The sequence below is a fragment of the Pseudophryne corroboree genome, chromosome 5 (genome assembly GCF_028390025.1).
Source record: "Pseudophryne corroboree isolate aPseCor3 chromosome 5, aPseCor3.hap2, whole genome shotgun sequence".
Lineage (NCBI taxonomy): Eukaryota > Metazoa > Chordata > Amphibia > Anura > Myobatrachidae > Pseudophryne > Pseudophryne corroboree.
Genome location: NC_086448.1, coordinates 839,881,265 through 839,953,353, shown reverse-complemented (window position 1 = coordinate 839,953,353; position 72,089 = coordinate 839,881,265). Strand labels below are relative to the sequence as shown.

The following is a 72,089-nucleotide window of genomic DNA, read 5'->3' as shown; positions in this document are numbered from 1 at the left end:
CGTCCCCTTTATCCCCATCCTGGATCAGTATATAGTCCTATCAGCATGCACACCTGGGGAACGCTGCGCCTGCTGGTACTGTATCTCCGTCCCCTTTATCTCCATCCAGGCTCAGTATATAGTCCTATCTGCATGCACACCTGGGGAACGCTGCGCCTGCTGGTACTGTATCTCTGTCCCCTTTATCCCCATCCAGGCTCAGTATATAGTCCTATCTGCATGCACACCTGGGGAACGCTGCGCCTGCTGGTACTGTATCTCCGTCCCCTTTATCCCCATCCAGGCTCAGTATATAGTCCTATCTGCATGCACACCTGGGGAACGCTGCGCCTGCTGGTACTGTATCTCCGTCCCCTTTATCCCCATCCAGGCTCAGTATATAGTCCTATCTGCATGCACACCTGGGGAACGCTGCGCCTGCTGGTACTGTATCTCCGTCCCCTTTATCCCCATCCAGGCTCAGTATATAGTCCTATCTGCATGTACACCAGGGGAACGCTGCGCCTGCTGGTACTGTATCTCTGTCCCCTTTATCCCCATCCAGGCTCAGTATATAGTCCTATCTGCATGCACACCTGGGGAACGCTGCGCCTGCTGGTACTGTATCTCTGTCCCCTTTATCCCCATCCAGGCTCAGTATATAGTCCTAACTGCATGCACACCTGGGGAACGCTGCGCCTGCTGGTACTGTATCTCCGTCCACTTTATCCCCATCCAGGCTCAGTATATAGTCCTATCTGCATGCACACCTGGGGAACGCTGCGCCTGCTGGTACTGTATCTCCGTCCCCTTTATCCCCATCCAGGCTCAGTATATAGTCCTATCTGCATGCACACCTGGGGAACGCTGCGCCTGCTGGTACTGTATCTCCGTCCCCTTTATCCCCATCCTGGCTCAGTATATAGTCCTATCTGCATGCACACCTGGGGAACGCTGCGCCTGCTGGTACTGTATCTCCGTCCCCTTTATCCCCATACAGGCTCAGTATATAGTCCTATCTGCATGCACACCTGGGGAACGCTGCGCCTGCTGGTACTGTATCTCCGTCCCCTTTATCCCCATCCAGGCTCAGTATATAGTCATATCTGCATGCACACCTGGGGAACGCTGTGCTTGCTGGTACTGTATCTCCGTCCCCTTTATCCCCATCCAGGCTCAGTATATAGTCCTATCTGCATACACACCTGGGGAACGCTGCGCCTGCTGGTACTGTATCTCCGTCCCCTTTATCTCCATCCAGGCTCAGTATATAGTCCTATCTGCATGCACACCTGGGGAACGCTGTGCTTGCTGGTACTGTATCTCCGTCCCCTTTATCCCCATCCAGGCTCAGTATATAGTCCTATCTGCATACACACCTGGGGAACGCTGCGCCTGCTGGTACTGTATCTCCGTCCCCTTTATCCCCATCCAGGCTCAGTATATAGTCCTATCTGCATGCACACCTGGGGAACGCTGCGCCTGCTGGTACTGTATCTCCGTCCCCTTTATCCCCATCCAGGCTCAGTATATAGTCCTATCTGCATGCACACCTGGGAAACGCTGCGCCTGCTGGTACTGTATCTCCGTCCCCTTTATCCCCATCCAGGCTCAGTATATAGTCCTATCTGCATGCACACCTGGGGAACGCTGCGCCTGCTGGTACTGTATCTCCGTCCCCTTTATCCCCATCCAGGCTCAGTATATAGTCCTATCTGCATGCACACCTGGGGAACGCTGCGCCTGCTGGTACTGTATCTCCGTCCCCTTTATCTCCATCCAGGCTCAGTATATAGTCCTATCTGCATGCACACCTGGGGAACGCTGCGCCTGCTGGTACTGTATCTCCGTCCCCTTTATCCCCATCCAGGCTCAGTATATAGTCCTATCTGCATGCACACCTGGGGAACGCTGCGCCTGCTGGTACTGTATCTCCGTCCCCTTTATCCCCATCCAGGCTCAGTATATAGTCCTATCTGCATGCACACCTGGGGAACGCTGCACCTGCTGGTACTGTATCTCCGTCCCCTTTATCCCCATCCAGGCTCAGTATATAGTCCTATCTGCATGCACACCTGGGGAACGCTGCGCCTGCTGGTACTGTATCTCCGTCCCCTTTATCCCCATCCAGGCTCAGTATATAGTCCTATCTGCATGCACACCTGGGAAACGCTGCGCCTGCTGGTACTGTATCTCCGTCCCCTTTATCCCCATCCAGGCTCAGTATATAGTCCTATCTGCATGCACACCTGGGGAACGCTGCGCCTGCTGGTACTGTATCTCCGTCCCCTTTATCCCCATCCAGGCTCAGTATATAGTCCTATCTGCATGCACACCTGGGGAACGCTGCGCCTGCTGGTACTGTATCTCTGTCCCCTTTATCCCCATCCAGGCTCAGTATATAGTCCTATCTGCATGCACACCTGGGGAACGCTGCACCTGCTGGTACTGTATCTCCGTCCCCTTTATCCCCATCCAGGCTCAGTATATAGTCCTATCTGCATGCACACCTGGGGAACGCTGCGCCTGCTGGTACTGTATCTCCGTCCACTTTATCCCCATCCAGGCTCAGTATATAGTCCTATCTGCATGCACACCTGGGGAACGCTGCGCCTGCTGGTACTGTATCTCCGTCCCCTTTATCCCCATCCAGGCTCAGTATATAGTCCTATCTGCATGCACACCTGGGGAACGCTGCGCCTGCTGGTACTGTATCTCTGTCCCCTTTATCCCCATCCAGGATCAGTATATAGTCCTATCAGCATGCACACCTGGGGAACGCTGCGCCTGCTGGTACTGTATCTCCGTCCCCTTTATCCCCATCCTGGATCAGTATATAGTCCTATCAGCAAGCACACCTGGGGAACGCTGCGCCTGCTGGTACTGTATCTCCGTCCCCTTTATCTCCATCCAGGCTCAGTATATAGTCCTATCTGCATGTACACCTGGGGAACGCTGTGCTTGCTGGTACTGTATCTCCGTCCCCTTTATCCCCATCCAGGCTCAGTATATAGTCCTATCTGCATGCACACCTGGGGAACGCTGCGCCTGCTGGTACTGTATCTCTGTCCCCTTTATCCCCATCCAGGCTCAGTATATAGTCCTATCTGCATGCACACCTGGGGAACGCTGCGCCTGCTGGTACTGTATCTCCGTCCCCTTTATCTCCATCCAGGCTCAGTATATAGTCCTATCTGCATGCACACCTGGGGAACGCTGCGCCTGCTGGTACTGTATCTCCGTCCCCTTTATCCCCATCCAGGCTCAGTATATAGTCCTATCTGCATACACACCTGGGGAACGCTGCGCCTGCTGGTACTGTATCTCCGTCCCCTTTATCCCCATCCAGGCTCAGTATATAGTCCTATCTGCATGCACACCTGGGGAACGCTGCGCCTGCTGGTACTGTATCTCCGTCCCCTTTATCCCCATCCAGGCTCAGTATATAGTCCTATCTGCATGCACACCTGGGGAACGCTGCGCCTGCTGGTACTGTATCTCCGTCCCCTTTATCCCCATCCAGGCTCAGTATATAGTCCTATCTGCATGCACACCTGGGGAACGCTGCGCCTGCTGGTACTGTATCTCCGTCCCCTTTATCCCCATCCAGGCTCAGTATATAGTCCTATCTGCATGTACACCAGGGGAACGCTGCGCCTGCTGGTACTGTATCTCTGTCCCCTTTATCCCCATCCAGGCTCAGTATATAGTCCTAACTGCATGCACACCTGGGGAACGCTGCGCCTGCTGGTACTGTATCTCCGTCCACTTTATCCCCATCCAGGCTCAGTATATAGTCCTATCTGCATGCACACCTGGGGAACGCTGCGCCTGCTGGTACTGTATCTCCGTCCCCTTTATCCCCATCCAGGCTCAGTATATAGTCCTATCTGCATGCACACCTGGGGAACGCTGCGCCTGCTGGTACTGTATCTCCGTCCCCTTTATCTCCATCCAGGCTCAGTATATAGTCCTATCTGCATGCACACCTGGGGAACGCTGCGCCTGCTGGTACTGTATCTCCGTCCCCTTTATCCCCATCCTGGCTCAGTATATAGTCCTATCTGCATGCACACCTGGGGAACGCTGCGCCTGCTGGTACTGTATCTCCGTCCCCTTTATCTCCATCCAGGCTCAGTATATAGTCCTATCTGCATGCACACCTGGGGAACGCTGCGCCTGCTGGTACTGTATCTCCGTCCCCTTTATCCCCATCCAGGCTCAGTAAATAGTCCTATCTGCACACACCTGGGGAACGCTGCGCCTGCTGGTACTGTATCTCCGTCCCCTTTATCCCCATCCAGGCTCAGTATATAGTCCTATCTGCATGCACACCTGGGGAACGCTGTGCCTGCTGGTACTGTATCTCCGTCCCCTTTATCCCCATCCAGGCTCAGTAAATAGTCCTATCTGCACACACCTGGGGAACGCTGCGCCTGCTGGTACTGTATCTCTGTCCCCTTTATCCCCATCCAGGCTCAGTATATAGTCCTATCTGCATACACACCTGGGGAACGCTGCGCCTGCTGGTACTGTATCTCCGTCCCCTTTATCTCCATCCAGGCTCAGTATATAGTCCTATCTGCATGCACACCTGGGGAACGCTGCGCCTGCTGGTACTGTATCTCCGTCCCCTTTATCCCCATCCAGGCTCAGTATATAGTCCTATCTGCATGCACACCTGGGGAACGCTAAGCCTGCTAGTACTGTATCTCCGTCCCCTTTATCCCCATCCAGGCTCAGTATATAGTCCTATCTGCATGCACACCTGGGGAACGCTGCGCCTGCTGGTACTGTATCTCCGTCCCCTTTATCCCCATCCAGGCTCAGTATATAGTCCTATCTGCATGCACACCTGGGAAACGCTGCGCCTGCTGGTACTGTATCTCCGTCCCCTTTATCCCCATCCAGGCTCAGTATATAGTCCTATCTGCATGCACACCTGGGGAACGCTGCGCCTGCTGGTACTGTATCTCCGTCCCCTTTATCCCCATCCAGGCTCAGTATATAGTCCTATCTGCATGCACACCTGGGGAACGCTGCGCCTGCTGGTACTGTATCTCCGTCCCCTTTATCTCCATCCAGGCTCAGTATATAGTCCTATCAGCATGCACACCTGGGGAACGCTGCGCCTGCTGGTACTGTATCTCCGTCCCCTTTATCCCCATCCAGGCTCAGTATATAGTCCTATCTGCATACACACCTGGGGAACGCTGCGCCTGCTGGTACTGTATCTCCGTCCCCTTTATCCCCATCCAGGCTCAGTATATAGTCCTATCTGCATGCACACCTGGGGAACGCTGCGCCTGCTGGTACTGTATCTCTGTCCCCTTTATCCCCATCCAGGCTCAGTATATAGTCCTATCTGCATGCACACCTGGGGAACGCTGCGCCTGCTGGTACTGTATCTCCGTCCCCTTTATCCCCATCCAGGCTCAGTATATAGTCCTATCTGCATGCACACCTGGGGAACGCTGCACCTGCTGGTACTGTATCTCCGTCCCCTTTATCCCCATCCAGGCTCAGTATATAGTCCTATCTGCATGCACACCTGGGGAACGCTGCGCCTGCTGGTACTGTATCTCCGTCCCCTTTATCCCCATCCAGGCTCAGTATATAGTCCTATCTGCATGCACACCTGGGAAACGCTGCGCCTGCTGGTACTGTATCTCCGTCCCCTTTATCCCCATCCAGGCTCAGTATATAGTCCTATCTGCATGCACACCTGGGGAACGCTGCGCCTGCTGGTACTGTATCTCCATCCCCTTTATCCCCATCCAGGCTCAGTATATAGTCCTATCTGCATGCACACCTGGGGAACGCTGCGCCTGCTGGTACTGTATCTCCGTCCCCTTTATCCCCATCCAGGCTCAGTATATAGTCCTATCTGCATGCACACCTGGGGAACGCTGCGCCTGCTGGTACTGTATCTCCGTCCCCTTTATCCCCATCCAGGCTCAGTATATAGTCCTATCTGCATGCACACCTGGGGAACGCTGCGCCTGCTGGTACTGTATCTCCGTCCCCTTTATCTCCATCCAGGCTCAGTATATAGTCCTATCTGCATGCACACCTGGGGAACGCTGCGCCTGCTGGTACTGTATCTCCGTCCCCTTTATCCCCATCCAGGCTCAGTATATAGTCCTATCTGCATGCACACCTGGGGAACGCTGCGCCTGCTGGTACTGTATCTCCGTCCCCTTTATCCCCATCCAGGCTCAGTATATAGTCCTATCTGCACACATGGGGAACGCTGCGCCTGCTGGTACTGTATCTCCGTCCCCTTTATCCCCATCCAGGCTCAGTATATAGTCCTATCTGCATGCACACCTGGGGAACGCTGCGCCTGCTGGTACTGTATCTCTGTCCCCTTTATCCCCATCCAGGCTCAGTATATAGTCCTATCTGCATGCACACCTGGGGAACGCTGCGCCTGCTGGTACTGTATCTCCGTCCCCTTTATCCCCATCCAGGCTCAGTATATAGTCCTATCTGCATGCACACCTGGGGAACGCTGCGCCTGCTGGTACTGTATCTCTGTCCCCTTTATCTCCATCCAGGCTCAGTATATAGTCCTATCTGCATGCACACCTGGGGAACGCTGCACCTGCTGGTACTGTATCTCCGTCCCCTTTATCCCCATCCAGGCTCAGTATATAGTCCTATCTGCATGCACACCTGGGAAACGCTGCGCCTGCTGGTACTGTATCTCCGTCCACTTTATCCCCATCCAGGCTCAGTATATAGTCCTATCTGCATGCACACCTGGGGAACGCTGCGCCTGCTGGTACTGTATCTCCGTCCCCTTTATCCCCATCCAGGCTCAGTATATAGTCCTATCTGCATGCACACCTGGGGAACGCTGCGCCTGCTGGTACTGTATCTCCGTCCCCTTTATCCCCATCCAGGCTCAGTATATAGTCCTATCTGCATGCACACCTGGGGAACGCTGTGCTTGCTGGTACTGTATCTCCGTCCCCTTTATCCCCATCCAGGCTCAGTATATAGTCCTATCTGCATACACACCTGGGGAACGCTGCGCCTGCTGGTACTGTATCTCCGTCCCCTTTATCTCCATCCAGGCTCAGTATATAGTCCTATCTGCATGCACACCTGGGGAACGCTGTGCTTGCTGGTACTGTATCTCCGTCCCCTTTATCCCCATCCAGGCTCAGTATATAGTCCTATCTGCATACACACCTGGGGAACGCTGCGCCTGCTGGTACTGTATCTCCGTCCCCTTTATCTCCATCCAGGCTCAGTATATAGTCCTATCTGCATGCACACCTGGGGAACGCTGTGCCTGCTGGTACTGTATCTCCGTCCCCTTTATCCCCATCCAGGCTCAGTATATAGTCCTATCTGCACACACCTGGGGAACGCTGCGCCTGCTGGTACTGTATCTCTGTCCCCTTTATCCCCATCCAGGCTCAGTATATAGTCCTATCTGCATACACACCTGGGGAACGCTGCGCCTGCTGGTACTGTATCTCCGTCCCCTTTATCTCCATCCAGGCTCAGTATATAGTCCTATCTGCATGCACACCTGGGGAACGCTGCGCCTGCTGGTACTGTATCTCCGTCCCCTTTATCCCCATCCAGGCTCAGTATATAGTCCTATCTGCATGCACACCTGGGGAACGCTAAGCCTGCTAGTACTGTATCTCCGTCCCCTTTATCCCCATCCAGGCTCAGTATATAGTCCTATCTGCATGCACACCTGGGGAACGCTGCGCCTGCTGGTACTGTATCTCCGTCCCCTTTATCCCCATCCAGGCTCAGTATATAGTCCTATCTGCATGCACACCTGGGAAACGCTGCGCCTGCTGGTACTGTATCTCCGTCCCCTTTATCCCCATCCAGGCTCAGTATATAGTCCTATCTGCATGCACACCTGGGGAACGCTGCGCCTGCTGGTACTGTATCTCCGTCCCCTTTATCCCCATCCAGGCTCAGTATATAGTCCTATCTGCATGCACACCTGGGGAACGCTGCGCCTGCTGGTACTGTATCTCCGTCCCCTTTATCTCCATCCAGGCTCAGTATATAGTCCTATCTGCATGCACACCTGGGGAACGCTGCGCCTGCTGGTACTGTATCTCCGTCCCCTTTATCCCCATCCAGGCTCAGTATATAGTCCTATCTGCATGCACACCTGGGGAACGCTGCGCCTGCTGGTACTGTATCTCCGTCCCCTTTATCCCCATCCAGGCTCAGTATATAGTCCTATCTGCATGCACACCTGGGGAACGCTGCACCTGCTGGTACTGTATCTCCGTCCCCTTTATCCCCATCCAGGCTCAGTATATAGTCCTATCTGCATGCACACCTGGGGAACGCTGCGCCTGCTGGTACTGTATCTCCGTCCCCTTTATCCCCATCCAGGCTCAGTATATAGTCCTATCTGCATGCACACCTGGGAAACGCTGCGCCTGCTGGTACTGTATCTCCGTCCCCTTTATCCCCATCCAGGCTCAGTATATAGTCCTATCTGCATGCACACCTGGGGAACGCTGCGCCTGCTGGTACTGTATCTCCGTCCCCTTTATCCCCATCCAGGCTCAGTATATAGTCCTATCTGCATGCACACCTGGGGAACGCTGCGCCTGCTGGTACTGTATCTCCGTCCACTTTATCCCCATCCAGGCTCAGTATATAGTCCTATCTGCATGCACACCTGGGGAACGCTGCGCCTGCTGGTACTGTATCTCCGTCCCCTTTATCCCCATCCAGGCTCAGTATATAGTCCTATCTGCATGCACACCTGGGGAACGCTGCGCCTGCTGGTACTGTATCTCCGTCCCCTTTATCCCCATCCAGGCTCAGTATATAGTCCTATCTGCATGCACACCTGGGGAACGCTGCGCCTGCTGGTACTGTATCTCTGTCCCCTTTATCCCCATCCAGGATCAGTATATAGTCCTATCAGCATGCACACCTGGGGAACGCTGCGCCTGCTGGTACTGTATCTCCGTCCCCTTTATCCCCATCCTGGATCAGTATATAGTCCTATCAGCATGCACACCTGGGGAACGCTGCGCCTGCTGGTACTGTATCTCCGTCCCCTTTATCTCCATCCAGGCTCAGTATATAGTCCTATCTGCATGTACACCTGGGGAACGCTGTGCTTGCTGGTACTGTATCTCCGTCCCCTTTATCCCCATCCAGGCTCAGTATATAGTCCTATCTGCATGCACACCTGGGGAACGCTGCGCCTGCTGGTACTGTATCTCTGTCCCCTTTATCCCCATCCAGGCTCAGTATATAGTCCTATCTGCATGCACACCTGGGGAACGCTGCGCCTGCTGGTACTGTATCTCCGTCCCCTTTATCCCCATCCAGGCTCAGTATATAGTCCTGGGGAACGCTGCGCCTGCTGGTACTGTATCTCCGTCCCCTTTATCCCCATCCAGGTTCAGTATATAGTCCTATCTGCATGCACACCTGGGGAACGCTGCGCCTGCTGGTACTGTATCTCCGTCCCCTTTATCTCCATCCAGGCTCAGTATATAGTCCTATCTGCATGCACACCTGGGGAACGCTGCGCCTGCTGGTACTGTATCTCTGTCCCCTTTATCCCCATCCAGGCTCAGTATATAGTCCTATCTGCATGCACACCTGGGGAACGCTGCGCCTGCTGGTACTGTATCTCCGTCCCCTTTATCCCCATCCAGGCTCAGTATATAGTCCTATCTGCATGCACACCTGGGGAACGCTGCGCCTGCTGGTACTGTATCTCCGTCCCCTTTATCCCCATCCAGGCTCAGTATATAGTCCTATCTGCATGCACACCTGGGGAACGCTGCGCCTGCTGGTACTGTATCTCCGTCCCCTTTATCCCCATCCAGGCTCAGTATATAGTCCTATCTGCATGTACACCAGGGGAACGCTGCGCCTGCTGGTACTGTATCTCTGTCCCCTTTATCCCCATCCAGGCTCAGTATATAGTCCTAACTGCATGCACACCTGGGGAACGCTGCGCCTGCTGGTACTGTATCTCCGTCCCCTTTATCCCCATCCAGGCTCAGTATATAGTCCTATCTGCATGCACACCTGGGGAACGCTGCGCCTGCTGGTACTGTATCTCCGTCCCCTTTATCCCCATCCAGGCTCAGTATATAGTCCTATCTGCATGCACACCTGGGGAACGCTGCGCCTGCTGGTACTGTATCTCCGTCCCCTATATCCCCATCCAGGCTCAGTATATAGTCCTATCTGCATGCACACCTGGGGAACGCTGCGCCTGCTGGTACTGTATCTCCGTCCCCTTTATCCCCATCCTGGCTCAGTATATAGTCCTATCTGCATGCACACCTGGGGAACGCTGCGCCTGTTGGTACTGTATCTCCGTCCCCTTTATCTCCATCCAGGCTCAGTATATAGTCCTATCTGCATGCACACCTGGGGAACGCTGCGCCTGCTGGTACTGTATCTCCGTCCCCTTTATCCCCATCCAGGCTCAGTAAATAGTCCTATCTGCACACACCTGGGGAACGCTGCGCCTGCTGGTACTGTATCTCCGTCCCCTTTATCCCCATCCAGGCTCAGTATATAGTCCTATCTGCATGCACACCTGGGGAACGCTGTGCCTGCTGGTACTGTATCTCCGTCCCCTTTATCCCCATCCAGGCTCAGTAAATAGTCCTATCTGCACACACCTGGGGAACGCTGCGCCTGCTGGTACTGTATCTCTGTCCCCTTTATCCCCATCCAGGCTCAGTATATAGTCCTATCTGCATGCACACCTGGGGAACGCTGCGCCTGCTGGTACTGTATCTCCGTCCCCTTTATCCCCATCCAGGCTCAGTAAATAGTCCTATCTGCACACACCTGGGGAACGCTGCGCCTGCTGGTACTGTATCTCCGTCCCCTTTATCCCCATCCAGGCTCAGTATATAGTCCTATCTGCATGCACACCTGGGGAACGCTGTGCCTGCTGGTACTGTATCTCCGTCCCCTTTATCCCCATCCAGGCTCAGTAAATAGTCCTATCTGCACACACCTGGGGAACGCTGCGCCTGCTGGTACTGTATCTCCGTCCCCTTTATCCCCATCCAGGATCAGTATATAGTCCTATCTGCATACACACCTGGGGAACGCTGCGCCTGCTGGTACTGTATCTCCGTCCCCTTTATCTCCATCCAGGCTCAGTATATAGTCCTATCTGCATGCACACCTGGGGAACGCTGCGCCTGCTGGTACTGTATCTCCGTCCCGTTTATCCCCATCCAGGCTCAGTATATAGTCCTATCTGCATGCACACCTGGGGAACGCTAAGCCTGCTAGTACTGTATCTCCGTCCCCTTTATCCCCATCCAGGCTCAGTATATAGTCCTATCTGCATGCACACCTGGGGAACGCTGCGCCTGCTGGTACTGTATCTCCGTCCCCTTTATCCCCATCCAGGCTCAGTATACAGTCCTATCTGCATGCACACCTGGGAAACGCTGCGCCTGCTGGTACTGTATCTCCGTCCCCTTTATCCCCATCCAGGCTCAGTATATAGTCCTATCTGCATGCACACCTGGGGAACGCTGCGCCTGCTGGTACTGTATCTCCGTCCCCTTTATCCCCATCCAGGCTCAGTATATAGTCCTATCTGCATGCACACCTGGGGAACGCTGCGCCTGCTGGTACTGTATCTCCGTCCCCTTTATCCCCATCCAGGCTCAGTATATAGTCCTATCTGCATGCACACCTGGGGAACGCTGCGCCTGCTGGTACTGTATCTCCGTCCCCTTTATCTCCATCCAGGCTCAGTATATAGTCCTATCAGCATGCACACCTGGGGAACGCTGCGCCTGCTGGTACTGTATCTCCGTCCCCTTTATCCCCATCCAGGCTCAGTATATAGTCCTATCTGCATACACACCTGGGGAACGCTGCGCCTGCTGGTACTGTATCTCCGTCCCCTTTATCCCCATCCAGGCTCAGTATATAGTCCTATCTGCATGCACACCTGGGGAACGCTGCGCCTGCTGGTACTGTATCTCTGTCCCCTTTATCCCCATCCAGGCTCAGTATATAGTCCTATCTGCATGCACACCTGGGGAACGCTGCGCCTGCTGGTACTGTATCTCCGTCCCCTTTATCCCCATCCAGGCTCAGTATATAGTCCTATCTGCATGCACACCTGGGAAACGCTGCGCCTGCTGGTACTGTATCTCCGTCCCCTTTATCCCCATCCAGGCTCAGTATATAGTCCTATCTGCATGCACACCTGGGGAACGCTGCGCCTGCTGGTACTGTATCTCCGTCCCCTTTATCCCCATCCAGGCTCAGTATATAGTCCTATCTGCATGCACACCTGGGGAACGCTGCGCCTGCTGGTACTGTATCTCCGTCCCCTTTATCCCCATCCAGGCTCAGTATATAGTCCTATCTGCATGCACACCTGGGGAACGCTGCGCCTGCTGGTACTGTATCTCCGTCCCCTTTATCCCCATCCAGGCTCAGTATATAGTCCTATCTGCATGCACACCTGGGGAACGCTGCGCCTGCTGGTACTGTATCTCCGTCCCCTTTATCTCCATCCAGGCTCAGTATATAGTCCTATCTGCATGCACACCTGGGGAACGCTGCGCCTGCTGGTACTGTATCTCCGTCCCCTTTATCCCCATCCAGGCTCAGTATATAGTCCTATCTGCATGCACACCTGGGGAACGCTGCGCCTGCTGGTACTGTATCTCCGTCCCCTTTATCCCCATCCAGGCTCAGTATATAGTCCTATCTGCACACACCTGGGGAACGCTGCGCCTGCTGGTACTGTATCTCCGTCCCCTTTATCCCCATCCAGGCTCAGTATATAGTCCTATCTGCATGCACACCTGGGGAACGCTGCGCCTGCTGGTACTGTATCTCTGTCCCCTTTATCCCCATCCAGGCTCAGTATATAGTCCTATCTGCATGCACACCTGGGGAACGCTGCGCCTGCTGGTACTGTATCTCCGTCCCCTTTATCCCCATCCAGGCTCAGTATATAGTCCTATCTGCATGCACACCTGGGGAACGCTGCGCCTGCTGGTACTGTATCTCTGTCCCCTTTATCTCCATCCAGGCTCAGTATATAGTCCTATCTGCATGCACACCTGGGGAACGCTGCGCCTGCTGGTACTGTATCTCCGTCCCCTTTATCCCCATCCAGGCTCAGTATATAGTCCTATCTGCATGCACACCTGGGGAACGCTGCGCCTGCTGGTACTGTATCTCCGTCCCCTTTATCCCCATCCAGGCTCAGTATATAGTCCTATCTGCATGCACACCTGGGGAACGCTGCGCCTGCTGGTACTGTATCTCTGTCCCCTTTATCCCCATCCAGGCTCAGTATATAGTCCTATTTGCATGCACACCTGGGGAACGCTGCACCTGCTGGTACTGTATCTCCGTCCCCTTTATCCCCATCCAGGCTCAGTATATAGTCCTATCTGCATGCACACCTGGGGAACGCTGCGCCTGCTGGTACTGTATCTCCGTCCACTTTATCCCCATCCAGGCTCAGTATATAGTCCTATCTGCATGCACACCTGGGGAACGCTGCGCCTGCTGGTACTGTATCTCCGTCCCCTTTATCCCCATCCAGGCTCAGTATATAGTCCTATCTGCATGCACACCTGGGGAACGCTGCGCCTGCTGGTACTGTATCTCCGTCCCCTTTATCCCCATCCAGGCTCAGTATATAGTCCTATCTGCACACACCTGGGGAACGCTGCGCCTGCTGGTACTGTATCTCCGTCCCCTTTATCCCCATCCAGGCTCAGTATATAGTCCTATCTGCATGCACACCTGGGGAACGCTGCGCCTGCTGGTACTGTATCTCCGTCCCCTTTATCCCCATCCAGGCTCAGTATATAGTCCTATCTGCATGCACACCTGGGGAACGCTGCGCCTGCTGGTACTGTATCTCCGTCCCCTTTATCCCCATCCAGGCTCAGTATATAGTCCTATCTGCACACACCTGGGGAACGCTGCGCCTGCTGGTACTGTATCTCCGTCCCCTTTATCCCCATCCAGGCTCAGTATATAGTCCTATCTGCATGCACACCTGGGGAACGCTGCGCCTGCTGGTACTGTATCTCTGTCCCCTTTATCCCCATCCAGGCTCAGTATATAGTCCTATCTGCATGCACACCTGGGGAACGCTGCGCCTGCTGGTACTGTATCTCCGTCCCCTTTATCCCCATCCAGGCTCAGTATATAGTCCTATCTGCATGCACACCTGGGGAACGCTGCGCCTGCTGGTACTGTATCTCTGTCCCCTTTATCTCCATCCAGGCTCAGTATATAGTCCTATCTGCATGCACACCTGGGGAACGCTGCACCTGCTGGTACTGTATCTCCGTCCCCTTTATCCCCATCCAGGCTCAGTATATAGTCCTATCTGCATGCACACCTGGGGAACGCTGCGCCTGCTGGTACTGTATCTCCGTCCACTTTATCCCCATCCAGGCTCAGTATATAGTCCTATCTGCATGCACACCTGGGGAACGCTGCGCCTGCTGGTACTGTATCTCCGTCCCCTTTATCCCCATCCAGGCTCAGTATATAGTCCTATCTGCATGCACACCTGGGGAACGCTGCGCCTGCTGGTACTGTATCTCCGTCCCCTTTATCCCCATCCAGGCTCAGTATATAGTCCTATCTGCATGCACACCTGGGGAACGCTGCGCCTGCTGGTACTGTATCTCCGTCCACTTTATCCCCATCCAGGCTCAGTATATAGTCCTATCTGCATGCACACCTGGGGAACGCTGCGCCTGCTGGTACTGTATCTCCGTCCCCTTTATCCCCATCCAGGCTCAGTATATAGTCCTATCTGCATGCACACCTGGGGAACGCTGCGCCTGCTGGTACTGTATCTCTGTCCCCTTTATCCCCATCCAGGCTCAGTATATAGTCCTATCTGCATGCACACCTGGGGAACGCTGCGCCTGCTGGTACTGTATCTCCGTCCCCTTTATCCCCATCCAGGCTCAGTATATAGTCCTATCTGCATGCACACCTGGGGAACGCTGCACCTGCTGGTACTGTATCTCCGTCCCCTTTATCCCCATCCAGGCTCAGTATATAGTCCTATCTGCATGCACACCTGGGGAACGCTGCGCCTGCTGGTACTGTATCTCCGTCCCCTTTATCCCCATCCAGGCTCAGTATATAGTCCTATCTGCATGCACACCTGGGAAACGCTGCGCCTGCTGGTACTGTATCTCCGTCCCCTTTATCCCCATCCAGGCTCAGTATATAGTCCTATCTGCATGCACACCTGGGGAACGCTGCGCCTGCTGGTACTGTATCTCCGTCCCCTTTATCCCCATCCAGGCTCAGTATATAGTCCTATCTGCATGCACACCTGGGGAACGCTGCGCCTGCTGGTACTGTATCTCCGTCCCCTTTATCCCCATCCAGGCTCAGTATATAGTCCTATCTGCATGCACACCTGGGGAACGCTGCGCCTGCTGGTACTGTATCTCCGTCCCCTTTATCCCCATCCAGGCTCAGTATATAGTCCTATCTGCATGCACACCTGGGGAACGCTGCGCCTGCTGGTACTGTATCTCCGTCCCCTTTATCTCCATCCAGGCTCAGTATATAGTCCTATCTGCATGCACACCTGGGGAACGCTGCGCCTGCTGGTACTGTATCTCCGTCCCCTTTATCCCCATCCAGGCTCAGTATATAGTCCTATCTGCATGCACACCTGGGGAACGCTGCGCCTGCTGGTACTGTATCTCCGTCCCCTTTATCCCCATCCAGGCTCAGTATATAGTCCTATCTGCACACACCTGGGGAACGCTGCGCCTGCTGGTACTGTATCTCCGTCCCCTTTATCCCCATCCAGGCTCAGTATATAGTCCTATCTGCATGCACACCTGGGGAACGCTGCGCCTGCTGGTACTGTATCTCTGTCCCCTTTATCCCCATCCAGGCTCAGTATATAGTCCTATCTGCATGCACACCTGGGGAACGCTGCGCCTGCTGGTACTGTATCTCCGTCCCCTTTATCCCCATCCAGGCTCAGTATATAGTCCTATCTGCATGCACACCTGGGGAACGCTGCGCCTGCTGGTACTGTATCTCTGTCCCCTTTATCTCCATCCAGGCTCAGTATATAGTCCTATCTGCATGCACACCTGGGGAACGCTGCGCCTGCTGGTACTGTATCTCCGTCCCCTTTATCCCCATCCAGGCTCAGTATATAGTCCTATCTGCATGCACACCTGGGGAACGCTGCGCCTGCTGGTACTGTATCTCCGTCCCCTTTATCCCCATCCAGGCTCAGTATATAGTCCTATCTGCATGCACACCTGGGGAACGCTGCGCCTGCTGGTACTGTATCTCTGTCCCCTTTATCCCCATCCAGGCTCAGTATATAGTCCTATTTGCATGCACACCTGGGGAACGCTGCACCTGCTGGTACTGTATCTCCGTCCCCTTTATCCCCATCCAGGCTCAGTATATAGTCCTATCTGCATGCACACCTGGGGAACGCTGCGCCTGCTGGTACTGTATCTCCGTCCACTTTATCCCCATCCAGGCTCAGTATATAGTCCTATCTGCATGCACACCTGGGGAACGCTGCGCCTGCTGGTACTGTATCTCCGTCCCCTTTATCCCCATCCAGGCTCAGTATATAGTCCTATCTGCATGCACACCTGGGGAACGCTGCGCCTGCTGGTACTGTATCTCCGTCCCCTTTATCCCCATCCAGGCTCAGTATATAGTCCTATCTGCACACACCTGGGGAACGCTGCGCCTGCTGGTACTGTATCTCCGTCCCCTTTATCCCCATCCAGGCTCAGTATATAGTCCTATCTGCATGCACACCTGGGGAACGCTGCGCCTGCTGGTACTGTATCTCCGTCCCCTTTATCCCCATCCAGGCTCAGTATATAGTCCTATCTGCATGCACACCTGGGGAACGCTGCGCCTGCTGGTACTGTATCTCCGTCCCCTTTATCCCCATCCAGGCTCAGTATATAGTCCTATCTGCACACACCTGGGGAACGCTGCGCCTGCTGGTACTGTATCTCCGTCCCCTTTATCCCCATCCAGGCTCAGTATATAGTCCTATCTGCATGCACACCTGGGGAACGCTGCGCCTGCTGGTACTGTATCTCTGTCCCCTTTATCCCCATCCAGGCTCAGTATATAGTCCTATCTGCATGCACACCTGGGGAACGCTGCGCCTGCTGGTACTGTATCTCCGTCCCCTTTATCCCCATCCAGGCTCAGTATATAGTCCTATCTGCATGCACACCTGGGGAACGCTGCGCCTGCTGGTACTGTATCTCTGTCCCCTTTATCTCCATCCAGGCTCAGTATATAGTCCTATCTGCATGCACACCTGGGGAACGCTGCACCTGCTGGTACTGTATCTCCGTCCCCTTTATCCCCATCCAGGCTCAGTATATAGTCCTATCTGCATGCACACCTGGGGAACGCTGCGCCTGCTGGTACTGTATCTCCGTCCACTTTATCCCCATCCAGGCTCAGTATATAGTCCTATCTGCATGCACACCTGGGGAACGCTGCGCCTGCTGGTACTGTATCTCCGTCCCCTTTATCCCCATCCAGGCTCAGTATATAGTCCTATCTGCATGCACACCTGGGGAACGCTGCGCCTGCTGGTACTGTATCTCCGTCCCCTTTATCCCCATCCAGGCTCAGTATATAGTCCTATCTGCATGCACACCTGGGGAACGCTGTGCTTGCTGGTACTGTATATCCGTCCCCTTTATCCCCATCCAGGCTCAGTATATAGTCCTATCTGCATACACACCTGGGGAACGCTGCGCCTGCTGGTACTGTATCTCCGTCCCCTTTATCTCCATCCAGGCTCAGTATATAGTCCTATCTGCATGCACACCTGGGGAACGCTGTGCCTGCTGGTACTGTATCTCCGTCCCCTTTATCCCCATCCAGGCTCAGTATATAGTCCTATCTGCACACACCTGGGGAACGCTGCGCCTGCTGGTACTGTATCTCTGTCCCCTTTATCCCCATCCAGGCTCAGTATATAGTCCTATCTGCATACACACCTGGGGAACGCTGCGCCTGCTGGTACTGTATCTCCGTCCCCTTTATCTCCATCCAGGCTCAGTATATAGTCCTATCTGCATGCACACCTGGGGAACGCTGCGCCTGCTGGTACTGTATCTCCGTCCCCTTTATCCCCATCCAGGCTCAGTATATAGTCCTATCTGCATGCACACCTGGGGAACGCTAAGCCTGCTAGTACTGTATCTCCGTCCCCTTTATCCCCATCCAGGCTCAGTATATAGTCCTATCTGCATGCACACCTGGGGAACGCTGCGCCTGCTGGTACTGTATCTCCGTCCCCTTTATCCCCATCCAGGCTCAGTATATAGTCCTATCTGCATGCACACCTGGGAAACGCTGCGCCTGCTGGTACTGTATCTCCGTCCCCTTTATCCCCATCCAGGCTCAGTATATAGTCCTATCTGCATGCACACCTGGGGAACGCTGCGCCTGCTTGTACTGTATCTCCGTCCCCTTTATCCCCATCCAGGCTCAGTATATAGTCCTATCTGCATGCACACCTGGGGAACGCTGCGCCTGCTGGTACTGTATCTCCGTCCCCTTTATCTCCATCCAGGCTCAGTATATAGTCCTATCTGCATGCACACCTGGGGAACGCTGCGCCTGCTGGTACTGTATCTCCGTCCCCTTTATCCCCATCCAGGCTCAGTATATAGTCCTATCTGCATGCACACCTGGGGAACGCTGCGCCTGCTGGTACTGTATCTCCGTCCCCTTTATCCCCATCCAGGCTCAGTATATAGTCCTATCTGCATGCACACCTGGGGAACGCTGCACCTGCTGGTACTGTATCTCCGTCCCCTTTATCCCCATCCAGGCTCAGTATATAGTCCTATCTGCATGCACACCTGGGGAACGCTGCGCCTGCTGGTACTGTATCTCCGTCCCCTTTATCCCCATCCAGGCTCAGTATATAGTCCTATCTGCATGCACACCTGGGAAACGCTGCGCCTGCTGGTACTGTATCTCCGTCCCCTTTATCCCCATCCAGGCTCAGTATATAGTCCTATCTGCATGCACACCTGGGGAACGCTGCGCCTGCTGGTACTGTATCTCCGTCCCCTTTATCCCCATCCAGGCTCAGTATATAGTCCTATCTGCATGCACACCTGGGGAACGCTGCGCCTGCTGGTACTGTATCTCCGTCCCCTTTATCCCCATCCAGGCTCAGTATATAGTCCTATCTGCATGCACACCTGGGGAACGCTGCGCCTGCTGGTACTGTATCTCTGTCCCCTTTATCCCCATCCAGGCTCAGTATATAGTCCTATCTGCATGCACACCTGGGGAACGCTGCACCTGCTGGTACTGTATCTCCGTCCCCTTTATCCCCATCCAGGCTCAGTATATAGTCCTATCTGCATGCACACCTGGGGAACGCTGCGCCTGCTGGTACTGTATCTCCGTCCACTTTATCCCCATCCAGGCTCAGTATATAGTCCTATCTGCATGCACACCTGGGGAACGCTGCGCCTGCTGGTACTGTATCTCCGTCCCCTTTATCCCCATCCAGGCTCAGTATATAGTCCTATCTGCATGCACACCTGGGGAACGCTGCGCCTGCTGGTACTGTATCTCCGTCCCCTTTATCCCCATCCAGGCTCAGTATATAGTCCTATCTGCATGCACACCTGGGGAACGCTGCGCCTGCTGGTACTGTATCTCTGTCCCCTTTATCCCCATCCAGGATCAGTATATAGTCCTATCAGCATGCACACCTGGGGAACGCTGCGCCTGCTGGTACTGTATCTCCGTCCCCTTTATCTCCATCCAGGCTCAGTATATAGTCCTATCTGCATGCACACCTGGGGAACGCTGCGCCTGCTGGTACTGTATCTCCGTCCCCTTTATCCCCATCCAGGCTCAGTATATAGTCCTATCTGCATGCACACCTGGGGAACGCTGCGCCTGCTGGTACTGTATCTCCGTCCCCTTTATCCCCATCCAGGCTCAGTATATAGTCCTATCTGCATGCACACCTGGGGAACGCTGCGCCTGCTGGTACTGTATCTCCGTCCCCTTTATCCCCATCCTGGATCAGTATATAGTCCTATCAGCATGCACACCTGGGGAACGCTGCGCCTGCTGGTACTGTATCTCCGTCCCCTTTATCTCCATCCAGGCTCAGTATATAGTCCTATCTGCATGTACACCTGGGGAACGCTGTGCTTGCTGGTACTGTATCTCCGTCCCCTTTATCCCCATCCAGGCTCAGTATATAGTCCTATCTGCATGCACACCTGGGGAACGCTGCGCCTGCTGGTACTGTATCTCTGTCCCCTTTATCCCCATCCAGGCTCAGTATATAGTCCTATCTGCATGCACACCTGGGGAACGCTGCGCCTGCTGGTACTGTATCTCCGTCCCCTTTATCTCCATCCAGGCTCAGTATATAGTCCTATCTGCATGCACACCTGGGGAACGCTGCGCCTGCTGGTACTGTATCTCCGTCCCCTTTATCCCCATCCAGGCTCAGTATATAGTCCTATCTGCATGCACACCTGGGGAACGCTGCGCCTGCTGGTACTGTATCTCCGTCCCCTTTATCCCCATCCAGGCTCAGTATATAGTCCTATCTGCATGCACACCTGGGGAACGCTGCGCCTGCTGGTACTGTATCTCCGTCCCCTTTATCCCCATCCAGGCTCAGTATATAGTCCTATCTGCATGCACACCTGGGGAACGCTGCGCCTGCTGGTACTGTATCTCCGTCCCCTTTATCCCCATCCAGGCTCAGTATATAGTCCTATCTGCATGTACACCAGGGGAACGCTGCGCCTGCTGGTACTGTATCTCTGTCCCCTTTATCCCCATCCAGGCTCAGTATATAGTCCTAACTGCATGCACACCTGGGGAACGCTGCGCCTGCTGGTACTGTATCTCCGTCCCCTTTATCCCCATCCAGGCTCAGTATATAGTCCTATCTGCATGCACACCTGGGGAACGCTGCGCCTGCTGGTACTGTATCTCCGTCCCCTTTATCCCCATCCAGGCTCAGTATATAGTCCTATCTGCATGCACACCTGGGGAACGCTGCGCCTGCTGGTACTGTATCTCCGTCCCCTATATCCCCATCCAGGCTCAGTATATAGTCCTATCTGCATGCACACCTGGGGAACGCTGCGCCTGCTGGTACTGTATCTCCGTCCCCTTTATCCCCATCCTGGCTCAGTATATAGTCCTATCTGCATGCACACCTGGGGAACGCTGCGCCTGCTGGTACTGTATCTCCGTCCCCTTTATCTCCATCCAGGCTCAGTATATAGTCCTATCTGCATGCACACCTGGGGAACGCTGCGCCTGCTGGTACTGTATCTCCGTCCCCTTTATCCCCATCCAGGCTCAGTAAATAGTCCTATCTGCACACACCTGGGGAACGCTGCGCCTGCTGGTACTGTATCTCCGTCCCCTTTATCCCCATCCAGGCTCAGTATATAGTCCTATCTGCATGCACACCTGGGGAACGCTGTGCCTGCTGGTACTGTATCTCCGTCCCCTTTATCCCCATCCAGGCTCAGTAAATAGTCCTATCTGCACACACCTGGGGAACGCTGCGCCTGCTGGTACTGTATCTCTGTCCCCTTTATCCCCATCCAGGCTCAGTATATAGTCCTATCTGCATACACACCTGGGGAACGCTGCGCCTGCTGGTACTGTATCTCCGTCCCCTTTATCTCCATCCAGGCTCAGTATATAGTCCTATCTGCATGCACACCTGGGGAACGCTGCGCCTGCTGGTACTGTATCTCCGTCCCCTTTATCCCCATCCAGGCTCAGTATATAGTCCTATCTGCATGCACACCTGGGGAACGCTAAGCCTGCTAGTACTGTATCTCCGTCCCCTTTATCCCCATCCAGGCTCAGTATATAGTCCTATCTGCATGCACACCTGGGGAACGCTGCGCCTGCTGGTACTGTATCTCCGTCCCCTTTATCCCCATCCAGGCTCAGTATATAGTCCTATCTGCATGCACACCTGGGAAACGCTGCGCCTGCTGGTACTGTATCTCCGTCCCCTTTATCCCCATCCAGGCTCAGTATATAGTCCTATCTGCATGCACACCTGGGGAACGCTGCGCCTGCTGGTACTGTATCTCCGTCCCCTTTATCCCCATCCAGGCTCAGTATATAGTCCTATCTGCATGCACACCTGGGGAACGCTGCGCCTGCTGGTACTGTATCTCCGTCCCCTTTATCCCCATCCAGGCTCAGTATATAGTCCTATCTGCATGCACACCTGGGGAACGCTGCGCCTGCTGGTACTGTATCTCCGTCCCCTTTATCTCCATCCAGGCTCAGTATATAGTCCTATCTGCATGCACACCTGGGGAACGCTGCGCCTGCTGGTACTGTATCTCCGTCCCCTTTATCTCCATCCAGGCTCAGTATATAGTCCTATCAGCATGCACACCTGGGGAACGCTGCGCCTGCTGGTACTGTATCTCCGTCCCCTTTATCCCCATCCAGGCTCAGTATATAGTCCTATCTGCATACACACCTGGGGAACGCTGCGCCTGCTGGTACTGTATCTCCGTCCCCTTTATCCCCATCCAGGCTCAGTATATAGTCCTATCTGCATGCACACCTGGGGAACGCTGCGCCTGCTGGTACTGTATCTCTGTCCCCTTTATCCCCATCCAGGCTCAGTATATAGTCCTATCTGCATGCACACCTGGGGAACGCTGCGCCTGCTGGTACTGTATCTCCGTCCCCTTTATCCCCATCCAGGCTCAGTATATAGTCCTATCTGCATGCACACCTGGGGAACGCTGCACCTGCTGGTACTGTATCTCCGTCCCCTTTATCCCCATCCAGGCTCAGTATATAGTCCTATCTGCATGCACACCTGGGGAACGCTGCGCCTGCTGGTACTGTATCTCCGTCCCCTTTATCCCCATCCAGGCTCAGTATATAGTCCTATCTGCATGCACACCTGGGAAACGCTGCGCCTGCTGGTACTGTATCTCCGTCCCCTTTATCCCCATCCAGGCTCAGTATATAGTCCTATCTGCATGCACACCTGGGGAACGCTGCGCCTGCTGGTACTGTATCTCCGTCCCCTTTATCCCCATCCAGGCTCAGTATATAGTCCTATCTGCATGCACACCTGGGGAACGCTGCGCCTGCTGGTACTGTATCTCCGTCCCCTTTATCCCCATCCAGGCTCAGTATATAGTCCTATCTGCATGCACACCTGGGGAACGCTGCGCCTGCTGGTACTGTATCTCCGTCCCCTTTATCCCCATCCAGGCTCAGTATATAGTCCTATCTGCATGCACACCTGGGGAACGCTGCGCCTGCTGGTACTGTATCTCCGTCCCCTTTATCTCCATCCAGGCTCAGTATATAGTCCTATCTGCATGCACACCTGGGGAACGCTGCGCCTGCTGGTACTGTATCTCCGTCCCCTTTATCCCCATCCAGGCTCAGTATATAGTCCTATCTGCATGCACACCTGGGGAACGCTGCGCCTGCTGGTACTGTATCTCCGTCCCCTTTATCCCCATCCAGGCTCAGTATATAGTCCTATCTGCACACACCTGGGGAACGCTGCGCCTGCTGGTACTGTATCTCCGTCCCCTTTATCCCCATCCAGGCTCAGTATATAGTCCTATCTGCATGCACACCTGGGGAACGCTGCGCCTGCTGGTACTGTATCTCTGTCCCCTTTATCCCCATCCAGGCTCAGTATATAGTCCTATCTGCATGCACACCTGGGGAACGCTGCGCCTGCTGGTACTGTATCTCCGTCCCCTTTATCCCCATCCAGGCTCAGTATATAGTCCTATCTGCATGCACACCTGGGGAACGCTGCGCCTGCTGGTACTGTATCTCTGTCCCCTTTATCTCCATCCAGGCTCAGTATATAGTCCTATCTGCATGCACACCTGGGGAACGCTGCGCCTGCTGGTACTGTATCTCCGTCCCCTTTATCCCCATCCAGGCTCAGTATATAGTCCTATCTGCATACACACCTGGGGAACGCTGCGCCTGCTGGTACTGTATCTCCGTCCCCTTTATCCCCATCCAGGCTCAGTATATAGTCCTATCTGCATACACACCTGGGGAACGCTGCGCCTGCTGGTACTGTATCTCCGTCCCCTTTATCCCCATCCAGGCTCAGTATATAGTCCTATCTGCATACACACCTGGGGAACGCTGCGCCTGCTGGTACTGTATCTCCGTCCCCTTTATCCCCATCCAGGCTCAGTATATAGTCCTATCTGCATACACACCTGGGGAACGCTGCGCCTGCTGGTACTGTATCTCCGTCCCCTTTATCCCCATCCAGGCTCAGTATATAGTCCTATCTGCATGCACACCTGGGGAACGCTGCGCCTGCTGGTACTGTATCTCCGTCCCCTATATCCCCATCCAGGCTCAGTATATAGTCCTATCTGCATGCACACCTGGGGAACGCTGCGCCTGCTGGTACTGTATCTCCGTCCCCTTTATCTCCATCCAGGCTCAGTATATAGTCCTATCTGCATGTACACCTGGGGAACGCTGCGCCTGCTGGTACTGTATCTCTGTCCCCTTTATCCCCATCCAGGCTCAGTATATAGTCCTATCTGCATGCACACCTGGGGAACGCTGCGCCTGCTGGTACTGTATCTCCGTCCCCTTTATCTTCATCCAGGCTCAGTATATAGTCCTATCTGCATGCACACCTGGGGAACGCTGTGCCTGCTGGTACTGTATCTCTGTCCCCTTTATCTCCATCCAGGCTCAGTATATAGTCCTATCTGCATGCACACCTGGGGAACGCTGTGCCTGCTGGTACTGTATCTCTGTCCCCTTTATCTCCATCCAGGCTCAGTATATAGTCCTATCTGCATGCACACCTGGGGAACGCTGTGCCTGCTGGTACTGTATCTCTGTCCCCTTTATCTCCATCCAGGCTCAGTATATAGTCCTATCTGCATGCACACCTGGGGAACGCTGTGCCTGCTGGTACTGTATCTCTGTCCCCTTTATCCCCATCCAGGCTCAGTATATAGTCCTGGGGAACGCTGCGCCTGCTGGTACTGTATCTCCGTCCCCTTTATCCCCATCCAGGCTCAGTATATAGTCCTATCTGCATGCACACCTGGGGAACGCTGCGCCTGAGAGCACCTGACAGAAGGCAGGCAGCTGTATCTGGTTTCTGAGACATCCATATAACATGTCATGTCTTGTTTCAGGCGCAGCAAGAGGCAGCTCCGCTCCGAGGGCCGCCCGCTGAAAATGGACAACAGTCAAACCCCAAAATTACAGAGCCCCCTCGTCAGACAGTATCACCCCGCAAACACAAGATGCCGGCGCACGACCCGTCCAGGGCAGTAATAGAAACCTCGCCATATTACGTGTACTACCAAATAGTGACCACAGAGGAGACACAGAAGCCGTCAGCGGGAGATATGAAAGCCATGCTGTCCGCACTGACCGTCATGGATGAAGACCTGCCCAAAACGGCGAAATACCGACACTTCCGATCATATCTGCAATAGGAGCAAAGGATGATGGGACATACATGTACACTGCGGCTATATGGACAACTATTGCTTACTGACTGCTGCTCCAGGCACCCTCATGGCGCTTCCAGCAAGTGGTTCTCAGGCCCACACCGAGCCACGTCTTAGCCACGGGGAACTGTCCCTTGTATGGAGAACAGCTAATGAAACCCTGAATTGTGTGTACTCTAAACCCTCGCCCCTGTGACTGAGACCTTCCCTCATGGCACCTCTCAGGAATTACAGCTGAGGAATCAGCACTGAGCGAGATCCGAATATCCTACCGACACGGCAATTATTAATACCGCGTGCAACAACCAAACATACACCGTCCAAAAACCCATGTGCACAAATGGGCCGCAATCCAGCGAAATGCGTCAGCTGCGGATTCCATTCTCGCATCACCTTTCAGTCTATTCCTAGCGGTTCTGCAGAGTCACAGGCCCGGGCCTAGCTGGTAAACGACTGGCCAGGGGGAGGGATGCATAATAACTACCCAGTCCTGCTCATTATACAGCAGACACCTACCTGCAATGTGCAGCCGCAATCTAACACAACCACTGCTGACTACAGAGAGAGGCACAGGCTACAGAGAGAGGCACAGACTACACAGAGAGGCACAGAATACAGAGAGAGGCACAGACTACAGAGAGGGGCACAGAATACAGAGAGGCACAGACTACAGAGAGAGGCACAGGCTACAGAGAGAGACACAGACTACAGAGAGAGGCACAGGCTACAGAGAGAGGCACAGACTACAGAGAGGGGCACAGACTACAGAGAGGGGCACAAACTACAGAGAGAGGCACAGGCTACAGAGAGAGACACAGACTACAGAGAGAGGCACAGGCTACAGAGAGAGGCACAGAATACAGAGAGAGGCACAGACTACAGAGAGGGGCACAGACTACAGAGAGGGGCACAGACTACAGAGAGAGGCACAGACTACAGAGAGGGGCACAGACTACAGAGAGAGGCACACCCCCAGCACCCGAAATCTAACACAACCACTGCTGACTACAGAGAGAGGCACAGACCGCAGAGAGAGGCACAGACTACAGAGAGGGGCACAGACTACAGAGAGAGGCACAGACTACAGAGAGGGGCACAGACTACAGAGAGGCACAGACTACAGAGAGAGGCACAGACTGCAGAGAGAGGCACAGACTGCAGAGAGAGGCACAGACTACAGAGAGAGGCACAGACTACAGAGAGGGGCACAGACTACAGAGAGGGACACAGACTACAGAGAGGGGCACAGAATACAGAGAGAGGCACAGAATACAGAGAGAGGCACACCCCCAGCACCCGAAATCTAACACAACCACTGCTGACTACAGAGAGAGGCACAGACTACAGAGAGAGGCACAGACTACAGAGAGAGGCACAGACTACAGAGAGGGGCACAGACTACAGAGAGGGGCACAGACTACAGAGAGGGGCACAGACTACAGAGAGAGGCACAGACTACAGAGAGAGGCACAGACTACAGAGAGAGGCACAGACTACAGAGAGGCACAGACTACAGAAAAAGGCACAGACTACAGAGAGAGGCACACCCCCAGCACCCGCAATCTAACACAACTACTGCTGACTACAGAGAGAGGCACAGACTACAGAGAGAGGCACAGAATACAGAGAGAGGCACAGACTGCAGAGAGAGGCACAGACTACAGAGAGAGGCACAGACTACAGAGAGAGGCACAGACTGCAGAGAGAGGCACAGACTGCAGAGAGAGGCACAGACCACAGAGAGAGGCACAGACTACAGAGAGAGGCACAGACTACAGAGAGAGGCACAGACTGCAGAGAGAGGCACAGACTACAGAGAGAGGCACAGACTACAGAGAGAGGCACAGACTGCAGAGAGAGGCACAGACCGCAGAGAGAGGCACAGACCGCAGAGAGAGGCACAGACCACAGAGAGAGGCACAGACCACAGAGAGAGGCACAGACCACAGAGAGAGGCACCCCCCTCCCCCGGTCCTCAGATCAGAGACTCTAGGACATCTTCTGATTTCATATAAAACGAGACTTGTACATATGAATATATTTTCTGGATGCCACCTGCTATTTATTTTTGAGACAATAAAGGAATTGGTTAAGCTATTAAAACAAGACTTCACTCCAGATTGTTCCTGATTTAGATCTGTTTGGTGCATCTTCTCTCATACGCTTACTAGGGGCCATTTACTAACATTGCACTTAGGAGCACAATTGTCAGTAAACTACTGCAACCAATCAGGTGCTTGCTTTTTCCCTCTACCTTGCACTTGACATATAAGAGCTAAATACTGATTGGCCCTGGGCACATTGTGGCTCATTCCGATGTAGTTGGATTAGCTATCGCTTCCTTGGAAGCAGCGGTGATAGCGCTGTATGGTGATGCCGCAGGAGGCGTCTGTTACACGCAGTACTGATCCGACCTGTGTCCTAGGATCTCTCACCCATCATCAGACGACTTACGACACCCATGGTGCCTGTCGCAGAGGCTAGGAAATCTCCGTCCCACAACAAAGATCCCTGGCCTCTTCCCAACCCCTAAACGGCGGCAACATGCCTCCATTGTCACAAACAGAGGCCGTTGCCGCTAACCTCCCCGCTCCCTGAACAGCACCAGACTGTCAATCACTGAGAGTCTAGTGCCGAACCCGTACATGCGCATACAGAACGGATCCCGCGCATGTGCAAAGTAAAGAACATCAGTCCAATGCACATAAGAGCGCTACGGCGACCGCACCTGAGTGACCCGCATTGGGCATGTAAATACACTGTTAGTAAATAAGCCCTAATGCCTGCTGGATAATAATAATAATTATCAGTAGTGATGGCAGCAGCCATGGGGTTTTTCAACATTATCAATAAAAAGATATTTATGTATAGTAAATCTGTTACGTAATAGCGTCATACTGTATTACTATTAACCTTTATTCATATAACGCCAACACATGATACAGCGCCTTGCAGAGTGTTTGATTAGTCACAGCTGGCCCGACCCCTTACAGTCTGCATTCTCTGCCACACATCAGGCACTAACATTAGACTACCAGTGTGGGAGGTGACCACAGCACTTGAGAAAAATGGGAGAGAACATACAAACTCCACACTGCAACCCAAACGGTTAGACAACAATGCTATCCACTGTGTATCAATAAGTCCCAAATTAGTATTTTTTTGTACACAAGTAAAGGTCATTAGCACAACTGCAAAAAATGTGCAACTTCAGCGCAAATTGCGTTTTATAATCCAAGATTATAGATTATCTGGTCAGGGAAGCAACAACTGGAGGAGTGAAACATGTTTCTACTTTAGGATTGGAACAATCTTGCAGATTGCAGACTACTGTAGATGCACTCATGTTCTCCAGTTTTGCAGATTGCAGACTACTGGAGATGCACTCATGTTCTCCAGATTTGCAGATTGCAGACTACTGTAGATGCACTCATGTTCTCCAGCTTTGCAGATTCCAGACTAGGTGCACTCATGTTCTCCAGCTTTGCAGATTCCAGACTAGGTGCACTCATGTTCTCCAGCTTTGCAGATTGCAGACTAGGTGCATTCATGTTCTCCAGTTTTGCAGATTGCAGACTAGGTGCACTCATGCTCTCCGGTTTTGCAGATTCCAGACTAGGTGCACTTATGTTCTCCAGTTTTGCAGATTGCAGACTAGGTGCACTCATGCTCTCCGGTTTTGCAGATTCCAGACTAGGTGCACTCATGTTCTCCAGTTTTGCAGATTGCAGACTAGGTGCACTCATGTTCTCCAGTTTTGCAGATTGCAGACTAGGTGCACTCATGCTCTCCGGTTTTGCAGATTCCAGACTAGGTGCACTCATGCTCTCCAGCTTTGCAGATTGCAGACTAGGTGCACTTATGTTCTCCAGTTTTGCAGATTCCAGACTAGGGCCCTCATTCCGAGTTGTTCGCTCGCAAGGCGAATGTAGCAGAGTTACACACGCTAAGCCTACGCCTACTGGGAGTGAATCTTAGCTTCTTAAATGTGCGACCGATGTATGCGCAATATTGCGATCACAAACGAGTTAGCAGTTTTTGAGTAGCTTCAGACTTACTCTGCCTGTGCGATCAGTTCAGTGCTTTTCGTTCCTGGTTGACGTCACAAACACACCCAGCGTTCGCCCAGGCACTCCCACCGTTTCCCCGGCCACTCCTGCGTTTTTTCCGGAAACGGTAGCGTTTTCAGCCACACGCCCCTAAAACGCAGTGCTTCCGCCCAGTAACACCCATTTCCTGTCAATCACAATGCGATCGTCGGAGCGATGAAAAAGCCGTGAGTAAACTTACTTTCTTCATAGTAAAGTTACTTGGCGCAGTCGCAGAGCGAACATTGCGCATGCGCACTAAGAGAATTCTCACTGCGATGCGATGAAAATCTCCGAGCGAACAACTCGGAATGAGGGCCTAGGTGCACTCATGCTCTCCATCTTTGCAGATTGCAGACTAGGTGCACTCATGTTCTCCAGTTTTGCAGATTCCATACGAGGTGCACTCATGTTCTCCAGAGTTGCAGATTCCAGACTAGGTGCACTCATGTTCTCCAGCTTTGCAGATTCCAGACTAGGTGCACACGTACTCCATTTTTGCAGTTTCCAGACTAGGTGAACTCATGATCTTCATCTTTGCAGATTGCAGACTAGGTGCACTCATGTTCTCCAGTTTTGCAGATTCCATACGAGGTGCACTCATGTTCTCCAGTTTTGCAGATTCCAGACTAGGTGCACTCATGTTCTCCAGTTTTGCAGACTCCAGACTAGGTGCACTCATGCTCTCCGGTTTTGCAGATTCCAGACTAGGTGCACTCATGTTCTCCAGTTTTGCAGATTCCAGACTAGGTGCACTCATGTTCTCCAGCTTTGCAGGTTCCAGACTAGATGCACTCATGTTCTCCAGCTTTGCAGATTCCAGACTAGGTGCACTCATGTTCTCCAGCTTTGCAGATTCCAGACTAGGTGCACTCATGTTCTCCAGCTTTGCAGATTCCAGACTAGGTGCACTCATGTTCTTCATCTTTATAGATTCCAGACTAGGTACACGATGTTCTCCAGCTTTGCAGATTGCAGACTAGGTACACGCATGTTTTCCATCTTTACAGATTCCAGACTAGGTACACGCACGTTTTCCATCTCTGCAGATTGCAGACTAGGTACAGTCATGTTCTCCAGAGTCGCAGATTGCAGACTAGGTGCACTCATGTTCTCCAGAGTTGCAGATTCCAGACTAGGTGCACTCATGTTCTCCAGTTTTGCAGATTCCAGACTAGGTGCACTCATGTTCTCCAGAGTTGCTGATTTCAGACTAGGTGCACTCATGTTCTCCAGAGTTGCAGATTCCAGACTAGGTGCACTCATGTTCTCCAGAGTTGCAGATTGCAGACTAGGTGCACTCATGTTCTCCAGCTTTGCAGATTCCAGACTAGATGCACTCATGTTGTCCAGAGTTGCAGATTGCAGACTAGGTGCACGCATGTTCTCCAGAGTTGCAGATTCCAGACTAGGTGCATGCATGTTCTCCAGAGTTGCAGATTCCAGACTAGGTGCACTCATGTTCTCCAGAGTTGCTAATTCCAGACTAGGTGCACTCATGTTCTCCAGAGTTGCAGATTCCAGACTAGGTGCACTCATGTTCTCCAGAGTTGCAGATTCCAGACTAGGTGCACTCACGTTCTCCAGAGTTGCAGATTCCAGACTAGATGCACTCATGTTGTCCAGAGTTGCAGATTGCAGACTAGGTGCACGCATGTTCTCCAGAGTTGCAGATTCCAGACTAGTACCACACACCCGCCTTTACATTTTACATCAGGGAAGTGACCTGCCCAGGGGCAGTCCTAGAGGTCAGGCTGACCCCAGGCACAACATTAGGGGCCGCCCCCCTGATGTAAGTGAGACTGGAATGAGCAGTCTTATAGGAGAGACCAAAGAAAAGTTCAACGAATTGAAGGATTGGTCCTAAAATGGCAATAGTCATAATTCCGCATTCTCACCTGGACCCATCACCCTCTGAATATTCGCATGTAGCATTTTTGTGAAGTCCAATCCCAAACATACCGGAGCTGGTTCTGAGACCAACGGATCTCACTGACGCAAATGGTGATTCTTTTGCCGAAGCATTTTGCGTAGGTCTGTCCTATTCCGAGCCATACGGAACTCGGGCACATCTTTCTTTCTGTGAAACTGGGTGTTTTGTGGTGCATTAGTCCTACTGATTCTTACATTAGAATACAGTCAGTGGTGAATTTCCCATTAGGCACGTGAGGCACGTGCCCAGGGGCGGCGCTTGTTTGGGGTGCACCCTGACATGCGGGGAGACGCCCAGCACAGGGCTAGTCCACCCCGCATGTCTGGCCCTCCCCCTGCCGCACCGGTGCGATAGCTTCGCACGGCGGCGATGCTAGCGCACCTGGTAAGTCACTACCTGCGTAGCATTGCTGCACTGGTAGGCGACTTTTTCCCACGTCCTGGGTCACAGCGGTTACGCGTGACATCACGCAGCCACTGTGGCCCGCCTCCCCCACGGTCCGGGCCCGCCTGCGTTGCCCGGGCCGCTCCCCTAAAACGGTGGCTGAACACCGCCGGCCCACCCTGTGAGCGCCTCTGCCTGTCAATCAGGCAGAGGCGATCGCTGGGCTGAGATGCCGATCGCATCTCTGTCATGCGCCAGTGCACTGCGGCGCATGCGCAGTTCAGACCTGATCGCCCACTGTACGAAAACGCACAGCAGCGGTCAGGTCTAAATTAGCACCAGTGTGTATATATCTAAGTGTAAATGAGTCTGTAGAGCAGGTGGGCCTATTACCGGACACTGTGACTAGCCCAGATATTTAAGGACTATAGTGTAGGGCATATTTATCAAAGTTAAAGGGGACTCGCTGCGTCGCTGCCGGGATTCTGACAGATGGGATGCCGCTGTCGGTATAGTGACAGCCAGCATCCCGTATGACGGGAAATGATATGTATTCCTACCTGGCTGCGTGGGGTTATTTGCGCACGTTTGTCCATCTTGTGCCCATGCTAGGCTTTTAGTGGAAGATGTATTAAGCAGTGATAAGAGTGAAGAAGTGAGCAGGTAGAGAAGTTGCCCATGGCAACCAATCAGCTGCTATTTGTAATTTTATAGTACGCAAATTATAAATGTTACTTCAATAATGATTGGTTGCCATGGGCAACCTCTCCACTGGCTCACTTCTCCACAATTTTATCATTGCTTAGTACATCTCCCCTTAGTCTTATTCCTCTCCATCTGACAACCCTGCAGATAGAATGGGACAATGGGGGTGATTCCGAGTTGTTCGTTCGCTAGCTGCTTTTAGCAGCTTTGCACACGCTAAGCCGCCGCCCTCTGGGAGTGTATCTTAGCTTAGCAGAATAGCGAACGAAAGATTAGCAGAATTGCGAATATAGGCCCTCATTCCGAGTTGATCGCTAAGAGTCATCGCATCGCAAATGTCCGAAATGTAAGTATCTGCGCATGCGCAAATGCGTGATTACGCATGCGCGAAGACATACGTACGACAACTGTGCAAAATTACTTTGGACAAAAAAAGCCGTAACTGCCAAACGAAAACAAGGAGTGGCGTGGGCGTGGCGGAGGCGAGACTTCGCAATGCTCCGACATGGGCGTGAAAGTGGGCGTACTGTGTGGGAGTATGCAACTTGCAATGGGCGTGTTTTTCGCACATAAACTTTGTCGCTGTTAAAACTAACATAGGAAACCGTAGCAACATTCACGCAGCAGCAGAGTAGGTCTGCAGTTACTCTACATTTGCGAAGTACTGGTACAAGTGTGTATGCAGTAATTAGCAGTTAATTGGAGAGCACATTCATCTGATGTTCAATTACTTGTTAATTACTGAGCCCATGAAAGTTACCAACCAGCAATTGACTGAACACACATTACATGTTTATTCTACTCACATATTAATCTCACACACTGTTAAATAAGGTTGTTATTTGTGTTTAACTTGGTGTGTAAGCATTGTGCAGAAATGTTTGAATGTGTGTTAGACTACTAAATACAAACAAGTTACATTTTTATTTAAAGTTAGATAATTCTGCAACATTCTGATCAATTAACCAACACCCACATAATGGCGCATACACTATGATTTATTTTTCAAAGTCACAATAATATAGGTTTTTAACATCTGTCAATGTTTTCAATGATGTCATGTTGTCCAAAGATATTTTATCAAGTTGTCGTGTCTGTTTTATTAATATGGACATTAAAGTGTGGTGCAAAACATACCTTTTTTTTTTATTAAAAAAAAATTTGAAGGAGAATTAGCAGATTGGTCACCAAGTGTCTATATGTTGACATAATATTTTTGTAAGTAAGATTTTGCTAATGCATTACCTTCAAGAAATTGCACACATTTTGAAATTATATTTTTTATTTCAGAAATAATATGATCCAACATTTAAACATGGCTCCACATGAGTCTCACAGGCAGAGATAGACCAAGCACCAAGCAGATGGCACTGACAAAAATTATATTGCAGAACTCAGTACTCTGCAAATTTCTGCTTCTGACAAAAGTATCTTATAAATTCATAAATTCAACATATTTCACACCCTGCCACACAAAAATGTGACACAAACTGAGAAATAATTAGTATCCACCACACAAACACAACAATGCACAGCACACTAGTGAGAGGAAGATGGCTCTGTTGTTTTTTAAAAGAAACTCACAGGCTACAATTCCTCCAAACAGAAAAAAAGACATTTCACTAAGAGGGAGTGATCCATTCTGGCCACACAAGCCAAGTCCAAAATAACATAGAGGCAACTACAAAAACATGGGTGCTGCCCATCTGGAGAGACATCACTTTCTTCTTTTTGGCCCCGCCTGAGGCTGATCTTCTTTGCTTGGTCTGCGGAGTGACCTTCGTTGGGCCTGCCCAGTGTCCTGTTCTTCCTGGGCAGGGGCAGGGGAGGGAGCCGATGTGGTTGGCTCTCTGCCACTGTGGGCAAGGGAGACAGCGATGGCCTGGAGCCCTTGCAAGATGTTAGTTGCAAGGCTTTGGTTTGAGGAGGCCAGTTGTTCTTGGGCCTGCCTGATCTCTGCCAGACTTTGGCAGAGTTGAGCAACACCTTGCTCAACACAGGTTCGGATCTCAGTGAGCCGGACAGTTATCTGGCTTACCTCCCGGATGACCCCGTCTTGAAATGTGTTTAGGCTCTCACCATACCTAGCAATTTCAAGCAGGATCTCCGGGATAGCAGAGGGTTGGGTGGGGGGGCCAGTAGGAACCTGCATAGGTGGGTTTTGTTGGCCCACACTGGCAGACCCACTAGGTCCCTCCACCTCAGCCTCAACCACATAACCGGCCTGTGACTCAAACTGTTCACCCCCCTGTGCTGTGTTTTGTGGCAAGCAAATAGAAGAATGTGTGGGGGAAAAGTTGGAGTCAAAATTACTTTGGACAAAAAAAGCCGTAACTGCCAAACGAAAACAAGGAGTGGCGTGGGCGTGGCGGAGGCGAGACTTCGCAATGCTCCGACATGGGCGTGAAAGTGGGCGTACTGTGTGGGAGTATGCAACTTGCAATGGGCGTGTTTTTCGCACATAAACTTTGTCGCTGTTAAAACTAACATAGGAAACCGTAGCAACATTCACGCAGCAGCAGAGTAGGTCTGCAGTTACTCTACATTTGCGAAGTACTGGTACAAGTGTGTATGCAGTAATTAGCAGTTAATTGGAGAGCACATTCATCTGATGTTCAATTACTTGTTAATTACTGAGCCCATGAAAGTTACCAACCAGCAATTGACTGAACACACATTACATGTTTATTCTACTCACATATTAATCTCACACACTGTTAAATAAGGTTGTTATTTGTGTTTAACTTGGTGTGTAAGCATTGTGCAGAAATGTTTGAATGTGTGTTAGACTACTAAATACAAACAAGTTACATTTTTATTTAAAGTTAGATAATTCTGCAACATTCTGATCAATTAACCAACACCCACATAATGGCGCATACACTATGATTTATTTTTCAAAGTCACAATAATATAGGTTTTTAACATCTGTCAATGTTTTCAATGATGTCATGTTGTCCAAAGATATTTTATCAAGTTGTCGTGTCTGTTTTATTAATATGGACATTAAAGTGTGGTGCAAAACATACCTTTTTTTTTTATTAAAAAAAATTTTGAAGGAGAATTAGCAGATTGGTCACCAAGTGTCTATATGTTGACATAATATTTTTGTAAGTAAGATTTTGCTAATGCATTACCTTCAAGAAATTGCACACATTTTGAAATTATATTTTATATTTCAGAAATAATATGATCCAACATTTAAACATGGCTCCACATGAGTCTCACAGGCAGAGATAGACCAAGCACCAAGCAGATGGCACTGACAAAAATTATATTGCAGAACTCAGTACTCTGCAAATTTCTGCTTCTGACAAAAGTATCTTATAAATTCATAAATTCAACATATTTCACACCCTGCCACACAAAAATGTGACACAAACTGAGAAATAATTAGTATCCACCACACAAACACAACAATACACAGCACACTAGTGAGAGGAAGATGGCTCTGTTGTTTTTTAAAAGAAACTCACAGGCTACAATTCCTCCAAACAGAAAAAAAGACATTTCACTAAGAGGGAGTGATCCATTCTGGCCACACAAGCCAAGTCCAAAATAACATAGAGGCAACTACAAAAACATGGGTGCTGCCCATCTGGAGAGACATCACTTTCTTCTTTTTGGCCCCGCCTGAGGCTGATCTTCTTTGCTTGGTCTGCGGAGTGACCTTCGTTGGGCCTGCCCAGTGTCCTGTTCTTCCTGGGCAGGGGCAGGGGAGGGAGCCGATGTGGTTGGCTCTCTGCCACTGTGGGCAAGGGAGACAGCGATGGCCTGGAGCCCTTGCAAGATGTTAGTTGCAAGGCTTTGGTTTGAGGAGGCCAGTTGTTCTTGGGCCTGCCTGATCTCTGCCAGACTTTGGCAGAGTTGAGCAACACCTTGCTCAACACAGGTTCGGATCTCAGTGAGCCGGACAGTTATCTGGCTTACCTCCCGGATGACCCCGTCTTGAAATGTGTTTAGGCTCTCACCATACCTAGCAATTTCAAGCAGGATCTCCGGGATAGCAGAGGGTTGGGTGGGGGGGCCAGTAGGAACCTGCATAGGTGGGTTTTGTTGGCCCACACTGGCAGACCCACTAGGTCCCTCCACCTCAGCCTCAACCACATAACCGGCCTGTGACTCAAACTGTTCACCCCCCTGTGCTGTGTTTTGTGGCAAGCAAATAGAAGAATGTGTGGGGGAAAAGTTGGAGTCAAAATTAGTTTAAGATTATTAATACAGTTCAAATTTCAGACAAATACATGTGTAAACTTACCTTCCAAGTCATGTCCCGTCACAATCTCAGGCAGGTCCGTGTCCATATGAGACACCCCTTGGCCCTCCTCATAACTCACACAGGCCATCGCCATCTCCTCCAAGTCAGTATACTCCACAGCGACAGGTGGTCCCCCCCCTGTTGCCCTTGAGGCATTCCACTCCGCAGCCCTCTTTGCCTTCAGGCGGGATTTGAAGTCGGCCCACCTACATAAATATTGTGAAAGAGGGAAAAAGTTGAGTCTTCTTATTGTTCAAAGTAAATATCTAGCACACATGTTCTGCTTGTGTTTGCTAGACATAACATGACATGTAACTACATTTTTTAGGCAACTTAGCACAGAAAAAGGATTGTCAAGATGCACTTACCGTCGTCTCACTTCCTGTGATGTTCTGACGACAGAGCCAACTTCATTCACAGATTTTGTGATGTCTCTCCAGATGCGTTCTTTGGAAGCAGCCCCCATGTTTTTGGGGCCCCTATGTATTTTGGACATGGCCTGCGTGACCAAGACACGCAACTCCCTCTTAGTGAATGCAGGCTGTCTTTTTTTCCGTCTGGAGGTAGCCTGTGAGGTTTCTTCAGGTTGGTCATCTCCATCTTCCTCCTCACTAGCAGCTTCTGTCTGCTGTGTTTGTGTGGCTAAAGTCAATTCTCCCTCAGTTTGCTCACTATGTGTGTGTGGCAGGGTATCCACACTCAATTCTTGAGGTTCAGAAGCAGAAATTTGCAGAGTACTAGGTCCTGCATTAACCTCCGCAGAGGCGTATTCTAACAAGCGCCTTTGACAGTCTATCCGTTGTTTCTGCAATGCCATCTGCTGCTCTGCAATGCGGTCTATCTCTGCTGCGATTTGCTCACGAGAAGCCATGTTTGTGATGACGTGTGTACGCCGAGGTGTGTGCGCTTATATACCTACGTGCGACTCGTTAATTCACACAGGTGTACACTTATTCTGTTGAATGATTGCACTGCTTATTTAAGGGCCTACTGTGCATGCTGTAAGTGTTGGTAGTTTGGCGTTTGAGTTGTTGGCTTGTGCGGGAAGGTGATAGTGGAATTGGCAGAGTGAGTAATTGTCAAGCATACCTTTGTCCTTTTCTTTGCGGTTTGAATATAGACAGTCATTTTTTGTGTGTATTTTCGTTTGTGAGTATTCTGTTTTTTTGTTAAATTTTTTTGTGTTTGCAAGTTTTTGTAATACATTTTAATGTTTTAATTTTTATAACACATATATATTTTGCAAGTCCATTTGTGAAAATATTCCCGTGCTTCTTTGTTTTGACTGTCATTAGTGTTCTCTTGTAGGAATCTACTTTTTGGTGAGCAAAACCAATTTTGACTTCATTTTTGGGTGTGGTCCACAAAAACAAGACTTTATTTCTTTAGGAGCAGGTAAGTGTCGTTGGCCTGTGTTGGTGCTTGTTTGTGTTTTTTTATTTTTTTTATTTTTTGTGTAAAGTTTGCTAAACAAAGTGTTTGGGGTTTCCAGGATTGATCTGCAAAGTAGTGTTTGTCTTTCCTGGACTAGGTACTAAATTTCTTATTATTTTTTGTTATTTTTTTTCTAAAGATTTTTTGCATTAATATATGTTTTTTATATCCAAATATTAAATTTATTTTTATTTGCTTTTTATTTTTGCATTTTTGACATGAATTCAACACAGAAAAAATGTACGCTCCTGCAGTAAGTTGACACCACAATTGTAACAACAGTTATTGTGTAAAATTTTGAAAAACTTTGTTTTTTTTTTAATTGACATTTCTTAACATTCTCTCCAAAAAGTGTGTGATGTCAATACATATTGCGGCAGAAGCCCTACCTCCCCAACCCACGCCAGCACTCCCACCCCAACCGCCAGCCCCACAACCACAGCCGGCTCCTCATCAACCAAGGCAACGGAGGCGTGCTAGGCCACCAATTTTCAGAACCCGTGTCATACTTTTTGGGATGCCAGATGATGTGGTGGTGCGTAGATACCGGCTGCCACCACATCTAATCCTAGACACTCTCTCCATAATAGAGAGTGATCTGGAGTCTGAAATTCGGTATCCTACAGCAATACCACCATTGACACAATTCCTTGCAGTGTTACATTTTTTGGCCACAGGATCATTCCAGCATGTTGTTGGAGACCTGGTTGGCATGTCGCAGGGCCAGTTCAGTAAGGTCCTGCGACGTGTCTGCCAGGCTTTCATCAAGCGTGTTAAGCAATTTATTGCTATGCCTTTGGATGTTGGTGCCCTAGATGTGGTGAAGCGGCAATTTGCGGAAGGTGGTAGTCGCTTCCCACATGTTATTGGGGTTGTGGATGGCACACATGTTGCTATTCAGCCACCAAGACATAATGAAGAAATTTATAGAAACAGGAAACTGTTTCATTCTCTGAATGTAATGGTTGTTTGTGGGCCATCCCTCCAGATCCTTTCCCTGAACGCAAAGTTTACAGGAAGTTCCCATGATGCGTATGTCATTAGACAATCAGGGATATGGCAGAGATTAAGATCAAGTCAACGACCAGACATGTGGTTATTGGGTGAGTTGTTGCTCAAATATTTTAGTTACAAACTTACAAAAATATATGAAAATTGTGAACTAAAATTTTGCTTTTATTCCAACAGGAGACCGTGGATATCCTTGCACCCCCTGGCTCATGACTCCTTACCGTAATCCCAGGCCAGGACCACAGATGGCATTTAACTCCGCGCTTACTGCCACTAGGCAGCTGGTGGAGCGCACAATTGGTGTCCTGAAAGGGCGCTTTCGTGTGCTCCACCGCACGGGTGGCGACATCATGTATTCGCCGGAGATGGCAAGTAAAATAGTGGTCCTGTGCGCAATACTCCATAATATCGCGGTAAGGAGTAGTGTCGAGCTTCCTCAGGCAGAGGAATTGCCTGATGAGGAGCCAGGGGTTGTGCCACGCTTCGGTGGGGGGAGTGTGACACGGAGGGGGAGCCAAGTGAGGGCAAGAATTGTAGCAGAACATTTCAGGTATAGTGTTTTTAACATTTATATTTGCACAAATAATACAACCCAGTATGCTTATGTATTTTTAAACATGATTGCATTTAGTATGTTCTTGTAAAGTGATTGGGTAATGCTGTTGTTGTGTTTGAATGGTTTTTTCTTTTTAAACACAAAAAACAAAAACACGTTAAGCTGACAATGTTTATGTAATAATTTAAATACTGTAATGATAATAAATAGTGTCCTTATTTATTTTATATCCTCAAATACTGATTATGTAAACAAACACACAAACAAATGATCCTCAATGTTTGACACTTTGTGACTGTCCAGCTGAATGATCACACGACCTGTGGTGAGTACACAGATATGTTTAGTAATTTTCAGTAAAGTCTGTGTCTCTGTGTGTTTATTCTAATAGTTTCTAACAAACATTTTTGCTTATGCTAATGCGAATTTCCGCTCGTGCAAAATAACACTCTGCTCTTCACAGCATTGCAAAGATCAATAAAGTTATTAGAAATGACATATTTTTGGCCAATCACATGCTAACAGACACTATAAATATATGCCCAAATAAGGAAAACGCCATTGCCATGATGCGTGCAGCACCGTTCTCCAGGCGGGAGCTCCGCGTGCTGGTAGCGGTGATGGACCGCCGCGTAGGCCGCGTTGGGCGCTTCATCCCCAATCGGGTGAAGCGCGAGGCCTACGCGGAGGTCCGCCGCCTGCTGCGGACTCGCGTCCGCAGCAGGCGGACAATCATCCAGCTCGAGAGGCGATGGAGTGATCTCCGCAGGCGGACTCCAGATTTGTTGGCGGAGATCCGCCAGCAAATCCGTGCTCTCCATACCCGAAGTAAGTTACATTACATAAGATTTTTTGCTTAAAATGTGATAATGCTTCATCTTCCCAATTTTTAGCAAAAGGTTTTTTGTAAACCATTGTGCAAAACCATGTGCACTGCAGGGGAAGCATATGTAACATGTGCAGAGTGAGTCAGATTTGGGTGGGGTGTGTTAAAGCATCTCAATAATTTGCTGTGTTAAAATTAAACAGCCTGTATTTTCCATGGCCATAATTGAAAAAGTCCACCAAATCTAACTCTCTCTGCACATGTTATATATGCAACCCCTGCAGAGCACATGCTTTTGGACAATTGCAAACTACATTCCAGCTGTAATCCCCTTTGAATTACCTACATTTTACAGTAAGTGGTAGGCTAATTGCAACCTTCAGTCTCCTTTTTAGGAAATTAGGTCAGTGTGTGTGGTTAGGGGAAACAGTACTGACTGTAGTAAAGTGACACGAAACAAGTGCATGTTTCCAAGAAATAAGAAGCAGCCAGGAAACTGGTCCAAAATACTTGATAAGTGCTGGCTATATAATAAGGGCCCTTGAATAGTAATCTGGTGATGTTGCCTAGACAAATCACTATGACTCAATGGACTAGATTAAGGAATGAGCTTCAAAGTTAAAGTTTGGCTTCATTTTGTTTGCTATGGCCAACATGAAGAGGATCTTAACATGTTTGATTTTCTATTTTAAATTTAAAAAAAAAAAACATGTAACATAACATTTATATTTAAAAATCAATACTATGTAATTTTGCATGATTAAAAAATGTGGACAATATTTTCATTCTAGGACAACAACAACGGCACAACTCCCCACCCCCTTCCCCTTCCCACTCCCCCTCCCCTTCTCACTCCCCCTCCCCTTCTCACTCCCCCTCCCCTTCACACTCCCCCTCAGCTTTCCAGTCCCCCTCATCTTCACAGTCCCCCTCAGCTTCCCAGTCCCCCTCAGCTTCCCTGGCCCACTCCACTTTCCATTCCCCTTCTCACCACACCTCGCCATCTCTTTCTGGGACCCCTTCTCCTCCTTCCCATACCCCTTCTCCTTCCACTTCGACATCCCCATCTGAACCCCCCTCACCCTCTATTGCTTTAAATTTCTCTCCGCCCCCCTCGCCCTCTCAATCAGACCCCCCCTCTGAAATTGCGGCACTAATCCAGCCTCCTTCCCCCATCCAGCCTCCTGCCCCAATCCCTCCTCCTTCCCCAATCCCTCCTCCTTCCCCAATCCCTCATCCTTCCCCCATCCAGCCGCCTTCCCCCATCCAGGCAACATCCCCACCAAGTGAATGGGCAGAGGAAGCCCCTGCAGAACATTCCGGGAGTCTGGATGTTTCCGAGGAAAGTAAGTTTATTTAAATTTTATACAATAAGATTACCCACTTACACTTACAATGCCAAAACATGCAGTGTTGTACTGTTTGAATTCTTGGACCCTGGAAAAATATTTTAACATTTCATCATGGTGTACATGTTGCCTTTACATATTTGTGAGTGTCATTATATGTACAGTGTGTATGTGTGCAATGTTTTGTGTGTCCACTCTAGGTTGACACTCATTAGGTAGCCAGGGTTGCCAGGAGAACAGGGTTTATATGTGTTACTTTTTCTGGGAAACAGTTAGACCTGAGTGGAGTTTAGTATGTTTGCCTTTTACACTTGGGCCTGTGTAGTCTGAATATTTACACTTAAAAATCACATGCTTCACTTTGTTATGCAGCCTAATGACACACTGTTTTTTTGTGTGAAAGTTACATTCTCAAAATTAATAAGTGTTCGAGTCAAACATGTTTGCACTTATTTAGTAAGGGCAGCTTTCATGGAGTGTGGGAATGCTATGATATGTTGGCCTTCTGAAGATGTGGATATGCAGTGTGATGATGCAGGACCAACCCACTAAAAATAAAAAACAAATAAAACAACAAATGGGAATGAATGCCAACATGGTGTCACATTGACGAAGATGGTAGTTATCTTTAACATGGGATGTCGGACATAGCAACCAATAAGATTATACTTAAAAAATTGGGATCCACTTCTACAATATAATAATCATATTTTTGCTTGATTGCTATGGGCAACGTTCCATCTTAAATATAACTCACATAGTAGTAAATGTAACACATGGTCTGGAACACTTTAAAATCTGATTAAAAGGCTGAGCAGGCTTGTGTGTTCTGCTAATGATTGTACCATAAAACAGGCAGGATGTAGTAACTTTGACATTAAAGCAGGCCTGTCCAAACTGCGGCACTCCAACTGTTGAGAAACTACACATCCCAGCATGCCCTGACACAGCTTTGCCATTCCCTGACCACAAAACTGTGTAAAGGCATGCTGGTATATGTAGTTTCACAACAGCTGGAGTCCAGCAGTTTGGACATGCCAGCATTTAAGTGTGCTTTGCGCCTTGCTTGGCTAATAAGTAATGTAATTAAGTTATTAATGTTTGTGTTGCATCTTAATTTCAGATGTTGCAGTTGGAGATCCCACAAGTTTTTCAGGGATACTTGACACCATGCGCCAACACCTGCAAGGAATGATGGATTGTGTGGACCATTTGCAAAAATTTGCATGACTTTTATTCTTTGCTTTTAAAAAAAAAAAAAAAAATAACAAATACAAAAATAAAAAAGTTGATTAAAGTTAACCGGGTGTTGTGTTTATTAATGCAAAAAAGGATCAGCAGATTGGCAGGCAGAATTTGTTTTGTACAAAAAATTACACACATCTAACGTTACATTTTTACCAAAAAAAAAAGGAGATTATTGTGTTAAGAAACATGTAAACACCTTCATTCACAAACAACACCTTTAAAAATTAAAAAAGTGAAATAAAAAAAAAAAAAAATTACACTTTGACATGTTGATGGCCAATTATGGCAACAAAGTGTTAATTTTTTTTTATTCTCAGACTTAATTGTTTTGGAACATTATCAATCATTACACTAATTGGGTTCGTAATTGAAAAGGGCTTGTGGTCTTTAAAAGGAAAGGTGTCATTGCACTTAATAGGCCAAAAAAACATTTTTGTGCGTTTTACCTTAAAAGTGTGCATTTTTACGCAAAACTTTGTAAATATACTCAAACTTAGTATTTTTACGATTAAGTATGTGTTATTGCGATGATTTCGCAATGCTGCGATGGTTTCGCATTACTGCGATGTCATTTGGCGTACGCCCACTTTGTGTAATACTGCGTGCGAATTTGCAAAAATACGTTGAGGGCGGAGGTTCGCAAATTTACTAAATTAACGCAACTTTGCGAATATGTTGTGCGTCCGAAAAACTTTGCGATCAACTCGGAATGAGGGCCATAAATTTCTTAGCAGTTTCTGAGTAGCTCCAGACTTACTCACAAATAGCGATCAGTTCAGTCAGTTTCGTTCCTGGTTTGACGTCACACACACGCCCAGCGTTCGGCCAGCCACTCCCCCGTTTCTCGAGACACTCCCGCGTTTTTTCCCTGAAACGCCTGCGTTTTTCCGCACACTCCCAGAAAAAGGCCAGTTTCCGCCCAGAAACACCAACTTCCTGTCAATCACACTACGATCAGCAGAACGATGAAAAAACTTTGTTAGGCTGTGAGTAAAATACCAAACTTTTGTGCAGTTTGCGACTAATCGATCCGTAGCGATAAAAAATAACGAGCGAACAACTCGGAATGACCCCCAATGGGCATTATTCAGGTTTATTAGCAAACCAAAAAAAGCAAAACCATGGTGCTAATTCAGACCTGACCGCTGCTGTGCATTTTCACACAGCGGGCGATCAGGTCTGAACTGCGCATGCGCCACAGTGCACATGTGCATGCCAGAGATGCAATCGGCATCTCAGCCCAGCGATCGCCTCTGCTCGGTTGCTGGGCGGGAGGGGACAGGGCCGGCGGTGGGAGGCCGCCATTTTGGGGTGGCGGACCATGGGGCAGGCCGGCTGCATGATGTTACACCCAGGATGCGACGAAAAGTCGCCTACCAGCGCAGCAATGCTTCGTAGGTAGGGACTTACTTGCCGGGTGCGCTAGCATCGCCGCCGTGTGATGCTATCGCACCCATGCGTTGGGGGAGGGCCAGAAATGCGAGGCAGACTAGCCCCGCATGTCAGGGTGGCTGATCGTAGCCGTGCAAAATTTTGTTTCTACATACTGGCTGCTTTATTTTTAAACTACAATTTATATTTAAGTTTGAACACACCCCACCCAAATCTAACTCTCTCTGCACATGTTACATCTGCCACACCTGCACTGCAGCATTCTATTGCTCAGTTGCTTGCGTTTTTGCTTTACTTACACACATGAATCAGACCAGGGGTGCTTTAAGAAAGGAGAAGGTCCGTGTGCTGCCTCTTCCATTCGGCCCCCTCCTCTCTGCCGGGAGCGATGGAGACTCTACTCTATTGCACATGCGCAGATCACCGGGAAAATGGCGTAGCGGCCATTTTCATGTGATTTCTCTACTGCACATGTGCAGAGCACCGTGAAAATGTCCGCTGCGCCATTTTCACGGTGATTGCACAGCGCTGCTGATGTTGGCGCGGGACTCTGGGGGGTAAGTATTCAAATGGGTGCAGCCTGTGTGGTGGGGCCCCCCTCTGTTCTCAGGGGCCCGTGTGCGTCGCACACACTGCACCTATTATAGAAATGCCAGTGAATCAGACCCAAAAACCAGTTCATACAACAAACATACTGAGTCATAATAATAATCCCCACTAGATGTCAGTATTGCAATGATAATACTCAAGCTGACCTGATAATGATTGATGCAAAAGCTCTAAATATGTTCTGATTATAGTCAGGTCCGGCAACAGAAATAGACGTTATGGTAAGAATTTACCATTGATAACGTGATTTCTCTTATGTCCACAGGTATCCACAGGATAACATTGGGATATGGTTGAGCGACAGCGGAAATTACACCAACACGGTCACGAGCTTTCTGGCCTCCCAGGATGCATCGGGGCTTCACTATATAATCCCGCCCACTGACTCAATCAAATCAGTTCTTTCCACAGCGATTTAGGCAGGAGCATCAGGTAGAGACCTATTTAGGCGATAAGAACACACATGCACACCCTTCCATACAAGAGGAAAGAGGTTTAGTGATTGTCAAGATCCTCAAATCAGGTGCGTCAGGGTGAGATCCCTGTGGATACCTGTGGACATAAGAGAAATCACGTTATCAACGGTAAGTTCTTACCATAACGTCTATTTCTCTGGCTGGGTCCACAGGATTATCCACAGGATAACATTGAGATTCCCAAATTTTAGTGGTGGGGACGCTACTGATTACACAGGAGGACCTTTCGCCCGAAGTCTGCGTCATGAGAGGCAGAAGTATCCAAGGCATAATGTCTGATGTATGTGTTTATGGAAGACCATGTGGCTGCCCTACATATCTGTTCTGCTGATGCACCCTGTTGTGCTGCCCATGAAGGACCTACCTTACGTGTAGAGTGTGCAGAGACATTAGCCGGAATAGGGAGATCTGCATGAGAATAAGCTTCAGATATTACCATTCGGAGCCATCTTGCCAGCGGCTGTTTACTAGCAGGCCATCCTCTTCTATGAAATCCGTAGAGGATGAAGAGGGAATCTGTTTTCCTGATGGCACTAGTACGATCTATGTAGATTCTTAAAGCTCGGACTACGTCCAGCGACGCTTCTCCCGCAGATAGTCCCGATACCTGAAAAGCTGGGACTACAATCTCTTCATTCAGGTGAAACTTTGATACCACCTTTGGAAGATAACTAGATCTAGTTCTGAGAACTGCTCTGTCTGGAAAAAAACTTAGGAAAGGAGACTTACACGATAACGCTCCTAAATCTGACACTCTTCTGGCTGACGCCATTGCCAGTAGAAAAAGTACTTTAGCCGTTAACCATTTAAGATCTGCTCTTTTAAGTGGTTCGAACGGAGGTCCCTGAAGGAATCTAAGAACTAGATTCAAATCCCAGGGAGCTGCAGGAGGAACAAATGGAGGTTGAATATGTACAACTCCCTGAAAGAAAGTACGTACATCCTGTAAGTCAGCAATCTTTCGCTGAAACCACACAGTTAACGCTGAGACTTGAACTCTCAAGGAAACTACTTTCAAACCTTTATCCAATCCTGCTTGAAGAAAATCCAAAATCCTGGATCCTGGATAAGGTAAGCGTCAAATAGTTAGATTTCTCTAGCTTAGAATCATCTAACTTCTATGCAAGGGCAGACAGCTCAATGAATAGAGTGTCTGACTGCAATGCCACAGGTAATGGATTAGAATCCCGGGTATGTCAGCATCTTGAAATCTAAAAGGACAGTGTGACTGAGTAACAGAGAAATCTCAAGTTGAGTTCATGAATACTGTATAGATATTAGTGACAGAAGGGGTCAGGGTAGGAGACAGGGGCGGTCAGGAGATACTGGGCTTCAAAAAGGGGGGAAGCTGCAAGTGAACGTAATTAAAACAGATAATTGACAAGTGCCGCCAACAGCACCCCCTACCCTGCAGCGCTATGTGCAATGCCACCTCCGCACACACCTAGTTACAGCCCTGGTTAGTACTATACTCTCCCACAGGGAACTGTCTATTAGACACGCTGCAGTCACATCCCAGCGAGACAGCTGGCAGAGAGTAACCATCATAACCCACAGACCAGTGAGCTGACAGGATGAGGCGCTGGATGTATCTTATGATGCTTTATATACCCTGATGCCTACAGCAAACTCCAGTGATCACTCCACTGTACACATGCAATATATCCATAGGTTTCCCACCTCCTCAATCTCTCCCTCTCATCAGGCACTGTCCCCTCTGCCTTCAAGCATGCACTCGTCTCTCCTATTCTTCTAAAACCTACCCTTGATCCAAACACTCTCTCCTGCTACCACTCACTCGCACACTCTCTCCTACTACCACTCACTCTCACACTCTCACTCACACACACTCCTCTCCTACTACCACTCACTCTCACACTCACTCACTCACACACTCTCTCCTACTGCCACTAACTCTCTCACTCACACACTCTCTCCTACTACCACTCACTCTCACACTCTCACTCACACACTCTCCTCTCCTACTACCACTCACTCTCACTCACACACTCTCTCCTACTGCCACTCACTCTCTCACACACACTCTCTCCTACTACCACTCACTCTCACACTCTCACTCACACACTCTCTTCTCCTACTACCACTCACTCTCACACTCTCACTCACACACTCTCTCCTACTACCACTCACTCTCACACTCACACACTCTCTCCTACTACCACTCACTCTCACACTCACACACTCTGACAATGCTAAATTCTTTTGTCGTATAAACAACCCTTAATGAAGTCTAAGAACACTGTACGCGGTTTACTTAAGAAGTACCGTAAGGGTACGCTAGTTGCGTAACGATCGCTTAGCCGTAGGCGAGACGCTCAAGCGTCACGTTCGCTCGCGGCCCAGTGATCACAGGACAGCACGTTATTGGCGATGACTAGAGTAATGATTCGCTATGGCGTAGCGGACGCTCGAGACCACGAGGAGATCACCAGCGGCGCAGACGCTCACAACGCTATACCTTTATGTCTAAACCTTTTATCAATGAAATACACAGAATACCTTAATGTGAATACAGGGTGTAAGTGCAACCTTGTGTAACCTGACTAACTACAAAGCTGCTTGAGCGTCATCGACGCTCAAGTGAACACTTAAAACTATAGGAAATACACAGATACTGGTTTAGGGTCCAAAGCCTATTAACTGTATTATATCTAATATACTTGTAAAAGAGAATAACAGTACAAATGATACACTACAATATAACAGATACTTCCTAACCAAAATACGATACTATCTAATACAATACAATACTAGTCTAGGGGAGATGTGAGAGAAAAGAGAAGGGAGAGAGTGAGAGAGAGAAATGGAGAGAGATGAGAGAAATTGGCTCACAGTAAGACAATGATTACGGAGAGAAAACTTACGCACAAAGGGTATGATCGCATGCGCCTCGATATCCAGCTCCCGATTATCAGCAAGAAAACCGTTGATGAGAGTGCAGTTGGATATGGTCGGCCTGCCTATTTATGCCCCACACACAATGCAATCTCATCAGTCCCTACAATCCCATTGTCCATTGGACGAAGGAATTCGGCCCTGCATCATAACAATAGGTCATAGGTTGATTCATACAGGTGGGCTGTGACGATTTCCAACAGCTCAGGTGGGTGGGAAACTAGGTTTCCCGCCGCATACCTGAGTATGAGTAAATAATAGAAATGGACATAAACTTCTTATGTCCATAACTATCCGCACGAGCGATTAATACGCTCCAAACCAACACCGGAATATTGTTAATTAAATACTCTTCCGATGGGTACCAAACACTGCTGTATGACTCCTGTTAGACCCTTCCTACAATACAAAGAGGGATTCCTCCGTTCAGGGACATTCTATATTAACCAAACTTTCAGAATCTATCAAAGGGACCATGATCTACAAACTACATTAATTGTGGAAATATGTAACGATTGGGTCGCACGCTACGACTACATACTCTTTACCGTAAATACGCATACCGATGCGAGCGGGTGCACGCATCAGCGGGTATGCGCTATCACGGGAAAGCGCACGCATGCGCAGCGCGGGCCAGCGTGAGGTGCAAATATGGCAGCGTGTATAGGGATATTTTTCTGACTTTGACAGTCCACCCTTTGGCAGTCAATAATAACTGCCACCTTCTAAAACATTTCAAAAGGAGAAAAATATAAGTCAGGGGTTAATTCATTTCCATGGTTGGGTAAGGAAGAAGAGAGGAGTAGGTGTGAAAAGGGTATGACCTAGTGAGATAGCAGAAGCATGTGTGTATGAGTCCATGTTTGGGGGGGTCATGTATCATCATGCCGTACGTGTTGTAAATCAAGCTTCGAGGTATTGCGAAGTATACATTTGAATTCCTTCTTATCCCGTGGTACAGGTCTGTGGATGGGCTGTCAAACTTTACCGAGCTCTTTTCGGCTTTTGAACAAAATGGGGAGCACATTTTAGTTGATGATACATGAATGGGGGAATATGTGATTGCTGATATCTGTGCCTGTATTCCCTATACTATGTGTGTTATTACCTGAGGGTTGTAGAGATGAAGATAAAGAACACTTATGGAAAATGCAATGATATTCTATGTCAGGGAAATGTACATCTGTTGTTGAAGTTTTGTTCGGTATCTGTTGAGAGTCGTCTTCTTTGCGCTGTATTGCTCCTTGGGCATGAGCAAATAGCTTTGTCAGTGCCATCAGATTTACAAAAATGTTGGGCTAGCGTGAGTTTAAGAATACTAGGGAAACTGGGGATCCATGGCAAAGTTCATCAAATGTCCATTTCTCAAGTGGTCAAAACTTCATCTTTGGTGCTTGTCTGTTGTCTGTATAGCGTCTCGTCAACTTCCTCGTCCAAGGGGGTCTTTGTATCTTGGAGAAAAGCAGAAAAACAGGTGAAAGAAACGGACCGTATAATCGCATTTTTCATCACATCCTGGTTTCTATCATTGGGTCATAAATCAAATCCAGGTTAATTACAGTTTCCTCACTCCTCAAGCTCATCACCCTTGTACTTTGTTTGCACCTCATTAAAGCCTGCCCGCATCTAAATATCAATCCAATAGATATAACAACACCTAAGATACATAGGAGAAACTTTCCAACATCCATTATGACTCCTTGAGCCCAGTCTCCTAAACCGGAGAACCAATTTCGCGGGTTCAACCATGACACCCAACCAGTCAGCTCATTACCTACAGCAGCAAGGGTGAGATTGTGTTTCCGACGAAATTCCCACTTTAATTGGAGAATATCGTCCATCTTTTGGTCTATGACCTCTACCGGATCCTCGGTGCTATTCGTGATGTACGTGCAACACTTTATGCCGTACTGTGTTGCCAATGTAACACAATATCCGCCTGTTACTGCTGTAAGATAATTAAGAACCATCCTATGCTGAACTAGTTCTGTTTTATAAGCTTGAAGTTCTCTTCCAGTGTATCTGAACGTGTCATCATACATTTCAGTGATATTATCTAACAAATTTGCAAGCGCAGAGATGTATCTATAATTCATCACTCCTCGAGCGGTGCGAGTGAAATCTAACGCTACCAGAACCTGAATCCCGGTGGATTCATGGATAAGATCAGAGGCCGGATGCTCTAACCTTTCTGACAGTTGTCTTTTAACTCGGTGCTCGTAATGAGTGTGAGTATAAGGAGCTTGGGCACCACGGTGTATGTCCTTCATTTTGTCATGTGTTACAGTCATCACTTCAGGCAATACTTTTCCAATATAACACAATCCTTCAGAGTTTGGGGCAAGCCACTTGTACGCCTTTCTCCCGCATATGAAATATGCATCATCGGGGAGAACATATGGGACAGAGAAGGACATTACCATATTACACACCTTCCAGGTGAACTCTCCTGACCCTAATTCTTCCATCTGCTTAATGCACGTATCGGTTTGTACGATATGTGCACAGTATCCTGGTGATACCTCTCCAACTCTAGTAATCCTATTTCCTAAGGTATATCGATACCGGAAAGATTTTCCTCTACTGGCTATGTGGCGTACAAGCTCTGTATCTGTAGGCATTCTATCTGCTCTGTGTGAAAAGGTCATGGTAAGGTTGCTCCATGACACTTCCCAATTTCCCGGCTTACGGGGATTGGAGATATTAAAACATAAGAGGGACCTATCCACATGGTATTGGTGGAGCTTCAAACTAGGAGGGCTGGAGATGTTAAACCTCCGGTCCACCGGTCTCCCACCACTTAGCTCAAGTACCTCCCCTAACGTTAAAGGAAATGGTACTAGCCCTGATTTGCTATGACCCTGAGGTACTTGAGAGCATACCCAACAATCTGTTTGGTTTAATACGTTACCCACTAAGGAGTGATAGTCACTCAATGGATGCCGGTCCATATGGATATTAAAACTGGATTGGCATTTCTTTATGCACCCATCCTCAATCAAATTGTCACAGAGCCTACAGATACAGTTTTCTTCAGCTAACAATCCATCACAATTTCTTCTATCGGACCGTTTTCTGATACTCGCCTTTGCTTGTTGGTTTGGTTGATCTTGGAAAACTACGCCTCCATCATCATAATCGGAACCCATTCCAGAACCTCTCTCGACCTCTATGGTACTCTCGCCGGAACAGACTGCTCTGGTCAACATCATGGTTAACATCAAAATCCGGATCACAGTCTCTTGGGGCAAGTCCATCTTTGAGGAGGAAATAGAGAAGAATGAGAAGGGGGAAAAAGAAATTTTAAGGGAGAGGGGATGGGAAGTGGAGAAAAACAATAAAAGGGAGAAGGGAGTCAACAACTGCTTTCGGTCTTCAAGGCTCAGGTGCCGCCTCAGTCCTCCTGGAACAGACACTCCAGTGATACAACCTCTACCGTCTGTTCCTTATCACGGGACTTCTCTGGATCAGCAACCTTTTTGCAGTGGGATGAATGGACCCAAGTCTCTCTCTCAGCAACCTTCAATGCTGTGGTGCTAGTCAATAAGACCTGGTATGGTCCTTCCCATCTATCAATAAGACAACCTGAGCGTAGAAAATTTCGTATCATTACATAATCCCCAGGTTCAATGTCATGACAATTACTATCTGGTAAATCAGGAATCACCAACTTCAGATTATCATTTTGATTCCTCAACTGCTTACTCATGTTAATCAAGTATTTTACAGTCACTTCATTGTTACATTTCAAATCATCCTGAGGGTTAATCATGACATGCGGTTGTCGACCAAACAGAATTTCAAAAGGGGACAGGTTAAGAGGGGACCTGGGAGTGGTTCTGATGCTATACAAAACAATGGGTAAAGCTTCTGGCCACATCAATCCTGTCTCTGCCATTACTTTACTCAATTTATTTTTAATAGTGCTGTTCACTCTTTCGACCTTCACACTCGCCTGTGGACGGTACGGAGTGTGCAGCTTGCTATCAATACCCATTAATTTACACATTCCTTGAAAGACATCACCGGTAAAATGGGTACCCCTATCACTTTCAATGATTCTAGGGATACCATATCTACATACAAATTCCTGCACAATTTTCTTAGCTGTAAACATAGCGGTATTTGTAGCTGCTGGAAATGCTTCGACCCAATTCGAGAAAACATCTATACAAACAAGTACATATTTCAAATTTCGACATGGGGGTAATTGAATGAAGTCAATTTGTATTACCTGGAAAGGGCCGCCGGCAGGTGGGATATGGGATGGTTCTGTAGGTATTGCTTTTCCAATATTCTTTCTCAGACAGGTAAGGCATGACATTGCTCTTTTACCCGCATGAGAGGAGAATCCCGGGGCGCACCAGTATGCTCTTACCAATTTGCACATTCCCTCCTTGCCTAGATGAGTCAACCCGTGAGCTGCTTCAGCCAGACATGGAAGGTATGTCCTGGGGGCCACTGGTTTACCATGTCCATCCGTCCAGAGCCCTGAGGACTCCTGGCCATATCCCTTTGCCTTCCAGACTGCCTTTTCCTGTGTGGAACACAAATTCTGCATCTCACACAACTTCTGTGTGTTGATGGTATTAAATACCATCAGTTGTGTGGTGTCTGTCTGTATGGGGGTAGCAGCTGCAAGCTTTGCGGCTTCGTCTGCTCGGCTGTTACCAAGGGATACTGGGTCTTGGCTATATGTATGTGCTTTACATTTGATAACAGCCACTCTGTCTGGTTCCTGTATCGCTGTTAGAAGCCTTTTTATATAAGCTGCATGCGCTATCGGTGTACCAGCTGCCGTCATGAAATTTCTGAGGCGCCATAGGGCTCCGAAATCATGTACTACCCCGAAGGCGTATCTAGAATCGGTGTAGATATTGGCTGACTTACCCTTAGCCAATTCACATGCTCTGGTTAGGGCGACCAGTTCAGCAACCTGGGCTGAGTGAGGTGGACCTAGCGGTTCCGCTTCTATGGTGTCTTGGTCATTTACGACTGCGTATCCAGTACACAAGTCTCCCGAGTCTGACTGTCTATGACAACTACCGTCAGTGTAGAACGTGAGTTCTGCATCTTCCAGTGGATTGTCACTGATGTCAGGCCTTGCGGTAAAATTTTGGGTCAAATATTCCATACAATCATGTGTATCTTCCTTTGTATTAAATCCTCCTTCCCCATCACTCTCACCTTCCACCCTTTGTGTCTGACCAGGCACACCTGGGAGAAATGTTGCAGGATTTAATGCGCTGCATCTCCTTATGGTGATGTTTACTGGGGCCATTAATGCCAATTCCCATCTTGTAAACCTTGCTGATGAGACGTGTCTGGTTTGGGCAGAATTCAATAAGGCAGATACCGCATGTGGTGTATGGATTGTGAGGTTGTGGCCTAGCACGACATCTTCGCTTTTTGTCACTAGCAATGCTATCGCCGCAACGCTACGCAAGCATGTGGGGAGGGATCGCGCTACCGTATCTAGCTGAGCGCTGTAGTATGCAACTGGCCTGCTGGCATCACCGTGTTTTTGGGTTAGTACACCTGCTGCGCAACCAGCACTTTCTGTTCCGTATAGTTCAAAGGGTTTCCCATAGTCTGGCATACCTAGTGCTGGTGCCTGCGTTAGGCATTGCTTAAGTCTCTCAAATGCTGTTTCGGATTCGTCTGTATGCGAAATCCGATCAGGTTTGTTTGAAGAGACCATTTCCTGCAAAGGTAACGCCAATATGGAAAACCCTGGGATCCAATTACGGCAATACCCACACATTCCTAAAAACGTCCTGATCTGTTGCTGGGTTTGTGGCAGTGTCATGTCTCTAATGGCTTGGATTCTATCAGCGGTCAGGTGTCTCAGTCCTTGTGTTAGACAGTGTCCCAAATATTTTACCTTAGTTTGGCATAATTGCAACTTGTCTTTGGAAACCTTATGTCCTGTGTCTGAAAGATGAAACAGGAGCTGTTTCGTATCCTTCAGGGAAGCTTCCAGCGAATCTGAACACAGCAGTAAATCATCTACATACTGTATCAATACTGATCCACTCTCCGGATGGAAAGACTGTAAACAATCATGCAAAGCCTGAGAAAATATACTTGGACTATCTATGAAACCTTGGGGTAACCGAGTCCACGTGTATTGGACTCCTCTGTATGTGAATGCAAACAAATATTGGCTGTCAGGGTGCAGAGGTACCGAAAAGAATGCGGAGCAGAGGTCAATAACAGTGAAAAATTTGGCAGTGGGAGGAATTTGCATTAGGATGACAGCTGGATTTGGCACTACGGGGAACTGACTCTCAACTATTTTGTTAATCCCCCTTAGATCCTGCACTAGCCTGTAACCCCTCCCCCCACTCTTTTTAACAGGGAAGATGGGACTATTTGCTGTGCTGGACGTTCTTACTAGAATGCCCTGTTGTAGCAAGCGCTCTATTACTGGGAAAACTCCTAACTCCACCTCTGGCTTCAGAGGATACTGTGGGATTTTTGGAGCTATCCTACCATCTTTTACTTGTACAACTACTGGAGCTACGTTTGCCATTAATCCAGTGTCCTGTCCATCTTTTGTCCAAAGTGACTCTGGTATCTGAGATGTCATCTCTTCTATTTGGGATGGATTCCTATTTGTCATAATGGTGTGTGACATTAATTTTGATGGGGAGTCTAACATGTCTCGTACTTCCTGAGCGTGATTCTCAGGAATGTCCAAGAATACACCTTCAGGAGTACAATAAATGACGCAACCCATTTTACATAGTAAGTCTCTACCCAGGAGATTGGTTGGTGCAGATGCAGCCAGCAGAAAAGAATGCTTGGTATGCAAAGGCCCTATTGTAATCTCGGCTGGTTTGCTAACAGGGTAGTGCTGGACTACTCCTGTTACTCCCATGGCTGGAACTGTCCTACCAGTGGTTCTCATGCCCACTGTCGAATTTATCACTGACTTGGCCGCCCCTGTGTCTACAAGAAAATTTAAAGTTTTACCAGCTACATTGATTGCAATCTCTGGTTCACTTCCAAGACTGGCAATCAATTTAACTGGCTGCAGATTACAGGTATGGCCACACCCCTATTGGGTATGCTGACCTCCCTGAATCCCGTTGGCAGCAACTACTTGTGGGGGAGTTAGCTGGGAACTACCAGAGGCATGCCAATCTCTGTTCGGGGGGTATCTTTTTGTTTCCCCTGTATGTGGCTCAAAACTCCGCCTCTGTGGACCCTGCTCCCAATGTCGTGTGTCGTGTCGTTGTCTAGGGGGTTGAAAAGATCTTTGTACACTCTTTGTTCTACAGTCTCGTGCATAGTGTCCCTGTTTGTTACAAGAAAAACATGTTATTACACTTGACTTACCCACAGGATTCGGTGGTACATACGCAGGCTGCCTTGTGGTCAGCGCCTGTATACTTACTGACATCAACTTATCACTTTGCGACTCCCTGTGTCTAGTGATGTTTCTGTCGTGATCAATAGCAGCCTCTCTCAATGTGGACACCGACAGACCTCGCCAACATGGTTGCGTGGTCTGAACCCTAGTCTTTAATGTTTCCTTTAAACCATCCATCAGTACAGATACTGCTACGTCTTGATGGTTTGGGTTGGTCCTAATGTCTTCTATTCCAGTGTACTTTGCCATTTCTAATAGTGCCCGGTGGAAATATTCTGCTGCCGTTTCGGACTCTTTTTGTCTAATGGAGAATATCTTATTCCATTTAACAATGGCTGGGAAATACTCCTTTTGCTGTAAATTTATCCTTTTTACATTATCCTTGTTGTACACGTCTGTAAGCGGTACATCTTTATCCAATGCACAGTCAACTAAGAATTGAGCTGAGTCGACATTGGAAGGTAAACAAGCTCTTAGCAGTATCTGCCAATCCTTGTTGTTGGGTTCTACAGTGTTACCTAGATCCCTGATGTATTTTTGGCTAGCAACTAAGTCTTTCCTGGGGTCAGGAAATTCGGACACTATTGTTCTTAATTCCATTCGGGAAAATGGAGTGTACATGGCAATGTTCCTTATGGGAGTGGCTCCTGATACATCTGTTTTCCCATTGGGAACTGCTATTACTCTAACAGGGTTAACTCTAACAACCTCATTCTGTGTAGATTCTACAACTTGTGGTGAAATTGTTTCAGTATAATGCATGGTGCCGTACTTACCCGTTGACACGACCTCACCTATCCCTCCGCTAGGGGCCTTCGCTAATCTCGTGGGTGTTGCTGTGCCTACTGTGGTCTCTGCTATGGTGGCTGCGAGAGAGAGAGCTGAAATTGTTGCTGAATCGTCTTCTTGATCACACTCCTGAGGAAAGTTCAAAACAGGGTACAACTTGCACGGGTTAATACTTGCATGAGTTACTTGGTTAACATCATTAACATTTACAGGGTTACTAAGTGTTTGTGTTTTACAACCCAGTGCGTTTCTCTCCGTAATCAACTTCTCTCCTGCTATGTATGGTGGTGGCGGGGCTGTGGCTATCAGTTTCCTGACTGCCCCAGATCCCGCCGCCAGAGCCAAACCTCTCTGTATCTCACCTTCCTGGTGCCATAACTGTAAATAATCATGATGCTGAATTCGTCTCTTTGTTGATTTTATGAGACATATCCTCCTCCTTAAATTTTGTAACACTTCTGGACTGAAGCTACCTATTCTTGGGAATTTCTCCCGGTCTTGTTCAGTCATTCTCTCCCATTCATCACATAAAACCTCTGTGTGACTTCCGTATTTTTCACACATGATGTACCTTGCCGACCCGACTGGTCGGTTCTCTGAATCAACCCGAACCGAGGTTGATCGCCCCCTACCTGAACAATTGGCCCCCATAATCTGCAGGTGTTGCTTACTACTCCTTTGATCTTTATATCACGGTCTTCAGCGAACCCTTACAGCAAACCAAATTATTCAAAATAGGCCGGCGGTGGCGGTTTACCGAGTACCCCACTCACTCGCCCACCTCGACCAATACGACCTGATCACACCGATATGGTGCTGGCGTACTCGATACAGGGCCCTACCAGAAACCTTCTGTTTACTGGAACATACGAGGGTTACCCGAAGGACACTTACTCTTTCCAGTAAAGGTGGGGTTGTTAGATAGTTCCTGAGTGACCAGCGAACTTCCCTTTAAAAATAAAAAATTACACAAATCACGTCAGAATGTACAAATAGCGTTTGTGACCACTTTACTCTAATGGTATTAGGTCAGATTACTAACTACTGCACACAATTACGTGCGGTACAATCGTTCAGTACATAAGCACTACTTGTTATGTACTGAGAGATCAATGGAATCGAAAATTGCGGCTGCGAATTCCTTCAGCCAGAGCCTATATGGGTTTTAGCACCAACCCCCGGGGTTGTGCTTCTTGTACCTTTATAGCGGACCTTCTTGTACCTTGTGACCTCCTGGCCTTGTTACCTTGTGACCTCCTGGTCTTGTTACCTTGTGATCCGCTATACTCTAATGCTCAAATATTATTTAACCAGGGATGCCTCCCTAGCCACCGTATATGTCACTTACACGTATGTCCTTTACGAGTACCCGATTTCTTTTTTGGTTCAACCTCTAAGTTATATAAACTTATGTATACAAAAACACACTCACTCAACACATGTACACTTTCGTTTCTATATCTATTTCTGCGCAGAAATTTTCTTTAGCCCAGCCAGTGGCGGAACAATCAAGCGGTGGGCCCAGGTGCGACAAAATGCTTTGGGCCCCCCATCCAAGTCCACCCCAGGGGCAGTGCGCGCCGTAGGCGCGCGCAAAAATACATAGTGGCGTGGCTTCGTGGGGAAGGGGTGTGGCCACAAAATAATACCAACACAGTAGTCTCCATTATTCAAATTACGCCGCACAGTAGCACCACTACACCAGGTAGAGACCCTTTTACACCTTACAGCGAACAGATTCCTCTTTTTACACATTACAGCAGACAGCGTGCCCTTTTTACACATAACGGCAGACCGCGTGCCCTTGTTACACATTACGGCAGACAGCGTGCCCTTTTTACACATTACAGCAGACAGCGTGCCCTTGTTACACATAGCGGCAGACAGCGTGCCCTTTTTACACATTACGGCAGACAGCGTGCCCTTGTTACACATTACGGCAGACCGCGTGCCCTTGTTACACATTACGGCAGACAGCGTGCCCTTGTTACACATTACGGCAGACAGCGTCCCCATTTTTACACATTACGGCAGGCAGATTCCCCATTTTTACACATAGCAGCAGGCAGATTCCCCATTTTTACACATAGCGTCAGGCAGTCCCCCTGTTTTACACATAGCGTCAGGCAGTCCCCCTTTTTTACACATTACGGCAGGCAGATTCCCCTTTTTACACATTGCGTCGGGCAGATTACCCCTTTTTACACATAGCGGCAGGCAGTCCCCCATTTTTACACATTGCGGCAGGCTGATTCCCCCTTTTTACACATTGCGGCAGGCAGTCCCCCCTTTTTACACATTGCGGCAGGCAGTCCCCCCTTTTTACACATTGCGGCAGGCAATCCCCCCTTTTTACACATTGCTGCAGGCAGTCCCCCCTTTTTACACATTGCTGCAGGCAGTCCCCCCTTTTTACACATTGCGGCAGGTATGCCCCCCTTTTTACACATTGCGGCAGGTAGTCCCCCCTTTTTACACAGTGCAGCAGGTAGTCCCCCATTTTTACACAGTGCGGCAGGTAGTCCCCCATTTTTACACATTGCGGCAGGCAGGCACAAGAAAGAAGGAAAGAAGGAAAGAAAGAAGGAAAGAAGGAAATAAAGAAAGAAAGAAAGAAAGAAAGAAAGAAAGAAAGAAAGAAAGAAAGAAAGAAAGAAAGAAAGAAGAATTATACTTACCCTCTCCGCTGGCTCAGGCTCCTCGGTGCAGCGTCAGAGACGATTCCCGGGCTTGAGAGAAGGAGGAGGAGGGAGGCTGAGAAGGGAGCCGCAGCAGCGCTGTGTTACTGGTGGAGGCGCTGCTGCTGCTGCCCCTCTGCTTCCCTATAGGCTGTTCTCGGAAGACAGCCTATAGGGAAGCAGAGGGGCAGCAGCAGCAGCGCCTCCACCAGTAACAAAGCGCTGCTGCGGCTCCCTTCTCAGCCTCCCTCCTCCTCCTTCCCCCGTCTGTAGTACCGCTGCTCCTCTCCTCTCTTCGCCGGGCGGCTGTGCGCTGCGGGCAGCGGTTGCCCGCAGCGCACAGCGGCATGTAATGAGTCAGTTTGACTCATTACATGCTTGGGCCCCTGGACAGAGGCGGGCCCCAGTGCAGTGCACTGCCTGCACTGCCGGTAGTTCCGCCTCTGAGCCCAGCTGTGTTACCAATTAGGAGCAGGATCTGTTAAACTAAATTTCAGATTTTCCAAAAATAGATTTGCGTTATTTACCGCGTCGCGTTATCTACCGCTGTGCGTTACTTATCGCCTTTGCGTTACTTATCGCCTTATCACAACTTGAGCTACGTGGGCGTAACCGGACGCTACGTTGCGTAATGTACGCTGCGTGCGTCTGCCTTTGGATTGCGTACGCTAGTCTTTGTTAGAGACACGTGTACGCAAAACAAAAGATCCACCGTAACACAATTTCTACTTTTATCAATGTAGATGATCCCTGATCATCTACCGCACACCACACTGACTGCCTTATCTCCCAGACAAGCCGTGTGTTGGTCTATACTTTAACTATTACCTCTACTATGAAATAACAGCAAATCTCTTTTAGCACTTTCTATCAACTATAAAAATTTGGCAAACAGGAATAGTGATATACGAAATTGAAAAAGAAATGCAGATGTATGCGTGCGTGTATACGCAAGACAGAAGAGAAATAAACAGTTTTAAAGGACACAAGCGTTTTGTTCTTACTTCCGGTTCCCGGATTCCTTCAGCACTCTTTATCTAAGCGAAGCAGACGCTTATCCCGTCAGCACTGCGAGACAACCTCCCACCCTTTGCTGGGGGATAATGTCTGCTGATCTACCTAGTGCAGATATGAGAAGGACAGGACGAGTCCCCAATTGACAATGCTAAATTCTTTTGTCGTATAAACAACCCTTAATGAAGTCTAAGAACACTGTACGCGGTTTACTTAAGAAGTACCGTAAGGGTACGCTAGTTGCGTAACGATCGCTTAGCCGTAGGCGAGACGCTCAAGCGTCACGTTCGCTCGCGGCCCAGTGATCACAGGACAGCACGTTATTGGCGATGACTAGAGTAATGATTCGCTATGGCGTAGCGGACGCTCGAGACCACGAGGAGATCACCAGCGGCGCAGACGCTCACAACGCTATACCTTTATGTCTAAACCTTTTATCAATGAAATACACAGAATACCTTAATGTGAATACAGGGTGTAAGTGCAACCTTGTGTAACCTGACTAACTACAAAGCTGCTTGAGCGTCATCGACGCTCAAGTGAACACTTAAAACTATAGGAAATACACAGATACTGGTTTAGGGTCCAAAGCCTATTAACTGTATTATATCTAATATACTTGTAAAAGAGAATAACAGTACAAATGATACACTACAATATAACAGATACTTCCTAACCAAAATACGATACTATCTAATACAATACAATACTAGTCTAGGGGAGATGTGAGAGAAAAGAGAAGGGAGAGAGTGAGAGAGAGAAATGGAGAGAGATGAGAGAAATTGGCTCACAGTAAGACAATGATTACGGAGAGAAAACTTACGCACAAAGGGTATGATCGCATGCGCCTCGATATCCAGCTCCCGATTATCAGCAAGAAAACCGTTGATGAGAGTGCAGTTGGATATGGTCGGCCTGCCTATTTATGCCCCACACACAATGCAATCTCATCAGTCCCTACAATCCCATTGTCCATTGGACGAAGGAATTCGGCCCTGCATCATAACAATAGGTCATAGGTTGATTCATACAGGTGGGCTGTGACGATTTCCAACAGCTCAGGTGGGTGGGAAACTAGGTTTCCCGCCGCATACCTGAGTATGAGTAAATAATAGAAATGGACATAAACTTCTTATGTCCATAACTATCCGCACGAGCGATTAATACGCTCCAAACCAACACCGGAATATTGTTAATTAAATACTCTTCCGATGGGTACCAAACACTGCTGTATGACTCCTGTTAGACCCTTCCTACAATACAAAGAGGGATTCCTCCGTTCAGGGACATTCTATATTAACCAAACTTTCAGAATCTATCAAAGGGACCATGATCTACAAACTACATTAATTGTGGAAATATGTAACGATTGGGTCGCACGCTACGACTACATACTCTTTACCGTAAATACGCATACCGATGCGAGCGGGTGCACGCATCAGCGGGTATGCGCTATCACGGGAAAGCGCACGCATGCGCAGCGCGGGCCAGCGTGAGGTGCAAATATGGCAGCGTGTATAGGGATATTTTTCTGACTTTGACAACTCTCTCCAACTACTGTCCCATCTCTCTCCTCCCTTTTGCCTCCAAACTCCTTGAGCGTATTGTCTATAACCAGTGCTTAAAGTGGTCCTAGAGAGGTGGTGGAACTCACCTCCCTCCCCACGGCACACAGGCAATAAAGGTATTGCGCGCAAATGGGTGTGGTCTCAAAAAGAAAGGGGCGTGGTCACAGAATAGTAATAATGCCCACAGTAGTAGCACCCCGTAATACACATAATGCCCACAGTAGTAGCACCCCGTAATACACATAATGCCCACCGCAGTAGCGCTTCTTATACAATGCCCACAGTAGTAGTGCTCCTTATGCAATGTCCACTGTACTGGTAGTGCCCACAGTGGTAGTGCCCCTTATATAGAGCCCATAGTAGTGGTGCCCCTTATGCAATGCCCGCAATAGTAGTGCCCCTTATGTCCCCAGGAGGGATGCCCCTTATAAAGTGCCCCCTTTACAATGCCCTCATTAGTAGTGCCCCCAGTAGTAATGCCCTTAATGGTAAGGCCCCTGTGTAGTATTGCCCCCAGTAGTAATGTTGCCTGTACTAATGCCCCCAGTCGTTTAGCCCCCAATAGTAATGCCCCCAGTAGTTTAGCCACTGTAGTTATGCCCCCAGTAGTTTCCCCCCAGTAGTAATGCCCCTGTAATTACGCCCCCAGTAGTAATGCCCTCCTGTAGTTTACCCCAGTAGTAATGCCCCCTGTAGTTTGCCCCCAGTAGTAATGCCCTCCTGTAGTTTTCCCCCAGAATCTTGCCCCCTTGTAGTTTGCCCCAGTAGCTGGACCCCAGTAGTTTGCCCCCAGTAGCTTGCCCCCAGTAGTTTGCCCCCAGTAGCTTGCCCCCAGTGGTTTGCCCCCAGTAATAATGTCCCTCAGTAAATGCCCCCCCAGTAGTAATGCCCTCCTGTAGTTTGCCCCCCGTAGTAATGCCCTCCTGTAGTTTGCCCCTTCATAGTTTGCCCCCAAAAGCTTGCCCCCTTGTAGCTTGCCTCCAGTAGTTTGCCCCCTTGTAGTTGTCCCCCAGTAGATGCCCCACAGTAGTTTGCCTGCAGTAGATGCCCCCCAGTAGTTTGCCCCGAGTAGATCCCCCCAGTAGTTTGCCCCCTGTAGATGCCCCCCCTTCAGTAGTAATGCGCCCCAGTAGTTTGCCCCCTGCAGATGCCCCCCCTTCAGTAGTAATGCCCCCCAGTAGTTTGCCCCCAGTAGATGCACCGCTACACTAAGGAAGAAAACAATCACAATACTTACCGAGCCCCGCTCCTGCTTCCAGACCGCTGCAGTCCTCTCTCCCCGCCCGCACCTCGGCACTATGGGAGAGACGTCATGACGTCTCTCCCATAGCGCACAGTGACAGCGCCGGAAGCCGGAGCTCAGTACTGAGCTCCTGCCTCCTGCTGCCGCCGGGCGCCCGCTGGTGACGCAATCTCAGCGGGCACCCGGCATCTCCCTGCAGCGCTGCACACAGCGGGTTAAAGTGAGCCGGAGGAGGCGGAACTGCGTTTCGTCTCCAAGTGGAACTGACGGAACGCAGTTCCGCCCCGCTCCGGCTCACTTTAACCCCTGTCTATAACCGCCTCACTGCCTTTCTCTCCTCTCACTCACTGTTGGACCCATTCCAGTCTGGTTTCCGTCCTCTTCACTTCACTGAAACTGCCCTCACAAAAGTCTGCAATGACCTCCTATCTGCTAAATCCAAGGGTCCCTACTCTGCTTATTCTCCTTGACCTCTCTTCTGCCTTTGACACTGTGGACCACCCTCTCCTCCTGCAAATCCTTCACTCTCTTGGTCTGTGTGATACTGCCCTCTCCTGGCTGTCCTCCTACCTCTCTGACCGTTCCTTCTCGATCTCCACTCATGCCTCCACCTACCCCCCACTTCCACTAACTGTAGGTGTCCCCCGAGGTTCTCTCCTTGTCTCTCTCTCTATACATCCTCTTTAGGTGAGCTCATTATCTCTTTGGATTTCCAGTATCCTGTCTATGCTGATGACCCTCAGACCTCTCCTCCCCTGACCTCTCCTCCGCTCTCCTCACTCGTGTATCCAGCTGTGTCTCTGCTGTCTCTTCCTGGATGTCCCAGCGCTTTCTTACCCTTCACATGTCTAAGACCGAGTGTCCGTCTTGGTCTGATTTGTGGTTTGGACAAGGAGTTACCGCGGGAGTGAAGCGTGGAAGTTTGGGCAGAAGACTAGGTGGCCTGATGTAGGACTTCTTCATACAGGACAGGAAGTGGACCACGTAAAAGCAGGTCTGTGGTAACTGGGATCCGGTCTCTAGGTCCACAGTAACTAGGTCGACAATGTTTAGGTCGACCACTATTGGTCAACAGTAACTAGGTCGACAGGGTTGGAAGGTCGACAGGGTCTCTACGTCAACATGTACTAGGTCGACAGGTCAAAAGGTCGACATGAGTTTTAAAAAATATATATCTTTTTTTTAACTTATTCATACTTAACGATCCACGTGGACTACGATTGGGAACGGTAACCTGTGCCGAGCGCAGCGAGGCACCGTGCCCAAAGCATGGCGAGTGAACGCGGTGCACTTACTGGGGTTCCCCAGTACGGAGAAACTGACACCAAAAAAACATTAAAAACTCATGTCAACCTTTTGACCTGTCGACCTAGTACATGTTGACCTAGAGACCCTGTCGATCTAGCATCCCTGTCGACCTAGGTACTGTCGACCATTAGTGGTCGACACAAACATGATCGACCTAGATGCTGTCGACTCTATGAACCACACCCGCGGTAACTATAGTGCTGGAGTACGGAGCAGAACCAATTACATAGGAGAGCCAATAATACCAGCTATACAGGTTAGGCTTCGGCCACACAGCGCGGTACAGCGGGTCCCGCCCGGCAGAAAGGTGCCAGCACACGGACTCCTGTGACATCACTAAGCCCCGCCCCCGCATCCGGAAATGCCGCGATTCGCGGGTCCGCGGGAAGGGGGCGGGGCTAAAATGATGCGATTTGCGTCATTTTAACCCCTTCTCCACCCGACGGACCCGTCACTAGGGTGCGAGCAGGATGCGGGAGACCTGCCCATTCTTCCGGGAGTGCGGGGGGCTACCCAAAAAAACGGGAGCCTCCCGCAGCTTCCGGGAGAGTAGGTAAGTATGCCCTCCTACCAGTTTAGAAAATGTGCCCGGAGGAGCTGGTCATGCTTATGGAAGCTCCTGAAGAGATTTCATTGAGGGGCGGAGCTTCACTATGAGCAGATCCAGCGGCTCACCAGCGGCATTTTCCTCTGCAGCTTACACAGATCAGACTGTCAGAGAAGCGCAGCTCCTCCACAAGGACTCCAAACTACCTCAGCGGTACCAGGGGGTCATAGCGGGGGGGGGGGGGGGGGAAGCAATTTTAATATACAAAGGGTACTTAGTTTGCGATTCAGCTAAGTTGCCATTAGCTACAGGGGTGCGGTGTGGCTGGCTCCAATATACTCTGTGTCTTTCTGGAGGGCTCTGTGTGGGTCAACTGTGTTTAATTAGAGATGTGCGGCGGGCACTTTTCGTGTTTTGTGTTTTGGTTCTAATTCCACTTTCATGTTTTGTGTTTTGGTTATAATTCCACTTTCATGTTTTGGTTTTGGATCTGGATGATTTTTTTAAAAAACATAAAAACAGCTAAAATCATAGAATTTGGGGATAATTTTGATCTTACGGTATTATTAACCTCAATAACCTCCATTTCCACTCATTTTCAGTCTATATCGTAGGTGGATGTATAGGCTTGAATGGCCTTTTGCTGCTCCTCCATCCTCTGAAGCATATAGAGCAGGGGTGGGCAATTATTTCAGCTGGAGGGCCACTTAACACTTCCAGTGAATATTCGAGGGCCGCACACAAAATATCTTGTATATACAATACTCCTATAGGTGTGTGGTATGCGTGACCGCCGGGATCCCGGCAGTGGAATCCCGGTGGGGGGGGGGTGAGTGCAGCAAGCCTCTCGCTCTCCACGCTACGGGCTCGGTGGCGAATGGGTTCTATAGTGAGAATAGTCCCTGTTGGTTGGGATTGTGAGGGGGCGGCATGTAGGGGAGATTATGTGACTGGCGGTGAGGAGACCCCTCCTAGAGCAGCTCCCATCTCCCCTGTACCCATATAGCAGCTTCTATTCCCCCCCCTCCATCTTCCCTGGACCCATATAGCAGCTTCTATCCCCCCCTCCCTCCATCTCCCCTGTACCTATACAGCAGCTTCTATCCCTCCCTTCCTCCCTCTCCCCTGTACCCATACAGCAGCTTCTATCCCCCCCCCCCTCCATCTTCCCTGGACCCATATAGCAGCTTCTGTCCCCCCCTCCCTCCATCTCCCCTGTACCTATACGGCAGCTTCTATCCCTCCCCTCCTCCCTCTCCCCTGTACCCATACAGCAGCTTCTACACCCCCCCCCCCCTCCTCCATCTACCCTGGACCTATATAGCAGCTTCTGTCCCCCCTCCTCCCTCTCCCCCGTACCCATACAGCAGCTTCTATCCCCCCCCCCTCCATCTTCCCTGGACCCATATAGCAGCTTCTGTCCCCCCCTCCCTCCATCTCCCCTGTACCTATACGGCAGCTTCTATCCCCCCCCCCTCCATCTTCCCTGGACCCATATAGCAGCTTCTGTCCCCCCCTCCCTCCATCTCCCCTGTACCTATACGACAGCTTCTATCCCTCCCCTCCTCCCTCTCCCCTGTACCCATACAGCAGCTTCTACACCCCCCCCCCCTCCTCCATCTACCCTGGACCTATATAGCAGCTTCTGTCCCCCCTCCTCCCTCTCCCCTGTACCCATACAGCAGCTTTTAAACGCCCCCCAACACAAACACTACCTTCCGCTCCCCCCCCCCCCCGCCCCCACCTTCGGACACAGTTAGCAGCTTTTAACTTCCTCCCCATACTCTGCACCGCTGTGCCCTCGCCAGGCAGCTCCCGTTGCCAGCCGCCAGCTTTGCATGTTTTCAGATGTGCCGTCCGGATCCACGCTCTTTCTTTGGTTCCGCCCCCGTGCCGCCCAGTGGCTGACATCAGAGAGGAAATCCCGGTCAGCTGCCCCGGTGCCGCGATCTTTTCTCAGCGGTGCCGCGCCTTGGAGCTGCTGTAGCGCAATGACAAGCAGCTGAGCCGGTCGGGGACACTTGTCATTGTGCACTGGGGGGGCGCAGCGGGCCACGCAGGATCGGGCCGCCTGTTGCCCATCCCTAATATAGAGGGTTGAATTCCACCTCGTTACCACCTCTTGCTTCAGATGATGGCGGGGCAGGTTCAGGACTGTTTGCTGGTGCTCCAGTCTTCGGTACACGGTGGCAGAATGCCGAAAGTGGCCCGCAATTTTTCGGGCCACCGACAGCATCTCCTGCACACCCCTGTAATTTTTCAAAAAATTCTGCACCACCAAATTAATTGTATGTGCAAAACATGGAATGTGCTGGAATTTGCCCACATGTAATGCACGCACAATATTGCTGGCGTTGTCCGATGTCACAAATCCCCAGGAGAGTCCATTTGGGGTAAGCCATTCTGCGATGATGTTCCTCAGTTTCCGTAAGAGGTTGTCAGCTGTGTGCCTCTTATGGAAAGCGGTGATACAAAGCGTAGCCTGCCTAGGAACGAGTTGGCGTTTGCGAGATGCTGCTACTGGTGCCGCCGCTGCTGCTGTTGCTCTGGGAGGCAATACATCTACCCAGTGGGCTGTCACAGTCATATAGTCCTGAGTCTGCCCTGCTCCACTTGTCCACATGTCCGTGGTTAAGTGGACACTGGATACAACCGCATTTTGTAGGACACTGGTGACTCTTTTTCTGACGTCTCTGTACATTCTCGGTATCACCTGCCTAGAGAAGTGGAACCTAGATGGGATTTGGTACACACTACCTCAAACAATTCTCTAAGTCCCACTGAACTAATGGCGGATACTGGACGCACATCTAACGCCAACATAGCTGTCAAGGCCTCAGTTATCCGCTTTGCAAAAGGATCACTGCTGTCATATTTCATCTTCCTCACAAAGGACTGTTGGACAGTCAATTGCTTACTGGAAGTAGTACAAGTAGTCTTCCGACTTCCCCTCTGGGATGACGATCGACTCCCAGCAGCAACAACAGCAGCGGCGGCAGCAGGCGTACCACTCAAGGATCCTATGGAGGAATCCCGGTTAGGAGAGTTCTCCTCAGTCTTGACAGTGACATGGCCTGCAAGACTACTGACATTCCTGACTGAGGATGAAGTTGACGTTGAGGGAGTTGGTGGTGTGGCTTGCAGGAGCTTGGGTACAGGAAGAAGAAGGGATTTAGGTGTCAGTGGACTGCTTACGCTCTTACCCAAAGTTTCTGAACTTGACACTGACTTCTGATGAATGCGCAGCAGGTGACGTATAAGGGAGAATGTTCCAAGGTGGTTAACATCCTTACCCCTACTTATTACAGATTGACAGAGGCAAAAGATGGCTTGACACCTGTTGTCCGGATTTGTGGAGAAATAATTCCACACCGAAGAGGTGGCTTTTTTGGTAGTTTGCCCAGGCATCACAATGGGCTTCTTCATCCCACGGACAACAGGTGTCTCCCCCGGTGCCTGACTTAAACAAACCACATCGCATCAGAATCCTCATCATCAACTTCCTCCTCAGCGCCAGCAACACCCATATCCTCATCCTGGTGTACTTTTAACTCTTTTAATTTTTCTAGCGGGAGGATGAGGGCTTCCATCTTCATGTGAAGCTGAACCACTAGTCATGAACATAGGCCAGGGCCTCAGCCGTTCCTTGCCACTCCGTGTGGTAAATGACATATTGGCAAGTTTACGTTTCTCCTCAGATGATTTAAATTTATTTTTTTTGTTCTTTTTACTGAACTTTGGCCTTTTGGATTTTACTTTCTCCCTACTATCACATTGGGCATTGGCCTTGGCAGAGGACATTGATGTCATTTCATCATCTATGTCATGGCTAGTGGCAGCAGCTTTAGCACTAGGAGGAAGTGGTTCTTGATCTTTCCCTATTTTATCCTAAAAAAAGAATTCTCCCTTATTTTTTGGGCGTTATATAATAAGATTATAAACCTACCGGTAAATCTTTTTCTCGTAGTCCGTAGAGGATGCTGGGGACTCCGTAAGGACCATGGGGGTAGACGGGCTCCGCAGGAGACATGGGCACTTTAAGAAAGAACTTTAGGTATGGGTGTGCACTGGCTCCTCCCTCTATGCCCCTCCTCCAGATCTCAGTTAGAGAAACTGTGCCCAGAGGAGACGGACAGTATGAGGAAAGGATTTTTGTTAATCCAAGGGCAAGATTCATACCAGCCCACACCATTCACACCGTATAACTTGTGATATACAAACCAGTTAACAGTATGAAACACAGCATCAGTCCGAGACCGATGAAAACTATAACATAACCCTTATGTAAGCAAAACTATATACAAGTCTTGCAGAATTAGTCCGCACTTGGAACGGGCGCCCAGCATCCTCTACGGACTACGAGAAAAAGATTTACCGGTAGGTTTAAAATCTTATTCTCTCTTACGTCCTAGAGGATGCTGGGGACTCCGTAAGGACCATGGGGATTATACCAAAGCTCCCAAACAGGCGGGAGAGTGCGGATGACTCTGCAGCACCGATTGAGCAAACAGGAGGTCCTCCTCAGCCATGGTATCAAACTTATAGAACTTTGCAAAGGTGTTTGAACCCGACCAAGTAGCAGCTCGACACAATTGCAATGCCGTGACCCCTCGGGCAGCCGCCCAAGAAGAGCCCACCTTCCTAGTGGAATGGGCCTTGACCGATTTTGGTAACGGCAATCCAGCCGTAGAATAAGCCTGCTGAATCGTGTTACAGATCCAGCGAGCAATAGTCTGTTTTGAAGCAGGAGCGCCCGCCTTGTTGGCTGCATACAGGACAAACAGTGCCTCTGTTTTCCTGACCCTAGCCGTTCTGTCCACGTAAATTTTCAAAGCCCTGACCACATCAAGGGACTCGGAATCCTCCAAGTCTCGCGTAGCCACAGGCACCAGAATAGGTTGGTTCATATGAAAAGATGACACCACCTTAGGCAAGAATTGAGGACGGGTCCGCAATTCCGCTCTATCCATATGGAAAACCAGATAGGGGCTTTTATGAGACAAAGCCGCCAATTCCGACACTCGCCTAGCCGAAGCCAAGGCTAACAACATGACCACCTTCCAAGTGAGATATTTTAACTCCACCGTTTTAAGTGGTTCAAACCAGTGCGACTTAAGGAAACTCAACACCACGTTAAGGTCCCAAAGTGCCACCGGAGGTGCAAAAGGAGGCTGAATATGCAGCACTCCCTTCACAAAAGTCTGTACATCAGGGAGAGAAGCCAATTCCTTTTGAAAGAAAATGGATAGGGCCGAAATCTGAACCTTAATGGAGCCTAATTTTAGGCCCAAATTTACTCCAGTTTGTAGGAAGTGAAGGAACGGCCCAGATGGAATTCTTCCGTAGGAGCATTCCTGGCCTCACACCAAGAAATATACTTTCGCCATATACGGTGATAATGTTTAGCTGTTACGTCCTTCCTAGCCTTTATCAGAGTAGGAATGACCTCATCCAGAATGCCCTTTTCCGCTAGGATCCGGCGTTCAACCGCCATGCCGTCAAACGCAGCCGCGGTAAGTCTTGGAACAGACAGGGCCCCTGTTGCAACAGGTCCTGTCTTAGAGGAAGAGGCCACGGATCTTGTGTGAGCATTTCCTGCAGATCCGGATACCAGGCCCTTCGCGGCCAATCTGGAACAATGAGAATTGTCTGCACTCCTCTTTTTCTTATTATTCTCAACACCTTGGGGATGAGAGGAAGAGGAGGGAACACATAGACCGACTGGAACACCCACGGTGTCACTAGGGCGTCCACAGCCACTGCCTGAGGGTCTCTGGACCTGGCGCAATACCTCTGTAGCTTTTTGTTGAGGCGGGACGCCATCATGTCTATCTGGGGCAGTCCCCACTGACTTGCAATCTGTGCGAAGACTTCCTGATGAAGTCCCCACTCTCCTGGATGCAGGTCGTGTCTGCTGAGGAAGTCTGCTTCCCAGTTGTCCACTCCCGGAATGAACACTGCTGACAGTGCGCTTACATGATTTTCCGCCCAGCGAAGAATCCTGGTGGCTTTCGCCATTGCCACTCTGCTCCTTGTGCCGCCTTGGCGGTTTACATGAGCCACTGCGGTGATGTTGTCTGACTGGATCAGAACAGGTAGGTCGCGAAGCAAGGTCTCCGCTTGATGAAGGACGTTGTATATGGCCCTCAGTTCCAGGATGTTGATGTGAAGACAAGCCTCTTGACTTGACCAAAGACCTTGGAAGTTTCTTCCCTGTGTGGCTGCTCCCCAACCTCGTAGGCTCGCGTCCGTGGTTACCAGAATCCAGTCCTGAATGCCGAACCTGCGACCCTCTAGAAGGTGAGCACTCTGCAGCCACCACAGAAGAGATACCCTGGCCCTGGGGGACAGGGTGATCAATTGATGAATCTGTAGATGTGACCCGGACCACTTGTCCAGTAGGTCCCATTGGAAAGTCCTCGCATGGAACCTGCCGAAGGGAATGGCCTCGTAAGATGCCACCATCTTTCCCAGGACCCGAGTGCAGTGATGCACTGACACCTGTTTTGGCTTCAATAGGTTCCTGACCAGAGTCATGAGTTCCTGGGCCTTTTCTATTGGAAGGTAAACCCTTTTCTGGTCCGTATCCAGAATCATGCCTAAGAAGGTCAGACGAGTCGTAGGAACCAACTGCGACTTCGGGATATTGAGAATCCAGCCGTGTTGCTGTAACACCTTCAGTGAAAGTGACACGCTGTTCAACAACTGCTCTCGTGATCTCGCTTTTATGAGGAGATCGTCCAAGTACGGGATAATTGTGACACCCTGCCTGCGCAGGAGCACCATCATTTCCGCCATTACCTTGGTGAAAATCCTCGGGGCCGTGGAAAGCCCAAAC

At 49.5% G+C, this 72,089-nt stretch overlaps 1 long non-coding RNA gene across 1 annotated transcript; it reads left to right on the top strand.

Moving 5' to 3' along the window:
* The first annotated feature begins 39,339 nt into the window (after positions 1-39,339).
* Positions 39,340-43,295, top strand: LOC134929524 (uncharacterized). Its single transcript, XR_010178613.1, has 3 exons — positions 39,340-40,235; positions 41,528-42,082; positions 43,209-43,295. It is a non-coding gene; the product is annotated as an uncharacterized LOC134929524 (long non-coding RNA).
* Positions 43,296-72,089: the final 28,794 nt, after the last annotated feature.